Genomic DNA, 69,432 nt, shown 5'->3' with positions numbered 1-69,432 from the left:
GAACGGTCTAACCACCTTTCTTTGCCCAATAGGTGTCCCTGGGCTGCAGGAACGCACACTGATCGCCGTGAAGCCAGATGGGGTGCAGAGGAGGCTGGTGGGGGATGTGATCAGACGCTTTGAAAAACGCGGATTCAAGCTTGTGGGTCTCAAGTTGCTCCAGGTACGCTCACTGGGTGCTGAAATGGGGGGGGGCAATGAAGGCTTGCCAAGCACTCGGAACATTGGGGTAGGTTGGAGCACTCCTTCCTGTTTCTGTAGGGATCAGCGAATAAGAAGAGAGTTATCCATGACCCACAGCCTTGCTCCGGGGTGGGGTGGGGAGTTTCAATCCCTCCCGGGGATCTAAATGTTAATGTTGTCATCAGCCACCTTCAACAAGGTAGAAGACACGGACAGGTAGCCCTTCCTCAAGGTGCTCCTCTGGGGCAAGGGGTTCACGAACCCACAAAAGCCCCCATCCCTTGGACCCAAAGACAATCTACCCATGCTCACACGTGCCTCGGGGTCTCATAAGCAGTAGGCTCTGCCCATTTGAATGTCAGATGCCCCTTTGTTTTGGCAGGCCAATGAAGGCATCCTGGCAGAACACTACCACGAACTGCGCCGAAAGCCGTTCTATCATGAGCTGATCAAGTACATGACTTCGGGGCCTGTGGTTGCCATGGTAAGACAGTCTCTCTTCCCCGTCCTCCGTCCCCTCTCACCAATACCCAGAGGCCCATCTAGTCCAGCATCCTCTTCACGTTGACCAACCAGAAGCCCCAATGGGAAGCAGACTAATGGGACCTCTGGGTGCAATAGCAGTTTCCCCTCTGGTGATGCACAGCAAATGGCCTTCGTGGGCACACTGCCTCTGATAGAGGAATGAGAACATTTAGCCATTGTGCAGGGGCAGATCTACTGTGAAACTAATGAAGCTTAAACTCTCAGGCCCTAATCCCAGAGGGGTCCCAGAGGAGACTTTAGTCCATGTTGCTTGCAATGTTTTATATCGCACCAGTGACACTGTACAGCAATTTCAATCAAAATCTGAGATGTAATAGTTAATTACTTTTCACGTCGTGATCTGTTGTGGAACAGCCCCATCAAAGAAGATTACGGGTTATCCAGACCTTGTTGCACAGAGACCCCCGTGACAATTCAGTCTCCAGGACCCCAGAAATGTAGGTCCACCACTATCATAGTGGGATGCAAATGCAAATCTGGGTACTGCTCTTGTATCTTGGATATGGGAAGAACCGTTTTGCGTAGGTATTAGGCATAAGGGTGAAGGGAAACTCCCGTGTACTTCAACAGCAGATCCCGCCGCCCACTGCAAATTGCCAGGTTGGGCCCTGTGGCCCAAACCAGGCCCATAGCCAGCTGCAACGCATTAAAGCCCCTCTGCCCCAGCCTTCTAAACAACCTATCTGTATCAGGCGCTCTGTGATGTTAGTTGGGGGAGCACCTCTGTACTTCATGAAAGGCACTGATAGAGACATATTGCCTTGTTTAGCTGTTAGCAGGAATGTCAGAACCACTGGTCTTTGCCCTTTTTTCTATGGTGTCCTGTTTCAGGTCTGGGAAGGCTACAACGTTGTCAAAACCTCCAGGGCTATGGTGGGGGAGACAAATCCCGTGGAAGCCAAGGCAGGCACCGTCCGGGGAGACTTCAGCGTCCACGTCAGCAGGTATGAGTGGGACCAAAATAGCAGGAAATACAGGAAGTTGTTCTGCACAGAGTTAGACCATGAGTCCATCTAGCTCCATATTGTTTGCACGGACTGGCAGTGGCTGTCCACGTTTTTCGGGCAGGAAGTCACTCTCAGCTCTTGCTGGACATGGGATCTGGGATGTTCTACCTGTGAGGCAGGTGCTCTGGCACTGAGCTCTGACCAGGCCGGTCTTGACTTGCTGGGGCTTCTAGGTTCAAACTTTGACACGAGTCTCTGGCCTGGTTACACATGAAGAATACAAAACGCCGACTCTTTTGGTTAAGTCCCGTTTCCTGGTCTGGTGAATCATTCATTTAAGTATGCTGCAGAATAGTTCCTCCTGCCATTAAGTAGTTATCTGAGGGGGCCAGTATGGAAAATGAGCTTTCTGGGTCAAACGAAACCAGTGTTCAACACTGCCATGTATGAATAATAGGGGAAGGGTGTTTATATGAACCAATCAAGATGTTGAAATGTCAGTATGAGTTCCGACACTTTGTGTTGCGTGATCTTTCTTTGCTTTCTCATTTTTCCATTCTACTGTAAATTACATTTCACTTTTCCATGTGTGTGCTTAAAAATCCTCGTCCCTTAGTTTGTGATCTGTATTTATTAGTCTACATTTACAGTGGAATAAAATGGCCGAATGGCCTATGCTAGCTGGAACTACAGATTTGGGGGGGGGGGGGGGTTGTTGTGGGAATCAAGTTTTAATTTTCCCTTGCGTTTTTTAAAATGTCCTTGCTAACAGAAATCTAGCAGAGCAAGAGTAGACTGTGCTGAACCTTCGTTCCCCAATGTGCTCGTTCTTTCCTTGTTTTTGTTTGAGTGAGCGTTCTAAAAGTCCTCCTTCATGCCTAAAACAGGCATTAGATACTAGATTGCCCCCTGGAAAGTTCCTTTTGCCTCTGGAGGTTCTGCAGGGAAACTCGTTCCATCATTTTACTGCATTGTAGTGGCTTCTTGACTCAGCCCCAGGTAAGGATAGCTCAAGATGCTGCCTTAGGGCAGCCACACTGTAGGCAGACCCAGCTGTTCCTCCTCGGGAATTCTGTAGCAATTCAGGAAAGAGTTCTTGGTACCCCTCATCCATTTATAACTTATTTGGGGGAAGTAGGTTGTAACAGTTAAAGGGATATAAAATTGGGTGGGTTGTTTTTGTAGCTGTAGGATAGATAGCACCTTAACCTACGATATGCCCTCATTGTGAGGTTTCCCCTGTAAACAGGAACGTTGTCCACGCCAGCGACTCCCTGGAGACAGCCCAGAGAGAGATCAGCCTTTGGTTTCGCAGCAACGAGCTGATAGACTGGGATTGTTGCGATCAGAAAATCCTGTACGAACACTGAGGATCTGGCTTGGTCTACACCCCAGCACAGGGCCTACTACCTCTGCCCTTGGACTGCCTTTCTGAAGCGATCCACGTGGATCCTGTGGATGGTGTGTTTGGAGGAGGGCGGGATTATTGCACTTCAACCACTTTGGCTTTCCTTGGGAGGGGGCAAGGAGCAGGCACCCCCTTTGCACAGGCCACACCTTGCTCTCTGCCATGTGCACCACTGTGCTACTTGATTGGAGAGATTTACATCCGTGGCAGAAAAGTCATGGAATTACGGGTCTCACATTAAAAAAACCAAACTATTTCTACAAACCTAGTTCTGTTCTTTGTGCATGGAAATTAGAAGTCTGTGTTTGGGCCTGCCATCAACTTGTAATCCCTTTCTCTGTTTGCATCTCTACATTAATGAAGCTAGCCATTTTCCTCCTGTTTTTAAGGTGATGTGTGAGTGGCCGCCTGATTGTGAATAGTCAGCCTTGTAAGAGAAGAATGCAGGAAAATATGATTTAGGTAAAGATGGTCTTTTGCACCTCAACACCGCAGGAACTAGGTGATGATGCATCACCTAGCAGATTGCCTCACCCAATATATGCCCCATTTACCACTTCAATATACCCAACTGGTACAGGTTACACACATACCTGTTCTGCATTGGTAAGAAATCAATCTTTTTAACATGGCAGCACCTAAACTTTGAGACTCTCTGCCTGTTGACATCAGGCAGGCATCTTTGCCGTACTCTTTTCCACACCTGCTAAAAACATTGTTTAGGTAAGGCTATCCAGACATGCAGAATGTGTTTCAGTCTGGTTTTTAGCTTCTTGTCGATTGTAATTATTTAATGTTTTTAAGAGGTCTTTTTACCTTTATTTTAAGCTGATCATTTCATTATTTTATTCTTTCTGTAAAAGCTGCATTGAGGCTTTTTTTGTTTTTTTACAGTCAAGTTGTATATCAGCTTTATGAAATAAAAGCAAGCATCCCCACAAAAGGCTCCTGAACCAAAACAAAGGACACAGATTCACATGCAATTTGCATATGCTAATTAATATGTGCACAATGGAGAAATAAATCCTATACTTTAAACAGAAAAGCTCTCAGCACAGTGGGGAGGACTGTGACCCTGTGTCCCTGCTTAGCCTTTCCTTCACGTGCTTAAATGTTGATTGGCACCTTCAAGGACCTTTCTTACGGTTCTCTTTGTTTTACTACAGTCCTTCAAACAGAAGACTGTCCTCTCTAAAGGAGGGTTTGTGGGTACCCTGGTTGTGCCGGAGAAAATTATGTCCATGGCCCTACCTGTGAGTCTTGTAACTCATTCCTATTTACATTAATTGTCACGGGGAGAGTGAGGAAGGCAGAAATGTTGCTTCCTTTGTCTAAACACTTCAGAGCAATAAAGGGCACATCGCAGCAGAAAAGCACCTAGATTCCAGAGGCTTTGCTAGCTTTTGCGTTGGATAACATGGTCAATTTCAACAGAAAAACTTGAATAAGGGCTGCTGTTTTCCCAAGCAGGAGTTTAACAGACTTAGGTGATTTTGTTTGAGCTTCCGTCTGGTGCAAGGACCAGAATGACACAAATCTTACTGAGTTTGTATTCAATCAGACATTCCTTGCCTCATGAAAACGTGTTTCTAAGGGCCTCCTTTGTTGGGGATCTGGCATCCTATGACATTCGCACAAGGAAAGTTGCTAGCCATGTGAAGATCTAAAAGCCCAGAGGTAGGTAAGAGGGGGCTACTTTCTCAGCAGAAACTGCTGCCTTGTGGTTAGTGGTGAACTTTAGCATAGATTCTGAGGGGCAATGAACCTGGCCCAATTCTCCAGAGCAAACCATACGCTTTTGTGGGCAGAAGGTAAATAGCCACCCAATCTTAGGCACGTTTGCTCTTTGAAGTCAGTCCCTCTGTCTGCAATGGGGGCTTCTTCCCATATAAAGACCACAGGACTGCAATGTACACATCTCTAAAACAGTAGTTTTTTAAAGCAATTTGAGGGCACTTAGGTTTTCCCACCGCAGGAGAGAAAACTATATGCCTAAGCAATGCAAAAGATTGAAAGCTAGGGCCCACATGTAGACAGGACAGCTTGCATGAAATGTTAATAATCTGCTCTGCTCCACTGCTACTTTCCCCTCCTAGCGACAGGACATTAGTCTGCTCTCCAGTTCTTTGGACCCTTGAAGATGGGGAACAAGACGCTGTGTTTCAAGTTACTTTGGTTGCCAAGTGATTAGTCTTGATGGCTTGGAAATCTCAGCATGCTGTCTGCTCCTGTGTGGCTGCTGCAACTGGCTGTTTTTAGGGAATAACAATTACCTTCCCTATCCAGCCAAGCAGGAGGCCTGCTCACAGTTCAAGGATGCATTCCAGGCAGGCAAAAAGCACTCAAGGGCCCAGCACAGAATCACCAGGCATGTGAGCTGGAAAGAGTTGGGGCCACATTTAGCCCCTGAGCCTGCGCTTCCACACTCCTGTCTTACTCCCACCCCAACATGCAGAGCCTTTGGGGTAATTTGGGAATGGTTGAGGGACTTGGGTATGTTCAGCATGGAGAAGACTGAGCGGTTGGCCACCTTCAAAGATCTGAAGGGCCGTCACATGGAGGATGGAGCAGGCTTGTTTTCCGCTGCTCCAGCGGGGAGGGCCCAAACAAATTGATCCAATGGCAAGAAGGGAGATTCCAATGAAGCATTAGGAAGAACTTGCTGACAGCAAAAGCTGTCTGTGACCGTGGAACTAACTCCCTTGGACGACGGTGGATTCTCCTTGGTTGAACTCCCACGTATCCATAAATGAAAAACGTTTTGGAAGTCCCAAATGAAGGAACAGCACCTTCCTAACAAAATAGCTCAAAAGAAACGGAGCATTTTCAGTGACCTCCGGGAGCAACTGAATGTCACATGTTCCTTGGAAAAGAAATACAGAAAGGGATTAAGGAGGAAGAAATGAATTGGGCAGCTTGAATTTATAGTATCCTGGACAACTAGAACTGCAGATCCGCACTCATGTGGGACACTGCAACATTCTACTGTAGCTCCCATTTGTGGTATAGCCCTGCCCTGAACATTTGCTGTAAAGATGACGAAAGTGCTCTGAAGAGTGCCATATAAATGCCAAGTTTTTCTTCACGTGCCCAGGGTATCTATTGCATTAGTCCACAGAAAGGTTTTCTCATTCCTAGGTCCTTCTTTCCCATTTTTGCAGCATCTATAATTAAACTTACTCCAGTCTCTTCGGTTGCTTGACAGTAGAGACAGGGCTGAGTTGCTCATGGAAATTTCAAGTATTAAGGGTTAGACCAAAACAGACGGTTCACTCCGAGCCACAAAGATAAGCTTTTAATGTGAATAAGACTGGCAAGAGAAGAGCGTTTTACTTACATCTTTGTTACTTAGACCAATATCCCTCAAAGGCAAAGAAAGGTGCTGTTAAGGATCAAACTGCTCATACTAAACATAAAAACCCCACAGAGGGATGAATTCCTAATATTTTATACACTCAATACGATATGCCTTGCTGGCTTCTCACTGCGTCCTCTGACTTTCCCGAGGGCAACACATTCTAGGTCTGAGCATGCCCAGATATTACCTGTCCCAATGGGCAACTGTAGGTCTGAATCCGATTCCCCCAAAGGAAACACAAGTGCTCCTTCTGCTGGCTCATTAGTTCTCCTGGTAGTCACTCACAGAGACACAAAAGGCTGAGAGAACACACACTCAACCACTCCTCTTGGGGCGGGGGGGGGGGGAAGGTAGAATTCAGCAGTGAGAATAAAACGGAAAAGAAACTTGATTAAACATGCATTGATGAACACAATTCTGCAGCACAAAAAAGGGAAAAAAAGAAGTTGGAGGGAAGAAGAGGCACACAGGAATTGGTCAGTAAGCTACTAGATAATTATACAAATAAAAAGTCAAAAACTCCTAGTACCCTGGACGCCACTCTCTGCAGCAGCACCGTGACTGTTTTCTGCTGCCATCAGCAGTTATTAAAAGAACCTGAAGTACATGACTATGATTATGCCCCTCTACCTCTTTGACACACCCCTACCAGTTGTGTTTCAGGTTGTCACCGCAAATGCAGTCTTGACAGCATTGCAATCTGCTTAACTGCTGCCAACAAGAATAGTGCATCTTGCTCCCCCACCCCACCCCTCTGTAACTGCAAAATCAATCTAGATGTGGGAGTTGTTTGTTTGTCCCACGACAGAGCTCCCCATGCCAGGTCCTCATCTGCCAAATTGGTAGAGTCATTCTGTGTTATTGTGAACACTGCTCTTAATGGAATTGCTCTAACGTGCCTTCCGGTTTGAGGCTGCAGTGTGAGGAATCCCATCCCACTTACACCAGGACCTCTCCATCAGGGAACAACATTATTTATATTCAGTGGGATCAATACTGGCAACCTGGAAATTAGGAAGCAGACACAGAAAAATGAAGTCCCGAAGTGCAAAATTCACACTGATGAGTTGCATAACTTGACAAAATAATCCAATTAACATCCATTTAAATTTTAAATGCTGTGCTACTTTCACCAAGCTCTAAATACAACTACTACAACAAAAAAGAAGAAGAGATATTGTGCCATGTTGTACAGCTGTCCCAAAACAACTTTATTAAGCTAGGCTGTGGTGTAGGTTACTCTTGACCAATCTGGCTTGTTCATATTTAGCAAAGTCTTGGATATCAGAAACATTACATGAACCTGCCATATTTAGAAAAGGGGGGGGGGGAGTACCAGCGCTGCTGAGGTTCTTTAGTATGTTATGAACTCAAGTCTGCAATAGAAAGGCAAGTGATGTTTTAACATAGGCAGGTGGAGCATGAGTTTTTACAGCACGTTATGACCCCGCCACCCCCACATCTTCTGCCTGCTTCTGCTGCATTCTGCTTAAGTCGCTAAACTGCACTGAAGACCAGCGACTGAGTTTGTTTCTTTCAATTAAAAGACAAAAGTCTCAAGTCAACAGTATAGGAAACTGTCACACTACCGGCTTTGCTACCTGCAGAAACAATAGAAATTCAGAACTACAAAAAATGTGCTGTATTCAGTTAATATAAATGAGAAAAATTTGGGCTGTGTAGAACATTTCTCAAGACTATATATACAGTACAATACAGATCGCGGCCGGAGTTCAGATCTCGCCGGCTTCCCTCTCTTCAGATCTCTTAGGGTGAGATTTGCCATTCGTGCTTTCGTGTCGCCGTTCAGAAGAGCTCTTCTCTTTCTTGTCTCTTTCCCGTGATTTCTCCCTTGAAGACCGATCTCTAGAGGATCTGGAGAGCAAACCAGAGCATACTGTAGGGCTCTAGAATGGAAAGTGTGTGCGTGTCTGTGAAAACATTTCAGACCAGAAAAGGGAACTGTGGACTTAGCCTACCAATTCTCCTTTCTGGACCATGGGCAGAAAGACAGCCCAGATGGGCGGGAAGAGCCACCCTCCAGGGTTGGTAGACATTAAGCACAGGGTGAGGTACTACCTAAATCCAGAGTCAAAGTCAAGTACTAGATGCAGAGGTTCATAAGCTGAAATCTACAAGCTGCAATCAGGTTGCCCATGGAAAGACTATAGAACAGTTAACAATATTGCAGAACTGTAGAGTGGGACGGGACCACAAGGGTCTCCAAGTCCAACCCCCTGCAGCTACAGGGATCTTTTGCCCAATGTGGGGTTCAAATCCACAAACCTGAGATTAACCAGTCTCATTCTCTACCAACTGAGCTATAGATATCTGTGCACAGCCCTTTTTGCTGGAAACAAAAAATGAAAAGCAATGCTATTTTGATCAAGACTAGACTGTCAAACAGGCCAAGGGCCAATATTTTCATAATATGGTGCTGGTGCAATCAACTCATCTCCCCCCCCCCCAAAAAAAAAATACCAATCCATTGAAGAAGGGTCCTGAATGGCCCGTCTACTCTTAAGTCCAAACACAGGACAAATGCTGACCTGAGGAAAAAGCTGACAAGCTCTCCAATCAACATCACTCACAGAAGCAGCATGCCCACCCCATTTGAAAGACACAGGACTATGGTTAGAAAAAGACAAATTATGCATATGCTTTGATTTCTAAAAGAAAAAATGATGTTTCTTAAGTGGTCTGCCAGGATCCCTGATTATTTTCAAATGGACTGTGGAGAATGTGCAATAGAGCTGAAGCCTGCTGGATCAGGTGTGCTATGAAGCTCCCTGCAGGGAACTCTAAATGTACCAGATGACTGGGATGCACATGGTGCTTTGAGCTCCCGGCTTTGAGACTTCAAAGCACTGGGCAACCTGTGATGTCAGGTGACTGACAGGTGTGCAACCTCACCTGCCTCTTAAATTTGGCCCACAAGGTTATATTCTGATAAGCCAAAAAGGTTCCATGCCCCGGATCTAGGGAATGGACCACAATGGCTCACTCTAGGATGAGATTAGTCAATCAAATTCCAGGCTTAGCAACATAGAGGAAAAAACTCAGTGCAATGACTGCTGAGCCCATCTGCCCAGAACCAGAAAAGTAAACAATACAAGTTTGCAATAAAATGAATTTTGTTCAGTTATTTTTCTGTTCAATCAAACCTAGAAATTCAACAATGACATCAATACTAAACAAAGCTCTTTCCTATGCTTCTACACTGTCACAAATCTCTTCTTTGTGCTTTAGGGAGTTCCCCTGCTTCCCTCTTGGCTAGTAACCAATTTCTTTTCACAACTTGTTTTTTATACATCTCTCACACATATCTACTCCTGTTTTATCCCAAAGTTCATCCTATACCTAGATATTTCCTTCCTTCAACTGTGCCGTACACCCTGAAGCCAGCACAATGCAGGGTTAAGTCATTTGGCCTGTTTCCTGTTTCCCCCTCCCTCCTACCAAATCCCAGTTTACACAAGTGCTTTACAAGTATGACTTGTTCAGCTGTGAGGGTGTTTTATTTTAAATTTATGGTTTTTTCTGCTTTGCTGTCTTGGGGTTCTCTGGGAGGAACAGTGAGATAGAGATTGATTGATCCAACCAACCAACAAACCTGACACAATGCCCATCGCTATCAGATTTGATGTGAAAAAGGGGAGGTGACATATTGCCAGCCCTTTAATTAGCACCTCTCTTTATGGTGTGAGACTCAGCAAGTGCCCAGTGATACTGGCCCCTGATGCCAGCCCAGATTGCTACAGTCACCATTTGTGAAAACAGGAATCGTAACAGAGAGCCACTCTTGTACAGCGGTGGGCTTAGAAATGAAGTTAAGAACCCTGAGGCTGAATGAGGCCGGTGGCCCATCTACTCCAGCATGTTGTTCTCACAATGGCCAATCAGATGCTTATGGGAAGCCCACTAGCAAGACCTGAGCACAACAGCCACCTTTCCTCACTTGTATTTCCAAGTAACTGGCGTTCAGAGACATACTGTCTCTGACAGTGACCTGTGAAGGTGATCTTGGCACCCCATCCTACAGGGGGAGTCCCACCCACCATATGAATATGTGCATACACTCTCACTCTCTATTTGTCATGCCTAATTTACTGCACCTCATAGGGTCACTGTGCACCTTAAAAGCACCCCCTGTCTCACTGGAAGAATTGCAGGACATAAATGTATGAAATAAATTAAAATTGTTACCCTGGGATAGGGACTACCATAACTACACAAACGCTAAGCTTGACAAAAGTGATCAGCTAAAGGGGGGGGGGGTGCATACACACAGCGGCTTATAAAAATTCAAAGCTGCAATGTGGATGCCAACTTTGTCAGATAAGAAGCACAAGCATTCAGTCTTTATACCAAAAACCAACTAAGGATAGCAACAAATTAGGCTCTAAGCTTCTACCAAGCTGAGAAAGACAATCAGCAACTCAAACACAAACAGCTTTATTTTACAGGGAGTTTCTCTAGAGTGGACTTGGTCAACAGAATTTGGGGGGTGTCAATATCAGTTCTCCTACAATGCTTTTATTATTCTATGCTACATCAAAACACTATAAGGCTTATTATTTATTAAATTTATTAGTCACATGTTTGCCACAGCAACTCAAAACAACTTAAGAGTAGTTGAACTGTTGGCATCTAAATGATAAACAATGCAAAAGCAGAAGATGGGAATAGCCCAAACATCCGCAAATTATTCAACTCTTTACCCAACACAGTCTCTTATATATCATTTTGCATCTTCTTGAAGCTTCAGTATCTACTGTTGGAATGCTGACTTTTTTAGGGATGGCAACATATCAAAGTATGATTTCTATTTTGGAAGAAATAAAACACTTCATTTTCTTTTGAGACTTCTTGTGCCTTCTCATTTTTAATTTTTAACTGTTCCAGAAAACATGACTGATACAGTTCCTCCCCGCCAAGGGAACACTTTGAGATGGGCTATTGTACATTTGGGTTTCTGAAGCATTCCCTTACCTGCTCTTTAGCAATAGTAATTACAGGGTCTTCCTCATTTCCTAATTGTCCAAACTTCTTTTCTTTATTGTTCATGTTCAAGACAGATTTAAAAAATGAATTTAGTATCTCAACCATGAGTCAATAATTTCCACATACCCCATTTCTAGCAAACCTACTTTCCAATACTCATTTCCCTTCATAGAGAAGAGAACTGTAAATGCTCTTCATTTCTCACTTGCTCATCTATTGTTGACATCAACCCAGTGAAAATGGTGAACAGAGACTAGGTTTCCCCAGGCTACCTGCAATACTGCTATGGATTACCAGTAGCTGGAAGTTACTAGGTACAGCTGTACATCAGGAGGCCACTTGGTTAACATGCTTGCATGCAGTAGATCTGAACTGAAGTGCTTCCTGTTAAGCTTCTCCCAGGATCAGAACTACAGTATTTTTAAAGAAGTAGAATCCAGTTAACCATGTGGTGGAGCAATTCTGAAGCATTTATAGCCAATCTGGGAGAACTTCTGGCCATCCAGCATGTTACTGCCCCTGTTCACATCAAGCCTACCTCCCTAATAGTAATCCTGGGTTATTGTTTACCCTCAAAGCAATTAAAGCACAGTGTGCCGGGCCACCAAAACCTACACAGCACCTGAGAGAGCAGCGCTAGTGATGTGGGCCTCTCTCAAGTAGAAATGTATGTGCCTGTCTCAAATACAGTAGATCTTACCATTCCAAACAAACATTCTGGGTCTGAGAGAATTCTCTCTGCTACTTACAGAGGAACGAGCATGCTTTTGAGCAGATGCAAGTGTTGCAAAGAAGTAGGGAAGCCTTCTCTGGTGATGTGCAAAGTCACCCTTACAGGTCTAGTCCACGAGAAATCCAGTGAGTCCCAAATGGCTTTTGGAGCTCATGGACAACATCTATACATCCTACCTTCTAGGATGACAATGGGAGAAAGCAGCACATGCCTTCAACTTCATTCCCTGCTTAATTGTATCACGTGAACCAGCTCTCTTCAACCCCACCCCATGGCAGCCTTGGGAAGGAGTTTGAACCAATCCCTATTTTCTCACTGTTTCTCCAATAGTCAGCTGAACTCGTTTCTCATGGCTAAACTACAAGTCAAAAAGTCTTTCCCCAAGAGGTTGTAAAAACCAAGCCTACTTGTGTTTTGAACTCCTGTCTCTGGATCCCCGCCGGTGGCCTCGGCTATGGCTGCCAGAACGGCTGCGATGGCGCCTGTGCCTCTCTCGTTCCCGGGACTTGGAGCGGGACTTTCGCTTCTCACGGGAAATGGACCTCGAACGTCTTCGCCTCCGCTCTCGAGAGCGAGACCTGCAAGAACCAGGAACAAGCAGTATAAAACCCAGAGATACAGAGAATTTGACATGAACAGCTGCTGGATTTCCCCACTGCTGCATTTGCAAAGAAATTCAATTTCAAGTTTTTATTACATTCAGGGTTCTTCCTCCATTTTATACTCACAAGAACCCTGTTAGGTTATGGCTGAGAAAGTGACTTGCTCAATGCCACCCAATGAGTTTAATGACCAGCAGGGAAGAAATTGAACCTGGGCTAATACTGTTAAGTCTTACCAGTATTGTAGGACTGCAGCATCCTACATAAAAACATGTTTGTCTTAATGCATAAATGAAAAAGACATACCTCGCAGAACACCAATAGCTTCAGATTTGCATAAAAATATTTTGAACAGGCTTCCTCAACCCCTTATGCTGTCCAGAACATTTAGCAATGTCTGATTTGCCAATCACATTTAAGATTAATAAACAGCTAAAATGCTTCTATATAAGAATGACTCGCTGATTAAGCATTAATTCCAGTAATTTTAGGACCTTGTATGCTTCCTAACACAATAACATTCAGTACTTTCATTTCACTCACTGTCCTATAACATCTCTTGATGACTTAATACATGTGGATTAATCCTTTGTGCATTTAGTTCAAGCGAGCTACTACTTGGATTAGGTTGAGCTCTTTTATATTTCATTACTGCAGAACAGGAACAGTTTCTTCCTCTTCTGCACATTTAGTACTCCCTCAGTTTCCAGTTCCTCCACAGCACCATGCTGAAAAGGAAGCCTTTACATCACCTCTACCCAGATTATACACTTCTTCCCCAAGAGCCTGGGCACTTCCTGGTTGAGGAAGATGCAAAGCTTCCATTTCAGATGTGACAATGTGGAGAAGAAGGTGGTGTTTTGTGCTCCTGAACAGCTACAGTATATTCAAGGCAATTCTCAGCAAAGATGTATCAGTCATTTTTCCACTTTTACTCTCAGCCACAAAGAGCATGTTCTCCCAGGGTCTCAGCAGCTACAATGGTTTCCTACCATTGTAGGGGTTGGCTTTCTCTCAGAGTCTAAATGGCTTTGCCTCAACAAGAGACCACCCTCTTGAGACTGGCAACCTAACATCCATACAGGAAGAATGGATGCATGAAAAGGCCTTTAAGTATGTACTGAAAATGCTGCAAGGGCTTTGCTAAGGCAAGTCTCTATCAAATGGAGCAATCCAATATTTTAAACCTTTCAAATAATTGTGGTTTACCCACCCTAAATACACTTCCTTGAAACCACAGTAGGGATTGGTCAAGCAAGTAATTGCTACAAACTGGGAAAGGCACCAGGGTTCTTCCTCCTCTGGTCCAATGCTCAAACAGAATGGCAGAAAGAGAAAGAACTGCAAAGGAATGCCAGTCACCTTACTCAGAATGAAGAACCATCAATACCAACTTAAAACACTCACCTTCTGCGATCTCTGTTTCTGGATCCAGACCTAGCAAAAAGCAACATTTGTTTCAGGTAAGTTAATGATTGACAGAGTTGTGGGAGTCTTTCAAATGGACACATATTCTTTTAGAGCAAAATAACACTTAGGAAAAGAATTCTAAACATTAGGACTTAAAGGCCATGGATAATAAATATGTTAGAGCTGAATCAGAAAAACGGCTATGAAACAATTACATAGGGTGGCTATTTGATAAAGCAAGGCAGGTTTAATCACCTTTTTCAGGGCAAAAACCCTAGCTGTTCGGACAGTTGTGTCATTTGCTGCTTGCCTGCAGGGCCTGCTAGTTTTCCCCCAAGCAGCAACATGCCCATTTCTCCCTCTCTGCCCCCTTCCAAAGCCCACACCTGACATTTTCTCCTGACTTGAGGGGAAGCAACCAGAATATATGGCCCTGACGTGCCATGCACTGCCCACAATTCAAGTGTGACTAATGCCTGCTCTTTGCCACACCATTTCTTTGAGAACTTCACACAGCAGCACAAACACCCTTAAGCCACAGCGCCACAACCTCCCACTGAAAATACTTCCTAGAGTTCACTCACCGTTGACCCGTTCTCTCCTCTCGCTCTCTTTCTTCTCTCCGTCTCAACCGGTCCTGATTCCTCTTCTCCTGTTTCTCTGCCACAGTTTTCTATTATAAAGATAGCAAACCTTGTTAAACGCGGCTGCGTGCTACAACACAAGTCTGACAAAAAAACACAAGTTAATTCATCCTCTACCAGGATGGTTCTCCAATGGCTTGAGCATGAGACGGACAATGCTCCAAGAGCATACTGCTCATGTAACCACACTTCACAGGAGCCATGAAGCAGGGCTACAATCCCCCCTCAGGGCATCTGTACAGCAGAGATTGAACCGTGGCCTTCTGCATCCAAAGCAGCTGCCCCACACCAGAGTTCTCACCCGCAACTGGTCCAGCTTCTCACGAATCTGAATGAAGCCCAAGTGCAATTTGCCTCCAAAGTGATCAGCAAGTCGGCGATCGTTATCATGGAGACCAAGGTATGCAGAACAGACCTCACAGACACGCAGCTTCTGTTGCTGGAAACTGGATGCAGGCATAGAATTGCGGTATTCCTCCTATGGAAGATAAGACAGCTGAGTATCAATACTTCCATAGTGTTTATCTCTTATGCTTTCATCTCTCCACCCTAAACAATTTCTCCCAGCTTATTAACACTGTACTCCTACCCTAGGGACGCAGGTGGTGCATTGTCTAAACCACTGAGCCTAGGGCTTGCCGATCGGAAGGTCGGAGGTTCGAATCCCCATGAAGGGGTGAGCCCCCGTTGCTCAGTCCCAGCTCCTTTCAACCTAGCAGTTCGAAAGCACGTCAAAGTGAAAGCAGATGAATAGGTACGGCTTCAGCGGAAAGGTAAATGGCGTTTCTGTGTGCTGCTCTGGTTTCACCAGAAGCGGCTTAGTCATGCTGGCCACATGACCCGGAAAAACTGTCTGTAGACAAACGTCTGCTCCCTCAGCCAGTAAAGCGAGATGAGCGCCGCAACCCCAGTCGTTCGCAACTAGACTTAACTGTCAGGGGTCCATTACCTTTACTTGTTTACTTACCCCAATATACTAGAAATAGTAGCCACTATCAGTTAATCCTGCACATATTGTGTTAGGATGCTAACACACCTTTACATAGAAGGATTTCCATACGAAGTCATGGGGAAATGTTTGGAAATACTCAGAAGCTGTCATTTCAAGCAAGGAAGACAGTAATTAGTCATCAGTATTTCCTCACCTAGTTTTGCTTTGAGACAACTCCATATTTTGCTTTAGTATGATGCATTTTTGCAGCTAAAGCAGACTAAATAAACAAATTGTAACTTTTGTACAGAACATTATCAATATGGAGAGAGGGAAGCAAACCTCTGCTTCTTTCTTTTTTGCTCGGACTTTCTCGACTTCCATCAGTATCTTCTGAGATTCATCCACATTCCCTTCAGCCCCCAGCTGCTCGGCTTTAGCCAGAAGTTTGCCAATGTCTTCATTTAGTTCATGCACCTTTTCTGCCTGGAGAGGAGAGATGGTGTTTAGTGATCAAGGGAATAGATTGCATCTTTGGCATCTGACTTTGGTCTGGGCACACAAGGAATTTAATGGCCCCTCCAGCTGTTTGGGGAATACAATTCCCATCATCCCTGACTACTGGTCCTGTTAGCTAGGGATGATGGGAGTTGTAGTCCCAAAACAGTTGGAGGGCCAGGTTTGGCCATCACTGGTCTAAGGGAAAAGTTCTTGTGTGAAAGACTCAAGGGAAAATGGGGTATTCCCTTCTAATGCAGTATACTGACTTGAAGCCTGTTTCCTTTGGCTTTGCAATGCATTTCAAGCTACCTTGAGCGCCTTTTTGCAGAAAAGCAGAACACATACTGAAACAAAAATGAACCGCTTGTTTAATTGTTTATTAATTTATAAAGTGCTTGGAAGGCAAATGCCTCATCCAAGTAATCTTTTAAGGTAAGCTAACTCTATCCCAGGGGCTGATAGTGAATTTGTGATTGCAATATCATTGCAGCACCAGCCTTTTTTACTCTGACCTTTGAATTTTCAAGACCCACTCCATCCTTGTGATGCCAATGTTTTAAAATGTTTATAATACTGTGTTTTAAATTGATGTAACCCACCCTGGGATCTTACAGTGAAGGGCTGGTGGGGGAGGGACAGAACAAAGCCCAGCAAAGAAACCAAGGCAGCTGCTAAAGGACAGCAGCCTCCACTTCCTCCTCTGCAGCAAAGAAATGCAGATGCTCCTGCAGGTCTCTGATCCTCCTTTTCCAGCCCCCATCAGGCTAGTAATATTTATTTATTACATGCTGGTAAGTGTTGTGGGCTTATTTATAAGGCTGGGGAAATTGTATTACGTTTTATATCACACCTTGACATTGAGCTTCAAGGCAGCTTGACCTAAGGAGCACCCAACTTAAAGAGCTCATGTATTTAACCTTTACGGTAGGACCAGCTTCTCACATAGATGCCAACTGAACTGTCTGGGAACATCTGGGGATGCAGCACTGCTGAAGCTGGGCAAGTATGAATAGAATTGGTCCAGTAAATCAGAGGAGACTGGAAGCCCCATGTAACAAGATAGGATGGCAACTGCTGATACAGCCTTTGAGAAAGGAGGCTGCCACACATGATTTTGCCCGACTGAAGTACCTTTGCAGCCACTTCAGCACTGATCTCTTCCTGTGTTTCTGCAAGTCGTTTCTTTGCCAGTTCAGTTCTTCTGTCACACTCAGCAATGAAGGATTCCAAGTGGTCCATTGCCTACAGATGTACAAACAAACAAAGCTGACACATATATAAGAAGGGTGTATGCACAGAACATTACTTCAATATGCTTTCCCTGTTGGAAGAGATGCCCCAAGATGAACACAATCCTCTTGTTGGTATTTCAGATCAAAACTGATAGTGACAGTAAAGGGCAGATGAAAGCAACTGATGGTGAGGTGGGAACAAGAGATGTTTCTTCAGGATAAAGCAAAGGTGTGTTTAGAAAACCCATTTCTTCAGAGCACAAAGCAATATCCTAATGCTGTTGTGGTACATCAAATTATTAAACCCTAGCAGAGATGCTAGTTTGTTTAGTTTTATATAACAAACACCAAGAATGGCAAAATGGCAACAAAGACATTTTTAGGTAGAAGTTTAAAATAACTGAAATACTATTTACGCTGCTCTTATAATAGAATTCTTAGGTACAGCAGAGGATATATTGAGCTGGATTCCTCAGAAGAAAGAGGATAGGGCAACTCTGCTCAGTTAAGCATGTACTGGATAGGACTGGTGGGAGCTGTAGTCCAGATCATCTGGAGGGCACCTGGTTGGCAAAGGCTGCTTTAAAGCAGTGTTTCCCAACCTTTGGTTTCCAGCCGTTTTCGGACCACAATTCCCATCACGCTGGTCTTGCTAGCTAGTGATGATGGGAGTAGTAGTCCAAAAACAGCTGGAGACCCAAAGTTGGGAAACACTGCTTTAAAGAGCTACAAACTAGATTTAGCTCAGTGGTATTGATTACGAGACCAGTGGGCTCCACTCTGATCTCAGAGTGCAGGCCTCAGTGTCTGCACCTGTTTCGGGCAGGGCAGCAGCACATCACATTATCAACAATAATTGAATCAACAATATAGGAATATCTATATTCCTATAAAAATAAACACTACGCAGTCTGCAAATTAACCAGCAATTGTTTTATGGGCTTGTTGCATTGGGATTATTTGAAGCCAGTGCCCAGCATGACAACTTTGCTCTGAAGAGAAACCCTAGACACTTTGTGTCTAGTAACAAACTGCTCATTAAAATCTAGAGTGCAATGTTCTAAGTCTCTGTCTGACAACCACTAGTTGTAACTCTACATAGTTCAGAAATCACTGTTTTGTGAACGGTATAGAAAACTTCTGCAAACCTTTGCAGGAAGCTTACAAAGGAAAATGTCACAAGATTAGTGGGAATATCAGACTTACTGTTGCCCAATCTGATACCAGCATTTCATTACTGGAAAAAAACACAAAGCACTTACGTCCAACTCAAAGAACAGGTCCCTCTCTTTACTTGCAATTTCATAATCTGCTCTTAGTGCCAAATCATGAATTTTTGTACACTCTCCAAGGTCCATGCGCTGTTGAGAAGGGGGAAAAGAAGACAAAACAACCTGAGATCTTTACATTCATGTGAAAATATGATTAGGCTTATAGGAATGCATGAGCCAAGTTTGGAAAAGTGAAAAAGTAACTACCTTATACATGTTCATTTTGAGTCAGATGACATTAATATATATGGGTTGTATCCAACTAAGTTTTACTTAAAAGTATACATCACAATTAATGAAAGTCATGTTCATTCATTTCAACGGGTCTACTCTGAGTAGGAATGACACTAGATACAGCTTTAAAATAATATACATATTTTAAAGGGTTTTGTATTCTTTTTAACCATTAAAAATTCATTTGGTGTACTCCACTGTGGGCCAATTATGCGCTTCTGAAACATGCCAATTCAAAAATTCTGCCATTTCAAATACAAGGCTGAATTATATTCTGCTATATGTATTAATGTTCTGTGTATTTTTTGTTAAATAAAAGAAGGTTGAGTTATTTGCTGATCCACATTTTATATGAAATTGTCACAAATAAAAGGGACACACATTGCTAAGAACATCTTACTGCTTTTCCTTATGATGTCCCCTTTCACATCAGCTGACTGGATATATTTGAATTCTGCTGCCCAGGTAACTACTTGACTGCTGCCCATTACAGATAAGATTAAGGGATCAACTTAGCTACCTCAATTTCATAACCAGAACACTTAAGTGTGCATGTAGAGTTTTTCATAATGTTTAAGTAACATCACACAGAATTCCACTGTACTCCAAAGTACTATGTTCCTGATTATTAGAGAAACGGGAGGTTGCCAGCTTGACACCACTTGGGTTTTTTGAGTTTGTACACATAGCTACACAGAATGATTCCACGCAGAATTTAACTGTTAAACCATATATTCTGTAACACCATCAGGAAGGGTACTTACTGTTCCTGCTAAAATATCATGAGGGCAACAATCCAGAAGGTGGCTCTTGCAGACTCGTTCATCTGTGAACTTCACCCTTTGCCTCGTTTCATCTCCTGAAATTCATGTTTGATTATAAATATGAAAAAAACATTTAAAATGCTAAGCAAGGTAAACTGTGGTAAGTTTCTATTTCGCCTCGTTATGCAGATAAAAATACTTCACGAACCCCAGAACTGCTTGAAGAACTACAAAGCCATTAAGTCACAGAATATTCGTTTTTCTTTCACAGCTGAGAATCGAAGCAAGTATAGCATTTAATGTCACATGCACCACTTACTAAGAATGGTGCTGACCACAAGAATGCCCGTAGCCAGACATCTATGTAAAATGACAGTACAGTCAGCCAAGGATCCAGACCACAAAGAATTTTCTTCTGCATGGAGAAGGGTCTGGAGATATCAAAACCTGTGCTCTCTGAACACCATGAACAAAACAGATCAACACCTGGGAATTTTAATAAGCAGCCATTTATTAATTCACTGTCTTTTCAGTTAATGCTGCTGCCTTGTACTGTTAACAAGCAATGAGGTGCCACAGGGCCACCAGATGTATTTTGGTGTTGACCTGAAGAGTATAATTTGTTTTGCCCCTCCCCTTCCCCGCCCTCAGAAAACATTTTTACATTTGGGAGCCACTTAAAAACAAGCAAAACCAACAAGAAAAAAGGGAAGTTAGTTAATACACACTGCGAGCTCCAACATATACTATACCCATCTGCCTTCTTCAAGACCTCAGCTGCAGAATTTTTATGCCCGCTGTTGAAAAGTTTTAAAGGAAAAGTTTTCTTGCCCACACCTGCAGTAAGGAAGTCAGGGGAATGATACATAAAAAGTAAAGGCAAAGTGGTAATGGTATGTGACAATTGTTTTTTAAAAGCTAGTCTGTGTATGACTATAGATCAGGATTCGCAAGCATCCAGGATTAATGTTGTGTCTACTAAAAATGTATTTTTCCCTTTTTTTCCTTTCTTTTCTAAGCTACACTTTTAAAGTTACTTGTGAAAAAAGCAGCAAACACTTTTTTTGTTATAACAGCTTTAAAAATTGGTTGTGACTCACGGCTCGATGAACATGAGGCTTTTCTGCAACTCCCTTGCAGATTGATGTAGGCAGGCAAAGATACACTGAACCTTTATAAATAAAATAGAGGGGCCACAATTGTTCAGTTTGTATGAAATAAAATTATGGGAAGCAATTCAAAAGCAACTCAAATACACAAAGAAAGAACGAGCACTTATTCATTTACGAAACAAAGTGCAAAAAGTTATCTGCAGAGTTCTGCAAATGTGCCAGATAGTTGCCGATTCAAGTAAGGAAGCAGATACAAACCTTGACAGGAATGCACAGCTTTTCAAGGGGATGTCCTGGGGCTAGCACTAAAGTCCCGTTTCCATAAAGAACAGGCCTACCTTCATGCTTTTATTCACGAAGCATTACCTCTACAGGCGAGTCTACAAAAGAAAAGCCTCACCACATAAGACCAGAAAAAGTCAGGCTTTCAGCTCATGATACAGAGCTAAAACCAACAAATCTGGCATTTAAAGCCTTATGTTTCTGGCAGCTTTAAGTGTCCAAGTTATGGGATTTAATGTAATATGTATTCCTTGCCAATGCTTTCCAAGAGTGCCCTCGAAATGTACTGTACACACTAGATCCTAAGTTACTCTAAAACACCTGATTGTTTCCCTTATACCATCTGTAGCAGTGTTTTAGGCTACTGAGCAGAGGTTTCCAGGGATTAGATGTTACGTCAAGAACTACACCACCAGCTTTGGTGGGCATTTGGACTGGCACACCTTGAAGGCATGATAATGCAGGTGCTGGGGACTCGGCTACCCTGCTTAGGCACCTTCGTCCAAGCGCTGTGCTTGGTGACTCTCACCACCCACATTGCCATGACCAACAATCACTACACTGGCCAAGTTGCCACACAGCCAAACTTTAAACTGGCCTGACAGGTTTGACTTCCGACCAGCTAGCACCCAGCTGTCTTTTGCTATAACTCTCCATATGGCTCAGCAGTAACATTGGCTCAGACCAATGCTCTATCTACTCCTTCAAACATCCAGTTTCCAAACTGCCCCTTGGCAAACCTACAAGGAGGCCACAAAGGCAGGGAGCCCTCACCCCACCCTAAAACAAACACAACCACTTCTGGCATTAAGAGGTAGACTTCTGCTGGACTTGGAAGCTCCACTTACCTATCTTGGCTAACTGAAAGAAGCAATTCAAAGTTGCTCCTCATTTTAGATGCCCATCAGCCAAAAACGTCCTTCTTATCCCCTTATCAGATAATCCTAGGATAATCCCAAAGCCCCTCTCTTACAAATATGAGCAGGGAGGGGCTTTTCCTAGCAGGGTACAACGCAAAGGCTCAAGCCAAGGACGTGTGAAATAAAACGCGCGAGGCGATGGGGGGGCGGTCGGCCAAGAGCGCCTCTGAGCATATGCTAAGCGCTCACTCATCCCTGGCCTCCCAGAAACGGAACCCCTCAAGCCTTATGAATTTATTAAGAAGAGAAAGAGCCGCTGCCTCTTTCAGGGGGGGATGGAAAGCCTCAGTTTGCCGGCAGGGGAAGCGAGGCCCTGCTGTGGGTGGGCCTCTGAGGCGAGGCCCCGCCGATGGACACCGGAGGCGGCGGCGGCGAGAGATGGGTCGCCTCCTCAGCCACGGCGGCGCCCCGCCATTGCAGGGCCCCCCAAGGGCTCTGTCCGCGCCATGCCCGAGGCGCTCGCTCGATCGCTTCCTTCCTGCAGGCCCCCGCCTCGCCCGTCCCTACTCACCGTCCCGGGCCGTGCCCATCAGCTGGTCGAGCAGCGCCCGCATCTGGGCCTGGGCCGACATGGCGGCGGCGGCAGCTACGAGGTGAACCGAGAGCGCGGCGGAGGGGAAAGGGGGGTGGCGTCTCCTTGGAAACCAGGGGAGCGCGGCGGGGTGGGGGTGGGGGAGTGGAACAACGGCGCGAGCCCAGGCCGCGGAGACCGACCCTAGCGCGGCCTCTCACTCGCTACAGCCTGCGCAGGGCACGATGGGAAGTGGGGGAAGGGGGAGGCGGAGGCGGAGGCGGCCGTCGTCTTATTCGCTTTCCTCCTCCAACCGCCAGCGCGAAAGGCACACTGGGGGTTGTAGTCCGAGCCGAGCCGGAGCCCGCAGTGCACGCTGGTTGCTGCAGTTCGGTTCTGAGCGGAGCCTGGACTCGCCGCCAGCTCGTTGGTTTTGTTTATATCTTCAATGTTTTTGATTTTTGTCGGTATTTTTAATATGAACATGTTATATTTATATTTTTGTGTATTTATTTTTAAATTTTATATCCTGGCCTTCTTCCCAAAGGACTGTTTTGTGCAGACTGCTTAGATATTTTTTAATGATTTATCTTCATACAAACGTGGTCCGAGTACAATAAATAATGTTCATTTTAAACATGCAGGGCAGTGCACTCCGAGATTTGAACACAAGGCTTCGTTGCACCTTGTCGACTTGAAGGAAAGTCCCTGTAGAAGACAATCAATCAATCATTTATTGTATTTGACTAAAAGCAATTGCAAATCCAGTTACAGAACCAGCAAGTCCAATAAAACGTATTAAGAAAGATCCAGAAATAACCATTTGCAATAAATCAAATTAATGATTCCAGTTACAGATAGGTAGCCGTGTTGGTCTGCCATAATAAAAAAAATCCTTCCAGTAGCACCTTAAAGACCAACTAAGTTAGTTCTTGGTATGAGCTTTCGTGTGCATGCACACTTCTGAAGAAGTGTGCATACACACGAAAGCTCATACCAAGAACTAACTTAGTTGGTCTTTAAGGTGCTACTGGAAGGATTTTTTTTATTCAAATTAATGAACAATCTATAGCGTTGTCTTTTATGTGACTAGCACGGATACTTTTAGCGGCTTACAAGACTATCGTGCATTCATTCTGCCAGGGTTTCATTTCAGCCTGGACATCTTACCAGGACTTCCCCTGCCCCCCTCCTCTCTGTAACAGGACACGTCTCCTACTTAACAGAAGACAGTAACTTTATTTGAAGGGGGAATCGGAGGACAACCCTCTGGTGGGTCAGTACACGATACAAGGCAAAAAAGAGAGACATGGAACCTGAAATGCATGTTTTGATTAAGGGTGAGCCAGGATCTGAGAAGGATTGCTGGTCTACTTGAAGGCATCCTCTATGAATAAGATAAAAGAACCACTCGAAGGGAGAGAAAGGAGGCATCTTGAATTTGCAAGCTCCTGGGCAATTGACTGAATAGGCACCGTGGTCTTGTGGGTGGCTATAGGGTCCCCACTATGGCAAGATGTATTGTATATCTAGTTACATGGTGTTATGTACTGAAGTTCTCACCCTGGGCCAGCAGGGGGATACTGTAGATAGTTCAGGTCCACATATGCAAATAAGGGATCGAAAGTGACGTTCAGTGATTGGATAGTTACAGAAAATGGTTACTGTTGCATTCTAGTGGAGCTCTATATAAGCAGGCTGACTGAACACTTCAGTTCAGTTCTGTTCTGGCCTGTGAATAAACAAGAGCTGTTTGAAGAATCGCTGTGTCGTCTGATATGTTCACCCACAACTTAACACATTGCCTCTATAGTAATTGTACCTAAAGTTGCATCTGTACATATATGGGAAATCAACACATGCACTTGCAAATCGGCATCCTCTTTTTTGATGAAGCGTTTTCTCATTTCTCTTCAATGCAAAGTGGTCTCCCTACTTGTGAACGCAGGTAGCAGAAAGCTTCCAAATGTGTCAAACCTGCTTGTGAGTATTTTAAAAGATTGTAATTGAATTTGGGGCATGCTTCATTCCCCTTCTCTCCCCACCGCGCCACCCCCCTTAACCTGGGCTTCATGAGCTGCATCAAGCTGTAGCAGCATCTCAGACAGCACAGGTGACAGTAATCCAGGATGCGCATCTCTGCTTCTAGGCAGCAGAGGGCATTGACGCCCATATTCTATTCTGGACACGTCAACAGCCTCTTTCTGCAAAAGAAAAAATGAACAGAAGAAAGAACAGAGTGACTTGTAGCATCTTAAAGACTAAGGATGGCACAAGCTTCCATGCAGCACCTTGGAGATTTATTACAGCACAAGCTTTTGCGGTCTAGAGAGCCCACTTCACCAAACAGAAGTGCTATCCTCAGTTGGCTTCCATTTGTCTGTCTACCTATCTATCTCCTTTGAAATCTTACTGTTAGGGTGGCTTTGAGTGGCCTGGGGTCCAACATATTCTGCCAAGGATTTCTCCATGTTGCCATTTTTAGTACTGGATTTATGTCAATTGATTCTATTGCACAGTAAATGGCATGTTTGTCTTACACAAGCAGCTAAAAGGTCTTGTTGACAGGCAATGAAATTTTATTTCTTTGTCTGTTTAAAAGCATTTCTAAGCCAATTAATTAAAAAAAAAAACCATTCCTAAGCGATATACAAAAACTTTTCTTTTTCTACAAGAGCACTTTCAATTATATATATATATTAGTACCTGTAATCCACACTTTCATAAAAATATATCACGGTGGTTTACAACATACAAGATTATAATAAAAAAACCAGTAAAAGTATCTGTTAAAAAACACCCAACAGTAAAAACGTCAATAAAACTTCAGTAAATACTGACGGGTTAAAAAGAAAAATGATTGTATTGTGAAGGCCTGCCTAAGCAATACAGTTTTCAGATGACACCTGAGAGATGGCAGGTACAATTACTGCCAAATCTCTAGAGGCAGGGAGTTCCACAGGGCAGGACCTGCCACAATAAAGGCCAGCCAAAACACAGGGGCAAGTGGGGAGCCGCCAGCAGTTCCCCACCAAAAGCTGTCAGTGATCAGGATGGCGCATAAGGAAAACATAGGAAGCTGCCTACGCTGAGTCAGGCAACAGGTCCATTTAGCTCAGTGTTGCCTGCACTGACTGGCAGTGGCTGTCCAGAAATTCAGGGAGGAGTCCCAGCTCTACCTGGAGACACTAAAGATTGAACCTGGGGCCTTCTGCACGCAAAGCAGTTGCTCTACCAGTAAGCTGTGGCCCTACTTCTACAGAAATGTATGGTATGGATCTGAAACAAACCATAGTTTCCAGAGTAAAAGGGATCCCCATGAAATGCTCAGGGAAGCAGGGAGAGCAAAACATCTGATCCTGAATTTTCTGATAGTAAGAGCAGTTGGACAGTGGAACAGACACCTGCAGTAGGTTGTGGACTCACCTTGGAGTCCTTGGAGGTTTTAAAGCAGAGATTGGGTGGGTCTCTGAATAGAATAGAATAGTGATTGGGTAGGTCTCTGTTATGAATGCTTTAGCCGAGATTCCTGTACAGTGGTACCTCGGGTTAAGAACTTAATTCGTTCCGGAGGTCCGTTCTTAACCTGAAACTGTTCTGAACCTGAAGCACCACTTTAGCTAATGGGGCCTCCCTCTGCCGCCACGCCGCCGGAGCACGATTTCTGTTCTCATCCTGAAGCAAAGTTCTTAACCCGAGGTACTATTTCTGGGTTAGTGGAGTCTGTAACCTGAAGCGTATGTAACCCGAGGTACCACTGTATTGCAGGGGGTTGGACTAGATGACCTGCCGCGTTGGTCCCTTCCATCTCTACAATTCTGTGATTCTCGGTTTTACAAAATTTTTAAAGACAAACAAACACCTAAAAAGACATACAAACACGTATAATTTCATAACATTTTTTCATAAACTTCTTTTCCGGGACTCCACCATACCCCCCCTTTCTGCATTCCAATGTCCATAATTTTTTAGCAACTTCTAAACATTCCTTTCCAACCTCTGTCATCTTGATCTTTTCTATAATCTGTTCTTATGTCACTGTATCCCTTTTTTTCCCTGCAAACCTCAACATTCTAACATTCGTCAAGTTTATAATAGTCCTTAAGGTATCTCTTAAATTTTCTCCATTCTTCTTCCGCCGTCTCTTTTCCTTGATCACGGATTCTGCCTGTCATCTCGGCCTGTGTCATATAGTCCATCATTTTCATCTGCCATTCTTCCAGAGTAGGTAGATCTTGTGTCTTCCAATACTTTGCGATGAGTATTCTTGCTGCTGTTGTAGCATACATAAAGAAAGTTCTATCCCTCTTTGACACCAATTGGCCGACAATGCCCAAGAGAAAGGCCTCTGGTTTTTTAGGGAAAGTACATTTAAGTACCTTTTTCATTTCATTATAAATCATTTCCCAGAAGGCCTTAATCTTCGGGCATGTCCACCAAAGGTGATAGAAGGTACCTTCAGTCTCTTTACATTTCCAACACTTATTATCAGGCAAATGATAAATTTTTGCCAGCTTGACTGGGGTCATGTACCACCTGTAAACCATTTTCATAATGTTTTCCTTTAAGGCATTACATGCCGTGAATTTAATACCGGTGTTCCACAACCATTCCCAGTCAGCAGACATAATGTTATGACCAATGTCCTGTGCCCACTTAATCATAGCCGATTTAACTGTTTCGTCCTGTGTGTTCCACTTCAGCAGCAAGTTATACATTCTTGATAGATTCTTAGTATTGGGCTCTAACAGTTCAGTCTCCAATTTTGATTTTTCCACCTGAAAGCCAATTTTCCTATCCTGTTTGAAAAACTCCATTATTTGATGATATTGAAACCAATTTTGTACTTTATGTTTCATTTTCTCATGACTTTGTAGTTTCAATTTATCTCCCTCCTGTTCCAAAATTTCCCAATACTTCGGCCATCCGACCTCCATATTGAGTTTCTTCACTGCCTTAGCCTCCACTGGTGACACCCATCTGGGGGTTTTGTTTTCCAACAGATCTTTATATCTTATCCAAACATTAAACAATGCTTTTCTAACAATATGATTTTTAAAGGCGCTATGCAGCTTGATTTTATCATACCATAGATATGCATGCCAACCAAATGCATTATTGAAACCTTCCAGATCCAGAATGTCAGTGTTCTCGAGGAGCATCCACTCTTTCAGCCAGCAAAAAGCTGCTGCCTCATAGTACAATTTTAAGTCCGGCAGGGCAAAACCCCCTCTTTCTTTGGCATCTATCAATATTTTAAATTTAATTCTGGGCTTTTTGCCCTGCCAGACAAATTTCGAGATATCTTTCTGCCACCTCTTAAAACATTCCATCTTGTCAAGAATCTGCAAGGTCTGAAACAAGAATAACATTCTAGGCAATACATTCATTTTAATCACTGCAATTCGGCCTAACATTGACAATTTCAGATTTGACCATATTTCTAGATCTTTTTTGATTTCTGACCAACATTTTTCATAATTATCCTTATACAAATTCACATTTTTAGATGTCAAATAAACCCCTAGGTATTTCACCTTCTTGACCACCGTCAGCCCTGTCTCCTCTTGGAATTTCTCCTTTTCCATATCTGTTAAATTTTTCCCTAAAACTTTAGTTTTTTGTTTATTCAACCTAAATCCAGCTACCTGGCCAAACTGTTGGATTATTTCCAGGACCTTTTTCGTACTAGTGTTTGGCTCTTGCAAAGTCAATACTAGGTCATCTGCGAATGCTCTTAACTTATAATGTTTAGCTCCGACCTGCACTCCTTTAACCTGCTGGTCATTCCTAATCATATTCAGCAACACCTCCAGAACTGAAATAAAGAGCAATGGGGAAATTGGGCACCCCTGTCGTGTTCCTTTTTCTATCTTAAGTTCCTCAGTTATTACGTTATTTACAATCAATTTAGCTTTTTGTTCAGAATATATTGCAGCCATACCATTCTCAAAACCTTGGCCTACCCCCATCCCCTGAAGATTCTTTATCATAAAGCTCCAAGAGATATTGTCAAAGGCTTTCTCCGCGTCCACAAAAATCAGTACTGCTTTAGTATTTATGTTCACCTCTAGCTTTTCCAAAATGTCTATTATATTCCTTACATTATCTGCTAGGTGTCTTTTTGGGAGAAAGCCTGCTTGGTTCTTATGAATCTTTTCCATCAACACTTTTTAAAATCTTTTTGCCAGAATGTCTGCAAAAATTTTGTAATCCACATTAAGTAGTGATATTGGGCGGTAGTTCTTCAGTTGAGTCTTTTCAGTCTCTGTCTTTGGTATGAGTGAAATATATGCTTCTTTCCACGATTCAGGTGCCTTTTTTCCCTCTAGGATCTCATTACAGACTTCTTTTAATGGTTGAATCAGCCATTCCTTCAACGATTTGTAGTATCTAGAAGTCAGTCCATCTGGTCCTGGAGATTTGCCCAATTGCATATTCTGAATGGCAGCCTCTATCTCTTGTTCTGTTATTCTCTGGTTCAGATCCATCTTACCTTGATGAGAGATTTTTTGTAGTCCATATTTATCAAGGAATTTATCTATATCTTCTTCATTTTGCGGGCCTTGAGTATAAAGTTTTTTAAAATAACTCAGGAAGCAATTTCTAATTTCATTAGGTTTAGATATATTCTTTCCATCCACTTCTAGGCTTGTAACTGTATTTAATTTCTGCCTTTTCTTCAATTGCCATGCCAGAAGTTTGCCACATTTATTTGCCGATTCAAATGTCTTTTGTTTCATTTGCTTTATCTTCCATTCAATCTCTTGATTCATCAATTCCATATATTGTGTTTGATATAACTTAATCTCTCTTAGGATCTCCTGGGACTTTGGTTTTACTCTTAATTTTTTCTCTCCTTCTTTTATCTTTTCCAAAATCTTTTCTTTTTTCTCATTTTGTTTTTTCCTCTTTATTGAGTTTTGTTGAATCAAGAAACCTCGCATCACAGCTTTGCTTGCGTCCCAGATCACTCTTTTTTCCACATCAGCCCTCAAATTTATTTCAAAGTAGTCTTTTAAAGTTTTTTGGGCCTTCATAAGGATCTCCTTATCTCGAAAGAGGGTGTCATTCATTCTCCATCTAAATTGACCAGTTGTTGTAAGTTTCATTTCCATCTTCACAGCGTTGTGGTCGGAGCAAGTACAATTCTGTGATTCTCTAAGCAAGCTCCGCCACATCCTCAGGCACCCATCCCAGAGACCAGCGCACCAACTCTTTGCTCTTACGGTCCTGGTGAATACAGGCACGCCAAACGTTTTCCACCTAATGCTCCTTCTAATGGGCAGAGTTGTGCTGGAGTGCTTGTGGGGTTAATGGTGGGTGTCATATTATTGCAGCTCGTTTGGAGTGCTGACATATTGGAGCTATTGATTTTTCCTCCACTCTTGCATGGAGACCGAGAAGAGGGCCCAGAATCCTCCTATAGGGATCAGGGAGCTGCAGCCCCTGACCCACAGCCACCCTGGCTGCTGCTGCTGCTGCTTTCCAGAAGCCACTGTGATAAGGCAGAAGCTGGCTTCGCAGAAAGGTGAACGGTGTTTATGTTTTGTTTTTTTAATGAGAAAACCCGAGGCCTCGCCACGGAAGCATCTGCCCAGACAGATGCTCTGTGGCCACATATTGCGCTGTCAAAACTCTCTTTATTATTAGTTGGAGGAATGGTGGCGCGGAGTGGTTGTCTCTTAACAGGGGGAAGGAGAGAAGCTGTTCTCAGTGAGTTGGCACACAGCTGCCTCTCTTGCCACCTTTCCCTTTGCCGTTTGCCAGCCAATCCACCCACCAAGAGCGGGACTACAGCTCCCCAGGGGTGGCGAAACCCAAGATGGTGAAGGCAGGTGCCCTTTCAAAAAGGGAAGCATGATTCCCCATCATCCTAGTCCTCTTTAAAAATAAATAAATAACAATTTCAACATAACAACATATCAAAACATCTCATATTCATCTTTTCCCCCCAATTCCCCATCAAACCCTCCCCCCCAAGACTCTCCTGAGCTCCTCTCTCTGATTTCTCATATTGTTCTCTGCATACTGTAAAATTGTATAAATCCTTATATTATCTATCTACTACGTTAACAATCAAAAGTTTTGTGTATGTTTATTCAAAACCTGCCAAGGAGTCCAGTTAGTTTTGCTGTCTTTTCAAATAATATATGAAAAGTTCCCATTCTTCTTTAAAGTTGCAGTTGTCTTTATATCTCAGTTTGTATGTCAGCTTAGCCATTTCTGCATAGTTCATCAATTTCTCTTGCCACTGTTCTTTTGTCAGGGTTTCCTCATTCTTCCATCCTTGTGCTATCAAGACTCTTGCCGCTGTTGTTGCATACATAAATAAGTTCTTTGTTTTCTTTGGCAGTCTTGTCCTACAATCCCTAACAAAAATGCTTCTGGGTGTTTTTTTTTTACAAATGTCATTTTAAACATTTTCTTCAATTCATTATATATCATTTCCCAAATTTTTAAAATTTCTTTACATTCCCACCACATATGATTTTATTATTATCCTAGTCCTCTTGAGGCACTGGAATCTAAGCACAGTTTGTTAAGAGTGCTGGGAACTGTAGTTCTTTGGGGAGATAATCTGCAGCTCCCAGGATTCTCCCAGGAGGGAGCCATGTCCTTTAAATGTGGTTTAAAGTATGGTGTGTATTCTGCTTCAGATGAGGGGCAATTATGTCTGTCTCTCTGCCTGCCTGCCTGCTTGTCTGCCTGTCTCTTGCACGGTCCCTAACCAGGTTTTCTCAATTGCGGGCCTTTTTCTGTGTCCCATACAAGTGAATAGAGCAAGGTGTCCAGTACAGTGGTACCTCGGGTTACATATGCTTCAGGTTTCAGACTCCACTAACCCAGAAATATTGCCTGGGTTTAAGAACTTTGCTTCAGCATGAGAACATAAATCGTGCTCTGGCAGTGAAGCAGCAGCAGGAGGCCCCATTAGCTAACATGGTGCTTCAGGTTAAGAACAGTTTCAGGTTAAGAACGGACCTCCGGAACAAATTATGTACTTAACCCGAGGTACCACTGTATAGCCCTGCCATGAAGTCACATAAGGCAGCTGCTTCAGGTGATGGACGCAGAATGCAATGATGTCCCTACCATTCACCCCACCCAAGTGTCCCAAAGCCAGCTGTAGTTCTCTCCACATTTGTCCTAAGAGGAGGAGGAGGAGGAGGCAGCCACAGTGACGTCAGAAGAGCATATTGAAGGGGTGATGACTGGCTTGGCTTATCAGTTGCCGCTCCGATCTGTCTGTGTATCTAAACATGTTTGTCAAGCCAGCAAATGGGCTAGATAGTGGCTATTGAGGCAGGAGGGCTGCCAGCGTGAATGTTTGGAGAAGTCTAAGTGCTCCCATGTGGGTCTGGGTCCTTGCATGTCGCTTGTTCCAAGTTCCAGGCACAAGGGACCAGCAAGGGAAGAGCGAAGGTAGGGGGAGCCACCTTCCAGTCTGTGCAGCAAAAGAACCCCGGATTTTAAAATGCTGCACCTTCTTATACCTTGCCGTTAGGGTTCAGATTCCAGGGTGGGAGCAGTGTCTGTAAACAAACAGATAAACAAACAAACAAACAAACAAACAAACATGAAGACAGTGATGATGAACAATCCATCCATCCATCCATCCATCCATCCATCCATCCATCCATAGTAAGAGTGTGGCTTTGCAAGACACAAACTGTATAAAGCAGTGGCCCCTAAATTCTGCCCTCCGGACCACTTGACCATTGCAGAGGGTCTTGGCTTTCATTATTTCCGTACCTGCTGTTGCATGCCACCCCAATCTCTGAGCGGTGCAAAATTCCAGGGGTTCATGTTTCCTTTTGGAAATGAGGCACAGTGGAGACTGTGGTATCTTTAGGATATACGGTTCATTTACACATATACACAACCTGAGCCTGCGATGGATGGCTTCATGGCGCTAGCAACCCAAAAAGGTTTTGCTTCTCCCATTTGAATGCAAATCAGCCAAGGTTCTCTCTCTCTGCCTTAGCAGCCTGCAGCTTTTGCCTCCAACTTCTAGCTCATGTAACTCTGCTCTCAAACTCAGGCTTTTCTTTCTAACTATCTTGAGAGCTGGAGGAGGTGTCCAGCATCGGACACAGAGCCCTCTTTCCTCTGTTCTCTTAATAGCCCATCACCCAGGAGGCTCAAATAGCTTTTAACACTTGCTGGGTTCAGAGATTAGAAGTCTGGTACCCACAAACTCATAACACTGTTGTAGCAATTGTCAGGTGTAGTTGATGTATGCTCTTTAACTCTATTTTTGAATTTGCTTCTTTTGTGGTGGTACAGTTTGCGTTCCGTAGAGTTCCGATCTGTAACATAATAAAACTCAAGATAAGTGTCTGGTGGATCAGGCCGGTGGTCCATCTGGTTCAGCGTCCTGCTCTCACAGTGGCCAACCGGATGCCTGTGGGAAACCAGCAAGCAGGATTCGAAACCAGAGCCCTTTCTCCTCCCGTGGCTTTCAGCAACTAGTACCCAGAAGCACCACTGCCTCCAGCTGTGGAAGTAGCCCATAGCCATGACGGCTCATAGTCACTGATAGCCCTCTCCTGCATGAATTTGTCGAATGCTCTTTTAATGCCATCCTGCCTCCTGTGGGAGTGAGTTCCACAGTTTAACTCGGCAATAAAAGCAGCGATAAAAGATACAATGACAAACCAATGTGTATATTTAATGCGAACATGCAGCAGACCCCCTGAATGAAGTGTGTGCGCCACCAATGATCCACAAACCGCAGTCTGGGAACCCCGGGCTTAGAAGGGTCTGCAGATCAGTGTAAGGAGTGCTTCTGTGGGTTTATATATTTTGCCCACCAGGCAGCCCTGAGGCCACCTACAGCCAGGAGTAGCCCCAGACATTTTGCTGCTAGAAAAGAAGTACAGTGGTACCTTGGGTTAAGAACTTAATTCGTTCTGGAGGTCTGTTCTTAACCTGAAACTGTTCTTAACCTGAAGCGCCACTTTAGCTAATGGGGCCTCCTGCTGCCGCTGCACCGCTGCTGCATGATTTCTGTTCTCATCCTGAAGCAAAGTTCTTAACCCAAGGTACTATTTATGGGTTAGCGGAGTCTGTAACCTGAAGCATACGTAACCTGAAGTGTCTGTACCCGAGGTACCACTGTATAAAAAAGGGACATATGTTAGAATTGTTTTTGTTTCTTAAAGGAGCCCTGGCCTCTTCTTCACCCTAATGAAGCCCATCCCTAATGGGTTGAAGATAATGGCTTCAACGGCCTGCCTCACCTCCCGTTCTAATTGATTTATGGGCACCAATTTGTATGGTAAATCACAGGAAGCAACATAATAATTTGATTTATGAAGCCCTTAGGAGGCGTTTGCTGCAAAACAGCCTTGCAACTGAGAGGGGGGGCAGGAGAGGTGCTGAAAGGAGGGGGGCACTTAGGCCTCATCAATAAATGATAAAAATGCAACCCAAACAATGAAAAAGAAGGTACAGGTATGTATAACAACTATTGGTTTAATGGTAATTATAATTATTATTTTATTTATATTTTACAAGTATGAAACCAGCTATGAAGTCCATACAAAGTGCTCAATAAAAAAATAATTCAAACAAAACAATTTTAAAAACCCATAATTAGAACTATACGATAAAAGAAGCCCATTGGAAAGCATAATACTTCAAGCAGTTAAAAGAGCAGCAGAAACAGTTGTTGGGTCAGGAAGTTCAAGCTCAGGGGAAATCTTGCCTAAATACTGTAGGCAGGTCTTCAAGGAATGCCAATAGGGATTCAAACTGATGTGGAAATCAACCTAAGCTCAGAAAAATGAATCTGACCAATTTGCCCCGGTCGCCAGTTAGTTACCTTGCTCTTCTGGCTTGGCATCTTACTATTTGCACAGGCGTTGTCGGATAAGCGTTACTTGCTTCTGGAGATGATGCCTACTCCTGGAGTCAAAATACCATGAAATTTAATTTTATGCCTATTTGACGAGGCTCGATTTCGTCTCCAAATCAACACTGGAGATAAGAAGTCCTCTGTCAACGTGCGCTGGGGGGGCGAGAGGTGAGGTTTGGCAGCTGTGGCAGCAGACCTAATAGGGGGACCGGCAGGAATAACACTCGAAAATCCCCCAGGAAGTCAACCATTAAGGTGAGCCCTATCTCCCCGTCCTCCCAGGCTCCTTGTCTACAGTGTTCTCCGGTTGCCGGGCATTAAAGCAAACCAGAGTTTTGTTTACCGAGTCTACGATTACAATACAGCCGCCAAATATTTGCTAGTCCCCAGTTTCGCAGTGCCACTATAAATACTTCAGCCCCAGGTGGAAGGGCTGAGAGTTGGCAGAGGAGAAGTAGGGGGCTGAGCTGCAGTGGACAGGTAAGTGGAGAGACCGGGGGAGAGAAGACCTTGCAAGGGGAATGGCTGTTGCTCAGGGGTAAAGCATCTGCTTTACATGTAGGTCCCAGGTCCAGTCCCCAGTATCTCCAGGCAGGACTGAGGGAAAGACTTCCTCTCTGAAACACTAGAGATCTACTGCTGCTGCCAGTCAGTGTAAGGCCATACAGGGTTAGATGGTCTGACTTAGTATAAGGAAACTTCCTAAGTTGTAAGGAAGAGATGTAAGTCAGTGGTAGAGCATCTGCTTTGCATGCAGAAGGTCCCAGGTAGGGCTAAGAAAGCCCGAAACTCTGGAAAGCTGCTGCCAGTCAGTGTAGACACAACTGAGATAGATGGACCAGTGATTTGACTCAGTCTCAGTATAAGACAGCTCTCCATGTTTGGGGAAACAGCAGTAGCTCAGTGGCAGATCTCAGATTCAGTTTCCAGCATCTCCAGGTAAGGCGGGGGGAGACGCCTGCCTGAAACGCTGGAGAGCTGCTGCTGGTCAGTGTAGCCATTAGTGGGCTAGATGGACCAATTGTGTGATTTAATATAAAGTGGCTTCCTATGTCCCCTTTTCAACTTCCACAAACTAGGAAGCCATCTGTGTACGTGGTCTGCACATGCACAAGAATGAGACCATTTTGCGATTTGCTTTTATCTGAGAAGCTCAAGGCACATACTTGGTAATACCCTCCTTCCACCCGCATTTTATCCTCACCACAACCCTGTGGGGTAGGCTAGCCCATTAAATATCGATTGGCTCAAGGTTACCCACCAAGCTTCAGGGCTAGATAGGGATTTGAACCTGGTTTTCCCCTGTCCTAGTCCACAGGGCCTGGAAGACAGAAGTTGTTCCACCTGGCCTTTGGCTTGGAACCAGCCTGATCCCCTCCCCTTCTTTCCTTTTCCTTCTGTGATGGAACCCCTATTTGGGGAATTCCCTGGCTTTTCTGGCCCACGTAGGACCAGTCTGGATAGTTGGCCTTGGTGAAGATTTGACGTTTTCTCCCCCCAAACAGTTTTTGATCTGGCTTCCACTGAAATGAGGCTGCATTTTAAGTAGTATTTTAATCTTGTTTTTAAGTTGTATTTTAATCAATTGTTTTTATACCTGATGTTAGCCACCCTGAGCCCAGTCTTGGCCGGGGAGGGTGGGGTATAAATAAAATAAAATAAGGACCGCTCCCCCACCCAGGAGGCAGTGAAGGCCACCAATTTCTGGAGGCTTTCAATCAATATGATTCTATGACAACTATGTTCTGCCTCCATGGATGGAGGCAGCAATACTTCTGGATAGCAGTTACAGGAAACCACAGGAGGCCATAGTGTTGCTTGAGGGTTTCCCACAGGTATCTGGGTGGTCACTGTGAGAACAGGATATTGGACTAGATGGGTAACTGGCCTGATCCAGCAAGCTTGTCTTATGTTCTTATTTTGGAGCACATAAGCCAGGCATTAGAGTGAGGACATTAAGCACAATGGTAGAATTCTGAGCTGATCCCACTTAGCCACACATACCTGTTGTCTAGAGTGTGTACAGATGATGTCCTATTTTCGAAAGCTGTCCTGCATCTATAGCTCCCTGCATGGAGCACGCTAGCAGACCAGGGGGAAAGGGTCGCTCAGGGATGAAAACTTCCAGTATTATTGGATTACAGCTGCTCACACCGCAATCATTGGCCGTGCTGGCTCGGGGTGATGGGAGTGCAGCAGCAAGGGCTGCAAGTTCCCTGTCCTTCATCTATCCCTTTCCCTAACAGGCGAACTTTCTGCATGCATGGAGCTTTTGATGTGGGGGAGTTTAAAATAAAAACGGCATACACCCTACATGCAGTTTGAAGTAAAACAGTCAGTTTGGAATAAGTTCCACACTTCTAAGATGCCGTTGGGGACCAAGGACCCCACCATGTGAAAGGGGCAGATAAGTGGTAGAAGGTGGTGATTTAAAGAGAATTAGAGTAGATATCACCTCAGCAAGGAAGGGACAACTGTGACCAGGTGGCCTATTTGCTTGCTCTGGTCTGCTGTCCAGAAGCTCATTGTTGGCAGATGAGTTTAAGCTCCTCCTCCGTTTCCTTATATCATTAAAAAGAAAAACAACTTTGAAGTCATTTTTCCATTATTATTATTATTATTATTATTATTATTATTATTATTATTATTTCCTGTTATTTTCTGTTAATTCAATACATCCCTCCCTGGCTGGCCCAGTTTTATAAACACACAAACCAGCTGCTTTAGCCTGGCTGGAATGTGCCCTTGAAGTCTGATAATGCCTCGTTTGCATGGAAGATGTAAAAGACTGTGCCAGTGCATGTAGAAATTAGCCAGAGTGGTGTAGTGGCTAAAGTGTCGGACCTTGGAAATCAGGGTTCACAATCCCCACCCATCCGCGAAGCTCACTGTCACTGCCTCTCAGCCTAACCTACCTCACAGGGCTGTTGCGGAGATTAAACGGGGAGGGAGAGAGCTTGGAGCTCCTTGGGGAGAAATGGTGGGACATAAATATAACGAATGAATGAATGAATGAGTGTACATTTGTGGCTTTTGCCTCTGGCCTTGCCCACATGTGGCCCCGAGAAGATTGTCTAGAAGGAAATGTGGCCCTCAGACTGGAAGGTTTTCCCCAACCCGTTTTATGGTTTCTGGAAGCCACAGAGCATACCCAGTAGTCCCTGGGCTGTTGCGGGGAGAGGAGGGGAGTTCTGATTTGTTTTTTTGGACCCCCACCCCTTTTTAAATTACAGTGTACTAATTATTACTAGTGGGTGCTCCAGGAATATGTAAATACCACCTCCTAATTTCTCAGTGTGTCCAGTTCTGTCAGCACTCACCACTCAAGTTCCCTGTTAGAGGATGATAATAACCACAAAAGATAGCTATACTGTGCATTCCCTCTCCTTGGCAGACACCTGACGCTTTGTTCTCCTCGCTGTTTATTTAGTCCAGATTCAACCACTTGTACAGCGTGGAGATAGGAGCGGGGGAAATGGCCGCTGGGGTAATACAAAGCCTAAGCAAATTTAAGCTGCCCACAGCATTCCGGAATTCGTTCCTATCCACCACAACCTGCCAGGAAATGATTTTCCAAGACTTATCGGAGGAGGAGGAGGAAATGGAGGCAGAAGAGGAAGAGGAGGAGGAGGAGGAGGAAGAGAGGGAGGATATGGAAACAGTAGGCAATTCTGCAGGTTGCAGTCCAGACAGAGGCGCTGCCGACTCCAGCTTGAGCAACACAGAGGTGACGCTGCAGCTCCTTCAGTTCGCCGAGCGGATCAGCGATGACATCCAGAGATATTTCGGCCGGAAGAGCAAAGAGGAAGGCTCAGAGTCCTGCAACATCTACGAGGACCGCCGCTCCCCTCAGCTGTCAGGGCAGGTTCTGTACTATGCTGACCTAGTCAGGATTTCCCAGATTGGGGAAGAAGACGACAGCAGTGACCTCCCTGACCCCTCGAAGCCCCCAGCACAGCTGGAGAGGCAGCTGTGGAGATCTTTCTGCAGCAAAGAGGATGCAGAGAAGATGGGTCCTCTGGCTGAGCTCTTTGAATACGCCCTGGTCAGGTGCGTCAAGCAGCGAGCCTCCTCTGAGAACAGGAAGCTGAGGCTGGAGAGGAAGTATGGCCACATCACCCCCATGCATGGCAGGAAGTTGCCCCAGTCCTTCTGGAAAGAGCCATCCCTCAGTCCTGTCTGTATACTCAATGGCAACCCTCCAGATTTCAGTGACCTGCTGGCCAACTGGACTTCCGAAACCTGCCAGGAGGACCTGAATCCCAGCCGAGAGCATCCTAGCGAAACAAACCAGAGGGTGGTAGACACTGACCATTTTGGTGGTCTATGAGGGTTCAGAAGGGTTGCAACATCTGAATTCTTCTCACATGGGCCCCAGCCCTGTCCCTATTGCAGGGACCATTAGCCCTGTGCCCACCATGGCTCCCATGAATATCCCCTCAAAAATTGACAATGCACAAGATCGGGGGTGGGAACAATGTCTGCACCATTTTATGTTCCTGTCTCTTTTTCTACTCTTTCAACTGCTGCAGCCATTTTCTTTTATGCCATACCCTCTGTTTCGGCCATTTTCTCTCATGCCACACACCCCGCCGCCATTTTGTATTATGCCACCCACCTCCAGCACTATCTCCCACCTCCATCACTATCTCAAAGTGTCATTATCTTCCCATTGGCCCCCAAAATATCACCACCCCCTGACCTATTGGAGACCTGGTCTCCCTTCTCTCTTGCTCAACTTGTATAATTGTAAATAAATATTGTGGGGGGTGGGAATGTGACTCTCCTCCAGTACTTTCCCCTCACAAGGGAACTGACTCTCTCTGAACATTTGCTGTCCGTTCTGGGTCTAGGGGAGGGGTGGTGGAGCCAGAGGGCAGAACCAGTTACCCTGGCAGGATCACAACTGGACCCAGTCTGTGGTGGCTCTGGAGGCAGAAGCCTTTTGGGATGGATTGAATGCAGCAATTGAGAACATGTGGCCCTCCAGATGTTGCTGGACTACAATACCCATCATCCCCGGCAGCTGGGAGTTGGAGTAACGCACTATCTGCAAGAGCACAGGCTTCATCTCAAGTCCATTTGTACCAGGTGTGCCAACTCTAGCGGGTGGAGGTGTAAGGATGGGAGTTGAGAGCTGTGTGTGCCACCTTGAACACTTTGTAGGAAAGGTGTTTTGTAAAAGTAATAATAAATAAATGCATAAAGCAATACTGGCCTGTTTTACAGGGTTGTTATAAAAGGGTATGAAAGAAGATACGGAGAATCTGTGAAATACTGATGTATTTCATCAATTCTAAGGGCTGAATCCAACTAAGTCCTGAAATCAATGGGTTTAGAGGATTGGACTAGATGATGCCTGGTGCCCTTCTAACTGTAGGACTGCCACACTGGGATTTCAAAGGCAGAATTGATATCCAGGGTGAAAGGCGGTGCTTTGTCCTTAATCTTAAACAAATCAAGAGGAAAATCACCTTTTGGGGGGTGTTTTTGTTTAAAAAAAGCTCAACAACTTTGGGGGTTTCCTTGAAGCTCAACAACAATTTTGGGGTCTTCTGGGGTCTTTTTTTCAGGGTATCCTGGTTTTTACCTTTTGAAGGAACCCTATCCAACTGTACACTTCTATAGTTCTAATTTGGTCATATCCATTAATTTCAAGAGACGTACTCTGAGGAGGATGAACATTGGTTAATAATAATAATCATCATCATCATCATCCAGTTTCCATATGTGCAATGGAGAGGGCTATGTGAAGCAGTGATTTTGAAATCCAGATGACATCAGGAAGGGTGTCTGTATGCATGGTGCAATGATAGGAGTGTCTGGAGAGCAAAATCATTTGTCTTCTGCTAAGCAAACCTGTTGTGTCTGCACAAAAAGAGACTCTTATCTGCTTCTTCCATGCCTTCTTTGTAGGCCAATCAATCAATTCTTTTACTAGAAAAGGAGGCAACCTGATCGATCTTCTCATCTATTTAAGTGCCCAGCATGTCCAGTGGAGGCCAGCCCATTAGGGCAAATAGGGCAATGCCCCCACCAACCTGCCTGCCCTCACCCACCTAATTTGCACTTACACAGACCAAACTGCAGCCACCCTTTGAAAGCTTCACTTTCCCATATGTTGCAATGCAGTTCTCCAGCCAAGTAATGTGCACAAAAATGCATACACTATAGGGCAAAGTGTACATAGAAATACAATATGCTAGTGAAAATGAAATACAAAAACACAACACATTGGGGTTAATGAGCAAAAATTGGTATATTGAGCAAAACTGCATACAAAAAGTGACGGTTAGAGTCATAGAATTGTAGAGTTGGAAAGAACACCAAGGGTCATCTAGAATAACTCCCTACAATGCAGGAATCACAGCTAAAGGATCCCTGACAGATAACCATCCAACCTCTGTTTAAAAAACTTCAATGAAAGAGATCCCGCCACCTTCTAAGCTAGTCCCTTCCACTGTTGAACAGCTCTTACTTTCAGTAAGTTCTTCCTAGGAGTAACTTGCAGGGAAATACAGTGGTACTGCAGGTTACAGACGCTTCAGGTTACAGACTCCGCTAACCTAGAAATAATACCTCGGGTTAAGAACGTTGCTTCAGGATGAGAAAAGAAATTGTATGGTGGTGGTGTGGTGGCAGCAGGAGGCCCCATTAGCTAAAGTGGTGCTTCAGGTTAAGAACAGTTTCAGGTTAAGAACGAACCTCCAGAACGAATTAAGTTCTTAACCTGAAGTACCACTTTTGATGAGGACTTCAAAAAATATATCTGCAAACCGGTGTGGAGAACTAAACTGGAAGACTGGAAAAATGAGAAGCAAAAATTGACAGATTTGCCTATCCCTTCTCTGAGCCTATTCCAAATCTGGGGATTTGCTTTCAGTCCCAGAACTGAACTGAATTCACAGCCCTTTCACCCAAGCAACCATTCCATGTTGACTTCTTTCATTTCCACAACGTCATTTGGGTGGAAAATGTAATTTTGTTCTTCCTATTGTTAAACAAAAGGGAGTCGCAGAACCTCGCCATCTGACTGCATATTGTCCAGAGATCTCATTTAGACCCCAGTTTTACATCTGTACTAAAGAGTGCCTCAACATAATAAGAGAGGCAGGCAGGCACCCCTCCCCAGCCCTTCTCTACACCTCCTCCCGACAAACAACACCATGGCAGCCTGGAAGAAGTTTTGGAGGGATACAGCAAGAGCCAAAATGCTGGATGGCTGTTTGCTAGGTCTCCACGGGCAGCGGTTGCGTGGAAATTGTTATGTACTAAGCTTGGATCCTAGAACAATAGGCAAATAGGATCCTAGAATGCAACAACTGATTGGCTTGCAGGAGAAGACCAATCAGGCTCCAGGCAGAAGTTAATCAGCCTATTAGGCTGGTAGGATTGTAGAATGCAACAATTGATTGGCCTACAGGAAAAGACCAATCAGGCTCCAGGAGGGAAGCAGAATCAGCCAATCAGACGGGACTCATTGTGTAAATAATGTATATAAAAGCCTGAGGTTTGGGGGAGCCAATTAAACTCACTGTTTTATAAGCTGCAATAAAGAGCATGAAATCACTACAGGACTCCGAGTATATTTCAGAAATGAAGCTGGTTAATATAGCTGCATGCTAAAATCAACTCTCAAAACGAGCTAATAATAATTAAACAGGAAACCAAATGATGGCGATAACTATTACTAGACAGTTAAAAATAACAGCGAAGTCACAGTACATAAAATACCACAGAATATTTTTTTTTTGTTCAATAAAAAAGAAAGATCAAAGCAGCAAAGTTCCATAGCTTATCAAATTTCAAAATGTACAAATCTGCCTGGTCACCCAGTCCAGGTCCAATAACTAATCCACAATACAGCTCTCCCAGTAAAAAGGTAAAGGACCCCTGGATGGTTAAGTCCAGACAAAGGCGACTATGGTGTTGTGGCACTCATCTCTCTTTCAGGCCGAGGGAGCCAGTGTTTGTCCACAGACAGCTTTCCAGGTCATGTGGCCAACATGACTAAACCGCTTCTGGCGCAACGGGACACCATGACGGAAACCAGAGCACATGGAAACACCGTTTGCCTTCCCGCCACAGTGGTACCTATTTATCTACTTGCACTGGCGTGCTTTCGAACTGCTAGGTTGGCAGGAGCTAGGACAAAGCAATGGGAGCTCACCCCGTCACGGGGGTTTGAACCATCAACCTTCTGATTGGCAACCCCAGAGGCTCAGTGGTTTAGACCAGGCACCCCCAAACTCGGTCCTCCAGATGTTTTGGGACTACAATTCCCATCATCGCTGACCACTGGTCCTGTTAGCTAGGGATGATGGGAGTTGTAGTCCCAAAACATCTGGAGGGCTGAGTTTGGGGATGCCTGGTTTATACCACAGCGCCACCCGCATCCCTAAGCTCCCCTAGTATATGGAGACTCTGCTTTCCTATTGTGGCTAATATGCTCCCTCCAAGAATTTGGTCACATTCACACAATACATTTAAAGCCCTATTGTACCACTTCCCCTAAAAGAATCCTGGGAACTGTAGCTTACTTTCTCAAAGTGCTAGAGTTCCCAGCACCCTTAACAAACTGCAAGTCCTGGGATTATTTGAGGGAAGCCATGTGCTTTAAATGTGTCCCCTTTTAAATTATCTTTTAAAGCCATTTGAGCCAGTCATCACATCTTGAGGCAGCTGCTTCCATAATTGACAATGCACACGATAAGGAAAATCCTCGCTTGTTCTGAATGGCTGTCTATCTCTGCATTCACTTCTTACGGGGATCGGTCCTCTGGGGCAGCATTCTACGCCTTTAAAGATACGCAGTTAGCATGCAAAACTCTCCACTGCTCTCTTGTGGTTACTGGTATAATAGACCTCGCTATCAGGCAGAGACTATTCACAAAGAAATTTCCAGCTTCTCCCAGGGCCAGAGCCAAAGTGGTATAATTTTTCCCCTGAAATGTCCCCCTAAGACCAAGGCATTTTCCCCACTTAAGATGAATAGTAAAGGCAGCTTAATGTTGTCCAAGGACAAGATGGTACCCTCCATGCAGTTTACCAAGGGTGGGGAACCTATTTTAGCCCCCTTCTGCACAATCCTCTGGGGGCCACATGCTAGCGGTCAGCAGGACCAAAGTCAGAAGTGGGAAGAGCAACAAATGCAAATTTTACTTCAGCATCATCCACTCCACTTGAAAGCAGAAGTCTGGCTTAGCTGGTGCAAGGGCAGCCACCATGGCAAATTGACACATGCACCTCTGTCCACTCGGTGCCTGATGCTTGAAGCAGCTGCTAAACTCTGCGTAATGGTAGAGCTGGCCTCTATTTTGTGTGGTTTAATGCAGCTGTCATTTTTTGCTGTTTTTTATTGTCCATTGCTTTGGGGAAATTGCATAGATTAGTAAAATAGTTGTCATCATGATAATAATAATTTGCCACCTGAGGCAGAAAAGTCAGAGAAAGAAACAACAACAATAATAAAGTAACAAATGAAATAACCAGAATTTTGCTTACCCTTGCTGGCACATAAAAATCAGGTGCTTGAGGTGGCCGCCTCACTCTGACCAGTGGTAGAGCCGTCCCCGCTTGAAGTCATGTCAGAGAGAAGACTACTATCAGAGGCTCTTGAGTGGATGAACTGTACAGCAGATTTTGTATTGTGGCTCAAACCTGTCTGCCTACCATTGTGCCACCATCACTGGTACCCAAAATGAAGAATAAGCAGTCTAGACCCTTCTGCTCATAAGGGATTGTGTACGGGTGAGATCCTAGGGGTCAGGTTGCATTTACCTCCAGACTAACAACAATCAATGTCTTGAACTGTGATAAGTGTTCTTGCTTTCTGTCCTGCATCAGTCCTTTGTCTGGCTGGTATGTAGCCTACAGTGCAAAAGGTTACAACCATTGGCCACTTTTTGGTCTCTGACGTTGCCCACCCCTGGCATATATGGCCCCCCACCCCAGTTGATGATGAAGGGCCTTGGGCTGCAAAAGTTCCCCCACCCCCTGCACAAACTCATTCATGGTTCTCCGCGCATTGTTTGGACCTTTAAATGAATATTGCATCATAAACGAATGGGATGAAACCCACCTAAGTAGTAATGGAATGGAGAGATTTCTTCCCACCAGGATGAAAAAAATTGGCACAAGTGCCAATTTCAGCACATGGCACACACTCTTTTTAAAAAAACCATTTTAATTAAATTTTCCATTTTAACAATCCAATCCAATCACATTAAATATTCCAGATTATACATATACATATCAAATAATCTGAATATATAAAATTTATATATATATATATATATATATATATATATATATATATATATATATATATATATATATATATAATATTTTATATATTAAAATTTTATATATTAAAATTTATATAAAATTTTAAAATTGTAAAATTTTAATAGGACTTCCCATGCTTCAAGTTCAGAGGGTTCTGATTGTCTCATACTTCTACTGCTTTTCATAGTCACTTCCGATGCTTCCTCTAATTCTTTCTGTTGTTAACCTTCCTTCTTTCACAGCCTCTGAGTTGTTCCCACAAGTGAGTTAAAACAAGCAGTGATGTGTTTCTGATAGATCTTATGTCTATGATTCCCCTCTATAAGTGGCACGCATTCAAGACTGCTGGATTACAACAAGGAATTGGCCAATGCCTCCTCCGATCAAATAATAATCACAAATAACACTGAGCCTCTCATTTGCTCCACCTTGTTAACAAGGTGAAAGCCACACCCATTAGCAACCTGAGTTGATAGCAACCCTTTCCTACGTAGGCAAGATCAATGGGCAAATACATTGTCTTTCAGATACACTCCTTTTGGCTTTCATCCGGGTTTTCTCCTCTTGCAGCTGAAGCTCCAAGCCCTCCATCACCAACCCTTGGACCGCATGGACTTTGCGAATGAGACTGAGAGCAGCCGTCTTACCACCTTCCGAGAGCAAGTTCAGCGCCTCAGCAATGAAAACGTAAGTGTTTGGTTTCAAACGAGTCTTCTGCTGCCTTCCTGCTCCCCATAGCCTCCACCTTTTCCCACCTGGTGCCTTAGAACCATAGACTCATAGAATTGAAGAATTGGAAGGTACCCCAAGGGTCATCTAGACCAACCCCGTGCAATTCACAAATCACAGCTAAAAAGCACCTATGACAGATGGCCATCCAACCTCTGAGATGGCTATTGAACCTCTTTAGTCCTTGTTGGACTACAACTTATGTATTATTATTATTCAATATCATTATTTATTATGTAATATTTATTATTATTTCTCTATTTACTCATAAACATTGCTGAAAGTGACTTACAAACACAGAAGAAATAATAATAATAATAATAATAATAATAATAATAATAATAATAATAATAATTGTAATACAAAATGCAATATATTAGGGGAAATGGGGTTGTTGTTGTTTTAAAAAGTATATTAGGCAAACGCCACACAAAAATGTATTTATTAGGACAATTTGGTACTAAAATATGGATGAATTTTCATGAGGACTCCCTGCCCCACAAACAAACAGATAAGGAAATTGAATTTAAGATTTGAAATATGGGGAAATGAGATAAATTGAATTGGACCAATTTCCCTGTGCCTAGTCTGAATTTCGTGGGCTGAATATGTTTTCCTCCCTTCCATGCAGGTTCAGCTGCAAGACAGGAACGAGAGGCTCTGCGCCAAAGTTGGGGAGCTGCAGGAGAAAATCGGGCAGGTGGCTGGCTCCAAAACCGACTTGTCGTCAAGACTGGTTCATAGTGAAGAGGAGAAACTCAAGGTAAGGCATAGGGCAAGGTCCCTGCTGCACAGAGACAATTAATAACACTTTGCTTCTCTCCCGATTACATCCAGTTGTTCAAAATGCTTCACACACAGTGCCTTGGTCATGGCCTTATGGCAGCCCTGCGAGGTAGGCCAGGCTTTCTTTGTAAATCAGGGGTGAGAAAACAGTGACTCTTAGACCCTAAATGCCGTAATTTTATTATTTATTTCATTTATTTATTGTATTTACATGCTGGGCAGCAAACAAAAATCCTAGTCAAAAAAAAATTCTAAAACAGATAGAAACACTCTAAAAACAATTCCCAAAAAAATCTAAAAGCAGTGCAGACAGGGGTGGACTTTTGTAATATGGTGCCCTGAGCGAGGACAAAATTTGGTGTCTGTCCCTAAATATTTCTTATTTTCACAATAATTCCTTTTGGAGTAGAGTTTGTTAAAAGTGCCCTTCCCCTTCTCACTTCCCATTACAGTCACACCTCGGGTTGAATACGCTTCAGGTTGAGTGCTTTTGGGTTACGTTCTGCGGCGACCCGGAAGTAACAGAGCATGTTACTTCTGGGTTTCACCGCTCGCGCATGCACAGATGGTCAAAATGACGTCACACGCATGCACAGAAGCAGCTAATCGCGACCCGCACACGCGCAGTTGCGGGTTGCATTCGCTTCAGGATGTGAATGGGGCTCCGGAACAGATCCCGTTTGCATCCTGAGGTATCATTGTACGTGCATGCTCTTGTGCATGCTGGTTTGACTCCATTTTAAAGCATCTCCGAATGTTCTTCTGTTCCTGTCCTCTCAGATTTCCAAGGATTTCGTTGATTTCCAGATTGAGACCAACAAAATGAGAGAGCGCCATGAAGCAGAAAACTTTGAACTGAAGAATCTGGTAATTGACATAAATTTTTGCCATGTTTATTCATTTCCATGGGCCTACGTTAAGTGAAAGTTCGTGGACTCCCAACCCATCGTTTTCTTTATCGTCTCACCGCATGACAGTGCCCAAGATTCTTTGCAGAACCGGGGACAAGGCTTAGTAGAACCAGATGCAGAAGCTGGGAAGAGCTATAGTAGTCCAGGGTCACAGGGGATTGAAGACTTGTTACCATTTCTGCAGCAGCTTCCTAAAGCCATCCAATCAGCATGACAGGGGAGCTTTTTAGCCTATGAAAAGCAGCCTCCTCACCCTTTGTGCTGATTGCAGCCAATCAGAGGGAAAGGAGGTGAGTCAGCCACTGAGGATTGGCTCCAAGGGTCACTCTGAAGAACAGGGCTGGTCCAGAATGGCCCACTGGGGTTGGCTAAGAGGGACAGGGCAGGTAGGGCAGCCAGGAATGCTGCCAGCCAGTGTAGACTATACTGGGCATGATGGATAGTGGTCTGATTCAACATAAGGCAGCTTCCTAGACTGTTCATAGGACCAGTCTTCATTTATTCTAAAGACCCCTCAAATTCTCCCCCCGCCAAGGTTTTTAGAACATAAGTAATATAGATCTTGCTCTGCACTAGAAAGCACAAGTTCTCCAGTGATAGGGAGTCTCAACTGATTGATAGACAATTGCTACATAAAACAGGATGGGAAATAGCGGTCCTTGAGTATATATACCGTATTTTTTGCACCATAACACTCACTTTTTTCCTCCTAGAAAGTAAGGGGAAATGTCTGTGCGTGTTATGGAGGAAATGCCTACGGGTGGCATGCCTACGGATTTTCCTCCTCTAAAAACTACGTGCGTGTTATGGTTGGGTGCGTGTTATAGAGCGAAAAATACGGTATTTCTTATGCCAGAGTATCTTTTCCAAAAGAGAAATATCTAGCTGTAGGATGGAAACCAGATATGGCTGGATATGTGAATATTATAAAATGAATCTGCATTTGTTTCAGTTTATTTATCTTTAAATATAAAAGCCACACAAAAGCTGCCATCATCCTCTTCGTTTAATTTATACATCGCTGAATTGCCAAAATGGCCTCTAAGCGGTTTCTAAATGTAGAACCAATCGCAAAAAACCCCCAGCTATGCTGAGCATCAAAGACAATGATCTTTACAAGTCTCCCCTCTCCCCAAGCCGTGTTATGACAGTTGCATACATTTCCCTCGCTGGAATTTGCTTTCCCAGATCCTGGCCCTCGAGAGCCGTATTCTGGAGGTGGAGCTCCATGATGAGAAGACCACTGGGGAGCGCGATGCCTTACAAGAGCGCTTGAGTGCCCTAGAGACCAACCGCAAGGAGCTGGCAGACGAATATCTTGTTCTGAAGAGCAATTATCTTGCACTGGGCAAGGAACACGAACAGGAAGTATGGGCCGCTCATCTTCCGCGGAAACCTTCTCCATCCTTGTGCAATCTAGATGTTTTGGACTACAACTCCCATCATCCATGGTTGGGCCATGCTGGGCGGGGCTGATGGGAGTTGTAGTCCAAAAACATCCAGAGGGCACTATGTGATGATGGTTGTAGAGGCTGCAAAGGGTTTTATACACCCCAAACAGCTCCTTGAACTTCTAATACATAGAAATTGATAACTGGTCAGCTCGTAATAGCTGGCTTCCAACCCAAGGGATGGCCTGCGCCTCCATAATGCACTTACCTGCTTTGCTTTGTAGGTCGCTAAGAATGAAGAGCTTAGCAGAGAGTTACTGAACTTGGCCAATGCCCAAGGCAACAGCCCCAAGTCCCAAGCTCAAACCAACAAGGATTCTGCGGAGTTGGAAAGGGTGCGAGCCTTGGTCCAGCGTCTCTCTGCCCGCAAAGTGAAGGTATGCATTTGTGGCCATCTAAGGGACCCTCCATGTCCTTTTTATTGTGTGTTCATGATGGTATCAGGGTAGTCACACGCGATCCTGCTGTGCTTGCTGCTTGTCGCTGCAAGAACAGAGTCCTGCACTAGATGGGGTTTTAGCCTGATGCAGCTGGATCTTCTGATGCTCTTATCTCTTTCGTATGCAGAAATCTAATGCATGCTGTCTTCTGTGTCTTCTTGCCATAGCCAGAAGAGGTGGTGGCTTCCGAACATGAGCGGCGGAAACTGGAGAGAAGTGTGAGTGTGCGGTGGTGATTGTGCTGTGCTCTGAAGAGAGGGGGGAGGGAGGGAGGTACGCCAGGCAAAGCGTTTTGGTGCCTGATAGAAATTCAAATCAGTTTGCTCCTGCAGCCAATTGGAAGCCGTGCCTTGGTTTTTGAACGGTTCCAGGAGTCGAACGGACTCCCGGAACGGATTAAGGTCGACAACCAAGGTTCCACTGTACATTAGAAAAGAAATCTGCACCTAAATGCTCTGGAATTCTCATGAGGACTTTTAAAATGAATGAATGAATGAGTGATTGTTATAGTTATGTGGAAATGTGCAGAAATGAACTTTAGATTTGGATAGCAGTGGAGCATATGGCCGCGCTGCCCAGGGAGGGTGCGCTCCCGAAGGGGGCGTAGTGTGGAGGGTGCCCTCCCAGGCACGGGATAGCCGCTCGGGTGCACGGATTGGTGCGCATGCCCTGCAGCCAGGGGCGGAGTGAGCCACCGATTGGCAGACATTCGGCACTCCGCCCACCGTGACTCCCAAGCCTCCCCCAGCTGTCAAAATGAAGGGGGAAGGGGGGATGCTGCTGGCAAAGCAGCGCAGCTCCCCCCTTCTCACAATGGCTTGGAGTTGGGGTAAGCTTGGGAGTTGTGGGTGGGCAGCACATCAAATGTCACCCCCCCAGCAAAGACACCTGGGGTGACTCGCCTCTACTGCATCCCCCTTCCTCTGCCCCTGCATTTGAATAAAAAAAAAATCTCCCCCTCTCACAACACTACAATTCATGGTCATCCAATGAAGCTGAATGTTTAAAGATTCAGAAACAGATTTTCAAAAAGTCCTTCTTCACAAAGTGCATGGTTAAACTCCGGAACTTGCTCCCGCAGGAGGCAGTGCTGGTGATCGACTTAGGTAAAGGTAAAGGGACCCCTGACCATGAGGTCCAGTCATGGCTGACTCTGGGGTTGCGGCGCTCATCTCGCTTTATTGGTCAAGGGAGCCGGCGTACAGCTTCCTGTGGTCAGCATGACTAAGCCGCTTCTGGCGAACCAGAGCAGCGCACGGAAACGCTGTTTACCTTCCCGCCAGAGCGGTACCTATTTATCTATTTGCACTTTGATGTGCTTTCGAACTGCTAGGTTGGCAGGAGAAGGAACTGAGCAACAGGAGCTCACCCTGTCGCGGGGATTCGAACCACCGACCTTCTGATCGGCAAGTCCTAGGCTCTGTGGTTTAACCCACAACGCCACCCGCGACCCTGGTCATCGGTTTAGATGTCTTTAAAAGAGGATAGGACAAATTTGTGAAGGACAAAGGCTATCAGTGGATACTAGTCAAGATGGCTATGCTCTGCTTCCACAGTCGGAAGCAGTAATGCTTCTGAATACAGTGGTACCTCGGGTTACAGACACTTCAGGTTACAGACACTTCAGGTTACAGACTCCGCTAACCCAGAAATAGTACCTCGGATTAAGAACTTTGCTTCAGGATGAGAACAGAAATTGCATGGCGGTGGTGCGGTGGCAGCGTGAGGCCCCATTAGCTAAAGTGGTGTCTCAGGTTAAGAACAGTTTCAGGTTAAGAACAGACCTCCGGAACGAATTAAGTTCTTAACCCGAGGTACCACTGTACCAGTTGCTTGAAACAAGAGAAAGGAAGAGTGCTTTCGCACTCAGCTCCTGCTTGAGAGTTTCCTACAAGCATCTTGCTGGCCACCGGGAAAACAGGATGCTGAATTGGGTGGGCCATTGGCCTGATCCAGCAGGCTCTTCTTATGTTCTCAATATGTAACTAACCGCTTCTTCTGTTCTTCTCCCACCTCCAAGCTTTTTGGAAACCAGGATCACATCACTGCTCAGATTGAAAAGATGAAAGAAATGTACAACTCACAGCAGCAGAAGTTAGAGGAGAGAGTGTGAGTACGAGCCCCCAGCCTAGTCCCCCATCCACACCCCCCCGAGCGAATCAGAGGGTTATATTCACTGCAAACTTGCATTGGTATTCTGCCGCACCGCTCCTTGTCTCTGCAGGGTGACCCAGGGCAAGGAGCTGCAGGAGGCCAAGAAGGCGATCCGGAACACGCAGCACAAGCTGGCAGAACAGTCGGTGGTAAGGAAACCTTGGAAGTCACAGCTGAACTACACCGTCAGCAGGATTTATGGATCACTAGGGATGGGGGAGCAGTTCCATTCACATTTAAAGGCCCGTCGACCTAATTTGCACTTTCTGAAGCAATATGCCAGCCAAAGAAAACAGCCGTCCTTCAAAATGGGCACTTCTCCACATTTTGCAATGCCGTTCTCCAGCCAAGTAATGTGTATGAAGAATGCAAATATTTGGGCGAAGTGTGCGCATATTGTTGAAAAGAACATATAAAAATGCATTCTCTTGGGGAACACTGCTTTGCAAAAATGTGCAGGTTGAGTAAAATGGCATGTATATATGTTTGGAGGAACTTGCACTAAAAGGCTGATGGATATTCATAAGGGTTAAAAAAAAATCACAAATTTAGGTGGAAATGTGGAGAGCTGAAGACTGGGGAAAAAGGAGAAACAAAAATTGAAAGATTTGCCCATCCATATGAACTCCTACAATCTTTAAATTCTGAAGAGGCTATTGAAGCTTGGGAACCTAAAAGCAGTTTCACGCAACATCCTCAAACGCATAGTTAATACAACGAAGTTGCTTGCCAAATGCCAATGAGTTCCAGAGGGAAGGTGCTGTCACACTGAAGGATCGATTCCTTACAAGTGTGGAACAGACTTCTCATTTACAGAATGGGTTCTTAATTTACAGATTGCAGGTGTGATGCTTTTGGACAGATGATCTGCCAGTAGCTTGCACCACTTCAGATTGTGGGTGGCAGATTTAATGCTCCTTGACATCAGAAACTTATTCCACATGCAGTGCAATGCTGTATACACATATGGAAAACATCTAAAGCCAGTATAATAACAAATTCAGGAAACAGAGTAACAAATGAAAAATGAGATGAGCTGAATTTAGAAGCTTGCTCCTTCCTTGTCCTCTTGCCTTCTCGTTCACAAATCCCCCTCCCTCAAGGGATGGATTAATCTGTCGCTTTTGACTTCTCTCAATTTCTCATTTTGTCCCAACCTTAAGTTCAGTTTGCTACATTTCCTCATCAGTTTTTGATTTATTTGTTTTTAAATAGGCCTTGTGAAAATCCCCCAGCATTGGAGGGCACCGTTTTCTAATATACACATGTTCTGTTCTTATTTATTAATTTATATGCCGCTTTATTGCCAAAGGAAGCTTCTAAGCAGTTTGCAAAATATTAAAACTAATTCACACAAACGTTAAAATGCAAACACCCGTAATAATTAAACTGTCTATACAATCAAACAACCCCATTAAAACATAAACATCCCTAATGAAAATCTACTATAGATTTTTGGGAATTTGTTTGTTTGCTGTGCATTGGGACACCTCCGAGGACACCGTAAGGAAATTTTGTGTGATGGTTCCTGAGAGCAAGGAGCAGGTTTTCATCTAGGTTTGGATACAACTGGATGCCAAGATGGCGGACAGAACCGCTCAAAACTGAATTGACTATTTTGGTTTCGTATTATTCCCGAACAACACTAGGGCTGGTCTACTAGTACATAATAAAACAATCCATTCAAACAACAACACAGCAGTTGAAACAGGAGGCTCGGGTCAAGAGAATGCCTGTGTAAATAGGCGCAACCTCAAAAGCCAGCAGAATGCCAATACAGATGATGGCATCTCATATTTCAACAAGATTGTGTGCCATTTTGCCTGCAGGTATTACTTTCGTCCCAAAGCCAGCTCCAAGAAGTGGAGGCAGAGAATTCTCGGCTTCAGCTGCAGCTGAAGGAACTGAATGAGGAATACAGGTCGCGGCTCCTTCAGTACATCACAGATCTGGCGGTGAGCAGTTCCCTTTGGGGTGGGTGGGTGGCAGATGTGCCAGAGCCTGGATCTTCTCCATCAAATCCCAGAGCAGCAGGTGTGGTCCAAGCAGACAGTACTGGGCTTTGATGGCCAAACCATCTGACCCGGCCTAAGGCAGTTCCCTGACTTCTAATCCCAGCCAGGATAGTGGCAGAATTATGGAGCTAGGAAGAGGGCAAGCCCGGACCAGGAAATCAGGAAGAGACAATGGGAAACCTTTCCTGTGCCTGGATTCTTTAGGGTCACTGGAGACTGGATTCCTCACAGCACTTTAGTGTGCTCCCATTCCAAGTTTCAAAATAAATGGGCCATGAATGGGGAACCCTCGGGTCTGGAGGAGCCAATGGTCTCTCTATCTGCCTCCAAAGCCACAGCCCTTACCAGCTCTGCTATGCACCTTCTTTGAGTGCTTTTGCCTGGCTGGAATGTGTCCATGAACCCTGAATTTGCATGTGTTGCTCCACCCACTTCTGCCTCTGGTCCCACCCACCAGGGTCATGTGTCATCTGGAAGGTTGTCCAGAAGGGACTGTGGTGTTTGGTTAGAAAAAAGATTCCCCACTCCTGTACTGAGCTAACATATGAGACTGTCTCTGTGTGTCTGTGTTTCAAGGAGCACATGGACAGCAAGTCAGTTGCCGCTGCAGCAAAAGGGACCAGCAAAAGCACCTTCAAACCGGCTCACATGAAGCGCTTTGTGGATGGCATGCTGCAGGATATCCGAGCTTCATACAAGTCTAGGGAGGAACAGCTGGCCAAAGCCACTCGCAGCTACAAAAAACGCCTGCAGAACTTGGTCAAGAGGCACGAGGGCCTGCTCATTGCGTACAGGTAGGGGAGAGGCCACATTGAAAGGCAGCAATCCCACTAGCGCCGGCAGTTATTCCTACAGTGGCCATAGCATAGGCAAATCCCCTAGTAAAGGTAAAGGGACCCCTGACCATTAGGTCCAGTTGTGATCAACTCTGGGGTTGCGGTGCTCATCTCACTTTATTGGCTGAGGGAGCCAGGTCATGTGGCCAGCATGACTAAGCTGCTTCTGGCGAACCAGAGCAGCGCACAGAAACGCCGTTTACCTTCCCGCTGGAGCGGTACCTACTTGATGTTTTAAATATATTTATTAACTTTTCAGAGATTATACAAAAAAAACAATAAACAAAAATACAAAAAAAAACCATATATAATTTCATTCACTTATTTTCTTTTAACTTACTTCTCAGACCTCCTCATACCTCCCCTTTTCGTATTCCAATTCAAATTATTCATTCAGCAAATCCTCACCCTTATTTTTCACTTAATTTTACACCTTTCTTTCTCCCCCCCCCCAATTATCTTAATCATTACAGCTGATAACCACTTAAATTCATCTACTTGCACATGATGTGCTTTCGAACGGCTAGGTTGGCAGGAGCAGGGACCAAGCAACGGGAGCTCCCTGTCATGGGGATTCGAACTGCTGACCTTCTGATCGGCAAGTCCTAGGCTCTGTGGTTTAACCCACAGCGCCACCCGCGTCCCCAAATCCCCTAGTGCCGGTGGTTAAATCCTACCCCTGGTAAGAGGCAACCCCCTAGTGCAGAAAGTTAGCCAGTAGAATCCAGACACCAATTGTCAGTAAAACAGGATGTTTATTTAGGCACTGAAAGGTCGGTGCCACACAACCTCAACCAGCAAGTAGTTGAGGAGTGGCACACCAAATATGAGAACAGCACATGCGTTTATAGTTACCAGCAAAGGGACAGTTCTGTCTATAAATGGCAATATTTCCTTCTACTAAAGTCTACTGGGTTTCATCATGAGACATCAAAACTCTTCTCTCCTCCTCCCTCCTGCCTCCTTATAGCAATATCTCCTGCGAATGTGTTGTTCTGTCCTTCTCTCATGTTCTCTTTAAACACAACCTTCACATTCCAACCTTCTCACGCACATTTCAACTTCCATTCTATAATCAATATTACAGTGTCTGGAACTGAGGCAATCCCCATAGGGCTGGCAGTAAAATTCTACAGTGGCTTGATCTGTGGCTCCATCCTTTTCGGTGATTGCACCTCCCTAAGAGCCGATTCATCAGTTCATCTCAACGCACATGGAAGCTGTCTTTGATGCGCCTGATGAAGTGGGCTCTCTGGTTTATGCAAACGTACAATAAAACTTGTTGAGGACTTTAAGGTGGTGTGTGCATGCGCACATGTGCTGCGTATCACTGTGAATATTTGGTTAGCAAATCCACTTCTTTGCCAAGCCTAAGGGCTGATCTGTAACCCCTCTGTTTACAGGATGCAGCGTGAACAGATTCGGTCGCTGGGCAGCCACGATCTGGATCCTGGCCCACCAGAGCACCATTTCACCATCACAGACGCCGAGCTGCTGACGAGCACCTCTCAGGAGCTGAACCGGCTGCGGGAGGATAAAGCCAGCTTGGAGGGCCAACTGCATGAACTGCAGATGAAGGTGAACAGGGGTGGACTTTGTCCCCTAGATGCTGGGCCCTTCTAATGGAGGAGCCTCTCTGTTTGGCCCTTGGGCCCTGGCCACGCCCTCTTTCCCAAGGCCACACCCACTCACCAGCCCTGCAGTATTACACCTTTGAAATATACTCGGAGTCGAGAGTGGATTTCATGCTCTTTATTCAGCTCATAGCGGTGAGGAGGAATGGAAGTTCCCCCACAATATCTGCTTTATATACATTATTTACACAATGGGCTGCACGTGATTGGCTAATTCCGGGATTCTCCTGTAGGCCAATCAGGTTGTGGATTCACTTCCACCTGGAGCTGGATTGCGTGGCTCCTGCAGACCAATCAGACTGTTGCATTGTTCTAGGACCAATCAGACTGCTGCATTCTGGATCCTATTGTTCTAGGACCAATCAGACTGCTGCATTTTGGATCCTATTGTTCTAGGACCAATCAGACTGCTGCATTTTGGAACCTAGTCAACTCAGTACATAACAGCCTTCCTTTTCCCCCACGTCTGTCCCTGAACTCTGATAAAGCCCGTTGCTTGTATGGAGAAGGGTGGGTAAGTTTGTTTAGAAACTAGCGTTCTGTGCAAAGGTGACATAGATATTCATGGTTCTGCCGCTCAGTGGCATGTGGCCCCAGGAAGGTTGTGCAGAAGAGAATGTGGCCCTCAGGCTGAAAAAGACCCCATGACCCCCAAAATGGAAGTTTTGATCAAAACCATCACCTTCCCCCCTGCTTTCCCTTACAGGTAAAATTAACTCAAAACGCTGGCTCAGGGACATCACCTCCGCAGTAAGTACTGTTTCTTACTGTACATGAGGGCTGGGGAATATGCAACCCTCCAAATATTCTTGGATTCCATCAGTGTTACACCACATTGACATAGCATAATACCACAACCACACATCCACATCATGAAACATAACATAGTAGCACAAAACACCACATCCGCACAATGAAACATAATACCACATCCACATACGTGTAATGGACTTTGGTATGCTGAGATGCAGGAGAGAGAAATTCACTTCCTTTCTCCTGAGTTTACAGCAGCTAACATGACCTCTAGAGGGAGATCTTGCAGCCCTAAACAAACCGGCACACAATGCATTCCTCGGTTCATACCATCCTTTCTATACAGTCAGAACTCCCCGAACATCAAATGTGACCTATATTTTGCTTATGCAGTCCCCGGACAGGCTACGAAGAACTTTCCCACGGCTTGCCTGCATACTTCCTCGCAATTAGATCACCTATCCTCACGATTTAAGCCACCCCAGTGAAATAAGTGGATTTACCCAGAAGCATAGTAATGGAATTTGCAAATACATAAATGGAAGAGTTGCATTCCAGGGCTTCTGTCCCTCCCTTTCTCACCAGCCAGAGCCCATTGTTTCACAGAATGCTTTGCCTCGTGCAATATGTGGGGCTGCTAACGTGACTTTGTATTTGCTCATCTGACCATCTTTGAGGGGGAAGATAGTTCTACTAGGGGCAGCCAACACGGTGCCTTCCAGATATTGTTGGACTCCCAGCACCCATCCACCCGGTGACCATGAGCCACACTGGCTAGGGCAGATGGGAGCTGGAGTGCAGCAACATCTGTAAGGCATCCTGTTAGCTACTCCTGAGGGTCTGGACAAGAGATAGAGCAGCCTTTGCCAACCTGGTACCCTCCAGATGGACATTAGGTCATCTCATGCTGATATCTAGTCATCTAGCTCTCATTTGTCTTCTTCAGGAATGAAATTTGATAGTGAATTACTTGTGCCCTACAGGAAACATTCTTAATTTCATACCATACTGGTGCCCCCTCCAGATATTTTGGGCTGCAATTCCCATCACTCCCAGCCACTTTGGACGTGTTGACTGTGGATAATGGGTGTTGTATGCCCAAAACATATGGAGGCCGACCAGTCACATGAAGAAATGGGATGGCTTGCTGACTGGGCTCTTTCCAGTTCCCTTTTGCTCCTTTTTCTTTTCAGCACGCTGGACGAGGCGGGCTGGGCTGAGCTCCGGAAACAACTACGAGAGTTCACTCAAACCACACAGGTAAAACACTCTGGTAACACAGTAAGGCCAATAGTGTCAATACACTGTGTGTGTGTGTGTGTGTGTGTGTGTGTGTGTGAGAGAGAGAGAGAGAGAGAGAGAGAGAGAGAGAGAGAGAGATCATATTCCATACAGTGGTACCTCGGGTTACATACGCTTCAGGTTACATACGCTTCAGGTTACATACTCTGTTAACCCAGAAATAGTGCTTCAGGTTAAGAACTTTGCTTCAGGATGAGAACAGAAATCATGCTCCAGCGGCACGGCGGCAGCGGGAGGCCCCATTAGCTAAAGTGGTGCTTCAGGTTAAGAACAGTTTCAGGTTAAGTACGGACCTCCGGAACGAATTAAGTACCACTGTATTCATATTCTGCTGGATCAGTTCAATGACCTATCTAGTCCAGCGTATAACAATTTGTACCCCGCCCACCTGACTGGGCTGTCTATTCTCACACTCGCCAACCAGATGCTTCTGGGAAGCCTGCAGGACTTAAAACTCAATTTAAGTTATGCATGCAATAAGGATTAAGTATGGATTTCAATTCACACCTGCTCTTTCTTTCCCCCTTTCAAGTAACTTGAAATACCCCATCCATTATGAACAGCATATATTTTCAAATAAAAACTCCCCCTTGAAACCAGAGAGATATGTTGGTGTAGAGGCCAGGTGGTGGTTCCTGAATCTAGACCTGAAGGGCATGGGTGGGCAAACTAAGGTCTGTGGGCTGGATCTGGCCCAATCACCTTCTAAATCCAGCCCACGGACGGTCTGGGAATCAGCATGTTTTTATATGAGTAGAATGTGTCCTTTTATTTAAAATGTATCTCTGGGTTATTTGTGGGGCCTGCCTGGTATTTTTACATGAGTCAAATGTGTGCTTTTATTTAAAATGCATCTCTGGGTTATTTGTGGGGCATAGGAATTCGTTCATCCCCCCCCCCCCAAAAAAAATATATATATAGTCCAGCCCCCTGCTGAAAAAGTTTGCTGAGCCCTGCTGAAGGGGGTGTTTGACAGTCTGGGTCTTTGTATGAAAGGGGGTGCTGTTCTATTCATCTGCCAAAGGCACAAGGCGGCAAAGCACAGCTGAGCGGCAGAACATCTACTTTGCATCTGGGGGGCTCCACACTGGCTACCTCTGTTTTATAGGACAGAGTGGTTTTGGAACCGTCCTTGTTATGTCATTATCTTTATTAATTTTTATACTGCTTAATGCCATACCAGGCATCCAAGCAGTTCAAAAGCATAAAAACCAACCACAGAAGCATTAAAATATAAGAATCCATAATTAAAACACACAGTAAAACAACCCCATTCAGAGAAACATCCATAATCAGAGCAGGCAATTGAACAATCCCATTGAAGCAGCAAAGTGATTAAAAACAAGAGGCAGTGATATCAAGGGAGCGCCTGTGTAAAAAGGGGCATCTTCAAAAGCCAGCAGAATGCCAGTGCAGATGGGGTTCTCTCATATATCAAGCAGGGAGTGTTGTTTCATTGTTTTAAACTCTGTGAGCTGCCTTTAATAATAATAATAATAATAATAATAATAATAATAATAATAATAATAATAATAATAATTTATTTGTACCCTGCTCATCTGGCTGGGTTTCCCCAGCCACTCTGGGCGGCTTCCAACAAAGACAAAAAATACACTAAAATGTCACACATTAAAAACTTCCCTGAACAGGGCTGCCTTCAGATGTCTTCTGAATGTCAAGGTAGTTGTTTATCTCTTTGACATCTGATGGGAGGGCGTTCCACAGGGTGGTCGCCACTACCAAGAAGGCCCTCTGCCTGGTTCCCTGTAGCTTTGCTTCTCGTATTGAGGGAACCGGCAGAAGGCCCTTGGCGCTGGACCTCAGGCAGAACGATGGGGGTGGAGATGCTCCTTCAGGTATACTGGGCCGAGGCTGTTTAGGGCTTTAAAGGTCAACACCAACACTTTGAATTGTGCTCGGAAACGTACTGGGAGCCAATGTAGGTCTTTCAAGACCGGTGTTATGTGGTCTCGGCGGGCGTCACCAGTCTAGCTGCCACATTCTGGATTAGTTGTAGTTTCCGGGTCACCTTCAAAGGTAGCCCCGTGTAGAGCACATTGCAGTAGTCCAAGCGGGAGATAACTAGAGCACGCACCACTCTGGCGAGACAGTCTGCGGGCAGGTAGGGTCTCAGTCTGCGTACCAGGTGGAGCTGGTAGACAGCTGCCCTGGATACAGAATTGACCTGCGCCTCCATGGACAGCTGTGAGTCCAAAATGACTCCTAGGCTGCACACCTGGTCCTTCAGGGGCACAGTTACCCCATCCAGGATCAGGGAATCCTCCACACCAGCCCACCCCGTCCCCTAAGAACAGTACTTCTGTCTTGTCAGGATTCAACCTCAATCCATTAGCCACCATCCATCCTCCAACCGCCTCCAGGCACTCACACAGGACCTTCACCACCTTAAAAACATACGAGTGGAAAAAGTGGCCTATACAAATAAAATTAAAATCTGCCAGTCTACCCATCCTTTTTTTTTTTTTTTTGTCCTTCCTGCCTCTATGGTTCCCTTCTCCCAACCTCAGGAGGATCTCGAAAAGGAAAGGAGTCAGCTGCTGACACGGGCGATGGTGGCAGAAGAGCAGGTAGCCGAACTGCAGGAATATGTGGATAAACACCTTGTAAGGTGAGAGGTCTTTTCACCTGGGTGAGGGTTTAACTGTCAAAATCTTTCATGGGGCTCTCCCGTCGGCTCATGTCTAATAATCATACCACTTGGACATTTTCACAAAGCAGGTATGGGCAAGCTTTTTACAGCCCCATGGCTGCCTTCCCAGTCACAGCTTCCCCATCCTTGTTCTGGGTGCTGAGTCTCTTCAGCAGCTCCACTCAGTGCCAGGTTTCCTGAACTGAGGAATCCAGCCTGGTGAAACAGTAATATAAGGCTAGCCAGGCCCTTATTGGTTCCTCCAATCACCTGACCCCACTGGGCTGAAAAACAGCAGTACCATCTCCCCCATTGCCTTATACAGCTTGGGCTGGAGGAGGAAACTAGAGGCAATTAAGTTGGGATATAAATGACATTGCCCAGGAAACCTCCTGGTCATGAGAACCAGGTGGCCTTGGTCAGCCAATGTCCTCCTACTGTCTCCCACACATAGACTACCAAGCCTACTCTGCTCTCACAGTCCCTCGCCACCAAAGGTAGCCACATGGAAGCTCATTACTCAGGCGGTTCCATCCACCTTAGGCACCTGCATTTAAATGTCTGCATTACATTCTCTCCCCACTGGATTTGATCAGGCCCTTGCAGGGAAGGTTTGCGACCACAGCAGAACTGGGTTAACGCCGTTTTCACTGTGCTGTTGTGCTGCAGGTACAAGCAGGAGATCTTGAGGCTGAGGAAACTTCTGGGAATAGACAGCCATGAAGAACTAATTGCCGGAGCTTCTAACCTTCTGGCAAATTCAAAACCCAAGAGGAATTTCAGTAATGAAATGTAGTCTCTGACACCCAAGCTATGGGAAGAAAAAGCTTTGTAGCATCCGCAAGGAAGACTGGCACCTTGGCCTGAACAGCAGGTGGATTGCAATGGTGGGGTATATTTCCGTCCCCCAGAATAGACTCCAGGAAGCAAGTGGCTCAATGAAGCCCTTTCAGCAACCATTTTTTTCTTTCATTTTTTTAAAAAAATCCTGTCCTTTGTCTAAGAGGCTCAGAGCTGTTCTTCCACCCATATGCTACCCCCAAATTATCTTCATAACAACCCCAGGAGGTAGGCTAGGATGAGAAACTGTGCCTGTCGTCCACCGATAACCATGCTGGAGCAAGGATTTGAACCCTAGTCTGAGACACTCAATTCGCAACATCTTGTGAGCTCTTACATTCCAGATGCATTTGCTTCTTCTTTCAGTATTTCCACTGAATTCTCTCTCCCTTCTGTCTTACTCTAACCATCTTACATTCTGACATTCAAATGCTTATATTGTGTTCCAGTGAAATGGTTAATGAAACAAGCCAGCTTCACTGCTGAACTTGAAAACTTGGTTTGTTTAGTAACTTGTTTAGTAACCTTGGTTGGAATAAAACCACAAACCCTGGTTCAAATGACAGCCTTTGAAAGCGAAACTAAACTCAGCTGAAGTCCCCACCCCAGTTATATGGGAATTACGTGTAACACCAAACCATGATTTAGAGTAGTTTGCAAACCATACCACCATGTGTAGAAATCTGAAGTTGTACCATGTTAGTAAAATAAATCACTATCTGGTACATTAATCCTCAGCATCCCGAGGATCACAGTTCTCTTTATTTCACAACCAAAGCTCCAAGCTGAAGCATGGCATGGGTTTGCTAGCCCAATAAGATCTTAGCAGTCCACTGGACCACACACTGAGATGAGTAAAAAAAATAAGTGCTGTGAAAGTTCATTACAAATAAATAAATAAATATGCACACTACTCCACAATGAAGAGACAAACCTGTCCCATCCTGCGGCAAAGGTTCCAATGAGTTTCCAGAATTAGCAGGATTCAGGGGAGGGGTTACAGAAACCATGTGATTTCCCTTGACAAATCATCTCATTGTTCCTGCCTTCTTCCTTCCCTCTCTCCCTCCCTCCCTCCCTCTCTCCCTCCCATACCCCAGTGCTTATAAAGGGCTGTCAAGGCCAGCAATTGGAAAGAAGCAGATTTCACTCTCTGAGCCACTGGAAACAACCCTTGTCCGTCTTGCAAAGGTGCCTGCTTGTTTCCTAGAGGACACGTTCTTATACCGGGCTTCCCTCTGGTCTGTTCTGCTCGGATTGCCGTACAGTCTTGATGTCGTAGGCCCAGGCTCGGTTCAAACCTTCCCCAGCCATGCTGGTGGGTGTCCAGTTGGGGAGGGGGAAGCGTCCAGCCACCACACGGGCCTCATCCGGAAGTTCCACAAGCAGCTTCCTTTCCAGAAGCTGCAACTGAGAAATGGGAAGGAAAATGCCTGGGTTATATCACACACACACACACACACACACACACACACACACACACCACTTAATTGTATGGAAACCTCTAACTGGTTTTTTGAAAAAATAAAAAAAAACAATTATCAAGAAAATATAGTTTTAAACAGGTGTTTAAAAACATTCAAAGGGGAATTAAAATCAACAGAACTTTAAAAAGAGATTAAAACACATGTCAACGTTCTGCATGGCTGGATAAGCTTGCCTAAACAAAAATATTTTATGCAGATGCCAAAAAGAGTACAGTGGTACCTCGGGTTAAGTACTTAATTTGTTCTGGAGGTCCGTACTTAACCTGAAACTGTTCTTAACCTGAAGCACCACTTTAGCTAATGGGGCCTCCTGCTGCTGCCGCACCACCAGAGCACGATTTCTGTTCTCATCCTGAAGCAAAGTTCTTAACCTGAAGCACTATTTCTGGGTTAGCGGAGTCTGTAACCTGAAGCGTATGTAACCAGAGGTACCACTGTACAGTGAAGGCACCTGTCTGATGTCAACATGCAGGGAGTTCCAAAGTTCCTTGTAACAGTGCCAGCTTCGCAGGTCAATGTCGAGTTGGCATATATGGTGTAAGATGATTCTGCAAGTAATCTGGTCCTAAGCTGCTATGGGCTTTGTATATGAATAGTAATAGTAAATAAATACGCTTACCACGCTAGGTGCCAAGAACACAGTGACATTCTTACAATCTGACAGATCCACCTTTAAGAGAGAGAACCAAGACTATTGGTTAACCTGATCCAATGTCTGAAGCCCAGCATCAATCCCTAGCACCCAGCCTAATACCTATAATTAAAAATATTCCGATCCTGGCCTAAAAACTACCTGCCAGCCAGACCTTACAGCCTGGCTCATGAAGAGGCTGACAAACACAAGCAGCCAATGTGTTGTGTGTCCTCTCACTACCCCGATTATCTGCACAATTTCATGGAGCCTCTTATCTCACCTTCCAAAGATCGTCCCGACAGTAAGAAACTTTTCCATAGCAGCCGGCCTTCCAGGCATGATAGCTTGAAAGTCGTAACAGCCATGGATTGAGCTCATAGCCAACAGCGGGTCTGAAACCTTGCTTGTAAGCCTCTAGCACCTGGAAGCAAAACCAAGGCACTTATTTCATTGACTGCATTTGTGATCCTTAGAAACACAGGACAGCTGCCTTGCCCCAGGTCAGGCTATTTATCCATCTGACCCAAGTGCAGGGAACCTTCAAACTACAACTCCCAGCATCCCTTGCCATTGGTCATGCTTGCTAAGGCTGGTGGGGGTTGTAGTTCAGTAACATCTGGAGGGCCAAAGGTTCCCACGCCTGATCTAGCCCAGATGCATCTAGTGATGCATTCACAAATAGATTCTAAGATTATTGTTTTGGGGAATCTAGCCCTGATCAAGCATTTCCTCAGAAGCTAACACCATCTGTGAAGTTTACTTAAATCACTAATAGCTGGAGGGCTAAAGGTTCCCTAGCCCTGTTCTTCCCTTTTGATCCAAATTATTATATATTGTAGTTCATTCAAGTGGGCCACCCAACTTCATGGAACATGCCACCATCAAGAATCAAGCTCGCTGCTCTTACAATTCTGCCATCGCCTGACCCTAAATCCACCATCTTCCCAGAGCGTCCTTTCAGCAGCGACATCACATTCTCCACTTGATTGGCATTTGCTGGGACATATGGCACCTGGAGGAGGAGAAGAAAGAGAGGCAAGCTCTGAGTTGGAAAGGGCCACAGAGTTCCGGGGTAGGGAATATACATGGAATCCTAAAGACTCTAAAACAGTCTTTGTCAGTGCTATTTTTCTAGAAAAAGTGGTGCTGGAACTCACAACAAACATCGCCTTTGTTCTCTTATAATGACAATGGTGCCCACCTGAGAGGTGTCAGAACTGAGTTCCGATTAATTCCGGCTGAAAATATGTCCTGGTCTTTGCGAACCTGGTGTTGTCTGGATGTGTTAGATTACAACTCTCATCAGCGTCATATGATGCTGGGGCTGATGGCGGCACAGCCTTGCTAGCGCCACGGGGGGCTCATGGGTGCACCAGACCTTGGAAGAGGGAGAAGCTGACTTGACGTGACTATCTTGTGTTGAGCCAAATCAATTAACTGCCTACTCAAATAGATAGGCGAAAGGGAAGAGCATCACATCAGGGTATAGCATCTGGAAAGCACCCTGATACAGACTGTGATTAAGCATTTCAAATATCTGGCCATCAAAATCCATGAGTCATCCTCAGTGTGTCTGTGCTTTTTTAAAATCTCCAAAGACCCCTCTTGGTCTCATAACGGAGAGTCCTGCCTGCACAAGTTCCCTCCCAACACAATAATCATGTGCCAGTTAACTGTGCTGCTTTCCCCTCAAATGTCACAGCAAATCGTCTGATATGTACCTGTAATTTTAAAGGCACTTTGCGGAATCCTGGCATGAGAATTCCAGCCCACACAACATAGGCGGTCAAGCCAGTGCCTGCTGCAATTTGCAAGAGGTCCCAGACATCCACAGGCTTTCCGTGCAACTCAGCTGCCAATTCTTCAGCATCCTCAGGATCCATGTCTGCAAGAGGGAAACATAAGAACCACCTGTATCAGGCCGAAGGCCATCTACTCCAGCATCCTGTTCTCACAATGGCTAACCAGATGTGTCTGGGAAGCCAGGACACAGGAACTGAGGGCAACGGCCCTCCCTCCACTTGTGATTCAGAGATATAATCTAGGCATATGGAGAGAGAACATAGCCCTCATGGCCAGAAGCCATTGATAGCCTATCTTCCATGAATTTATCTAATCATCTTTCAAAGCGATCCAAATTAGTGGTCCTCACTACTTCTGGTGGCAACAAACCCTACACTTTAACCATGTGCTGTGTAAAGAAGCTTTGTTGGATGCCCTTAAATTTTAGTATTATGAGGGGGAGAAACATTTCTGTTTAGGGAAGCTTTTAATGTTTGATGCATTACTGTATTTTAATATTTTGTTGGAAGCTGCCCAGAGTGGCTGGGGAAGCCCAGCCAGATGGGCAGGGTATATAAATAATAAATTATTATATCCTTTCTTCACACTGTGCATAGTTTTACACACCTCTCTCATGTCTCCTCTTACTTGCCTTTTCTTGCTAAAAAACCCACAAATGCTGTAACCTCATGGGGATGTTGCTCCACTCCTTTTTCTCATTTACATCGATCTTTTTTTTTTTAAAAAAAAAAAAACACAACCTACGGTAGCTTACATAATTAAATTTTTGTTTTTTTAAAATTCACAATTCCGAAGAAAACGTGTAAACAAACACATCAGCATAACATATAAGCCAGTAGAATGTCACTCATTAAAAGCCTTGAATAATAAAAATGGTCTTTAGAGCCCGTTTAAATGCAGGAGGAAGTTTGGCAGAGTTCTACCATTGTGGGTTCCTCACCACCAAGGAAGGTCCTGCCTCCAATATCCTCCATTCCGATCTTTACTCATAGCTCACTCGGCTCACTAGCCCAGAGGCAAAACTACAACAAACCATTGAGTGTGTTTCATATGTATACTAGAAGCATATATGAGTGCAGTATTATAACATATTTTATGAGGCACCATGCCAAAAGGCCAGGGGAAACTGTTTGAATAACAAATACCAGTGATGTGTGCTTTCAGGAAAATTCGGAACCGGGAAATTTCTCGGTTTTGTGAGATTCAAATAAAGTGCATGGTGTTGTTTAAATGTGAAATTCAAACAAATTCAAAGCCTTATGTGGAAATTTATTTTATTGAAAAACTGGTATAATACAGTATTGCAAAATGTGGTAAGTTCAGTAGCACACTCTTCCCTGATATTACTAAAACGTTTAAGAAAAGCGGTGAAAACAAAAAAAAAATTATTAGTGTTAGCATGCCTGAAATATTCATGCTTTCTAGGACGCGTCAAATTGATCATGTTGATTTTAGATTAAAGTTGCAATTTTATACACATTTACCTGGGAGTAAGTTCTATTGAACTCCGTGGAACTTCCTTCTGAATAGATATGTATAGATTGCACGGTTCGGTTAATTAGTAATATATCCATTTCATCTGCTGAATCTGATCTGTAATCACTCACTAGATTATATATACTTTCCTGGGAGGAAGTCCCATTGAACTCAGTGAGGCTTACTGCCAAGCAGGAATGCATAGGTCTGCACTGTAGGTTATGAGTTAATTTACAAAACAATAGCATTTCTAAAAATGGACGTTTTCCCTGCTGAAAAACATAACAATGCAGACCTTTCCAGTCCACGTAACTACTGAATGCCTCTTTAAATCAATCTAAAAAGCAGTGTGAGGCAAAAGACAGATGATTGGTTGGGGAATCCCGAAGTCTTGAAAAAAATATTTGGGAGAAGAGGGCATTGACCCTGTTTCTGTTTCTCAGCATTACCAAATTTAGCAATTTTAACATTAGAATGTCAACCTTTGCATCAACCTTAAAGCTCCAGCTGCAAAGTGCTGCTTTAAAAAAAATCTTCTCTCCTCCACCCACTTCATTACAATTCAATCAATCAACCAACCAACCAACCAACTTTCATTTGTTACCATACACTACAGAACCGCGGGGGGGGGGGCGGACCGGCGGGCGGCGGCAGTGTAGCACAGTGGTTATAGCGTTCCAAACTAGGACCAGGGATACCCAGGCTTGCATCTTCCTCGCCAGCCCGCCGGGTGACCTTCAGCCGCTCAACCTGTTTCTCAATTTAACCCAATCTGAGGATGAAGTGGCCAGGGGGCAAAAACAATGTTCGCTGCACTGAGATCCTTGAACGCGAGGTGGGATGTGTAAGAAGAAAAGGCAGGAAGAACGAGAGCAGCAGTGCCTCTAAGAATGGACAGAATGCACCTCTCTCCCCACGGAGTAGCTTTAAATAAATTTTGCTAAATAAGTAAGTCAACTGGGATCAAGAGACAGGGCGAGTTTCTACGGGAGGGACAGGAAAGCATTGCTCTCCAGCTGCGATCTCGCTCTTTTGTTTCTTTCTAGGCACCAACAAGCCCGCGTTTCGGGCGGAAGACCACCTCCTCTCACCCCCCCGCCCCGTATGAGCATAGCACGAAGGCGCCCACTTTACCTATCCCGGAAGCCTGGTCCGCCCAAGTCTCCGTCAGCCCGTTCCTTAGGACGCTCCGTGTGGAAACAGGCACTCGAGGCACATTAAGTTCCGCTAGGGAGAAAAGCAGTCACGAAATTAAAAGACGCCTGCTCCTTGGGAGAAAGGCGATGGCAAACCTAGACAGCATCTTAAAAAGCAGAGACATCAACTTACCAACAAAGGTCCGTATAGTTAAAGCCATGGTTTTCCTGGTAGTGATGTATGGAAGTGAGAGCTGGACCATAAAGAAGGCTGATCGAAGAATTGATGCTTTTGAATTATGGTGCTGGAAGAGACGCTTGAGAGTCCCATGGACTGCAAGAAGATCAAATGCATCCATTCTTAAGGAAATTAGCCCTGAGTGCTCACTGGAAGGACAGATCGTGAAGCTGAGGCTCCAATACTTTGGCCACCTCATGAGAAGAGAAGACTCCCTGGAAAAGATCCTGATGTTGAGAAAGATGGAGGGCACAAGGAGAAGGGGACGACAGAGGACGGGATGGTTGGATAGTGTTCTCGAAGCTACAAACATGAGTCTGACCAAACTGCGGGAGGCAGTGGAAGACAGGAGTGCCTGGCATTCTCTGGTCCATGGGCTCACGAAGAGTCGGACACGACTAAATGACTAAACAACAACAGGGAGAAAACGGCAGGGATCTCTCTCCGCTGCTGTCACGTTCGCACCATCCATTTAAACACTATGAGGCCCCTTTCAACGCTCATGGCTTTCCCCCCCTCCAAGAATTCTGTAGTTTGTTAAGGGTGCTGAGAGCTGTTAGGAGGTCCCTAGCCCCCCCCCCATCAATGCTACAGTTCCCAGAGTCAAGCCCTCTTCACAGGGAACTGTGGGAATTGTACCTCTTTGGGGGAACAAGATTCCCTTAACAACTCTCAGTACCTGTAAAGGTAAAGGAGCCCTGGACAGTGAAGTCCAGTCAAAGGTGACTATGGGGTTGTGGTGCTCATCTTACTTTCAGGCCAAGGGAGCTGGCGCTGGTCCACAGACAGCTTTCTGGGTCATGTGGCCAGCATGACTAAAGCGCTTCTGGCGCAATGGGACACCGTGACAGAAATCAGAGCGCACGGAAATGCCGTTTACCTTCCTACCGCAGCAGTACCTATTTCTCTATTTGCACTGGCATGCTTTTGAACTGCTAGGTTGGCAGGAACTGGAACAACAGGAGCTCACCCCGTCACGGGGATTCGAACCACCAACCTTCTGACTAGTAAGCCCAAGAGGCTCACTGGTTTAGACCACAGCGCCACCCGCATCCCTCAGTACCCTTAGCAAACATTAGCTCCTAGAATTCTTGCGGGGAGGGGCAGCCATGGCTGAATGGAGAGCTATAAATTGATGGTGTGACCTGCGTTGAATTGTTAAAGATACCAGCAGATGTAACACAAGGCAGGATTCTATCGCACCTTTAATATGTGTGTATAATAAGTGCCATCATGGCAGGACTTTTATGGCAGAGGGCTAGGAACTCAGCAGCATGAGCAGAAGGGAACACAACCACCCCACCTTACACAAGGCTAGCTCAACCTCTTTTGAATTAAGTGAAATTTCACAGGTTACTATTTAAAGCACATATGGGGATCCTGGGCCCCTCAAGATATTGTTGGACTGCTGCAA

The 69,432-nt window shown here is 44.8% G+C and overlaps 5 protein-coding genes across 17 annotated transcripts in view; 3 read left to right on the top strand and 2 right to left on the bottom strand.

Annotated features, from left to right (window-relative positions):
- The window catches only part of LOC308573212 (nucleoside diphosphate kinase A-like), a 6,156-nt gene extending 2,808 nt beyond the window's left edge, over positions 1-3,348 (top strand). The window contains exons 2-5 of the mRNA XM_081169939.1: positions 33-163; positions 566-667; positions 1,561-1,673; positions 2,926-3,348. Coding sequence (XP_081026065.1) covers positions 33-163; positions 566-667; positions 1,561-1,673; positions 2,926-3,046 — 467 coding nt within the window. The 3' untranslated portion in view covers positions 3,047-3,348. The remainder of the gene's footprint in view (positions 1-32; positions 164-565; positions 668-1,560; positions 1,674-2,925) is intronic.
- A 3,016-nt stretch (positions 3,349-6,364) lies between these two features.
- Positions 6,365-22,831, bottom strand: LUC7L (LUC7 like). 8 transcript variants are annotated; one of them, XM_081169919.1, is made up of 11 exons: positions 22,594-22,809; positions 20,869-20,939; positions 19,769-19,863; positions 18,762-18,860; positions 17,399-17,509; positions 16,109-16,252; positions 15,137-15,313; positions 14,776-14,864; positions 14,189-14,218; positions 12,587-12,757; positions 6,365-8,317 (listed from the first exon to the last, which is right to left on the bottom strand). In XM_081169919.1, exons 4-11 carry the CDS (start codon positions 18,855-18,857, stop codon positions 8,176-8,178), a joined length of 960 nt encoding a protein of 319 aa, XP_081026045.1. In that variant the 5' UTR covers positions 18,858-18,860; positions 19,769-19,863; positions 20,869-20,939; positions 22,594-22,809; the 3' UTR covers positions 6,365-8,175. The 8 variants fall into 8 exon arrangements, 6 of the variants coding, with proteins under 6 accessions (XP_081026045.1, XP_081026041.1, XP_081026040.1 ...); XM_081169915.1 differs by having other exon boundaries at positions 20,521-20,939; positions 22,594-22,672; XM_081169918.1 differs by lacking the exon at positions 20,869-20,939 and adding an exon at positions 11,435-11,496 and having other exon boundaries at positions 8,119-8,349; positions 22,594-22,831.
- An 11,193-nt stretch (positions 22,832-34,024) lies between these two features.
- On the top strand, positions 34,025-39,648 carry PERCC1 (proline and glutamate rich with coiled coil 1). Of its 4 annotated transcripts, none has more exons than XM_081169922.1 (2): positions 34,025-34,053; positions 37,887-39,648. In XM_081169922.1, the coding sequence occupies exons 1-2, from the start codon at positions 34,036-34,038 to the stop codon at positions 38,784-38,786; spliced, it is 918 nt and encodes a 305-aa protein (XP_081026048.1). In that variant the 5' UTR covers positions 34,025-34,035; the 3' UTR covers positions 38,787-39,648. The 4 variants fall into 4 exon arrangements, 3 of the variants coding, with proteins under 3 accessions (XP_081026048.1, XP_081026050.1, XP_081026049.1); XM_081169924.1 differs by lacking the exon at positions 34,025-34,053 and adding an exon at positions 34,643-34,711; XR_014001985.1 differs by lacking the exons at positions 34,025-34,053; positions 37,887-39,648 and adding exons at positions 34,745-34,936; positions 36,472-36,971.
- A 5,568-nt stretch (positions 39,649-45,216) lies between these two features.
- Positions 45,217-61,361, top strand: CCDC78 (coiled-coil domain containing 78). Its single transcript, XM_081169882.1, has 15 exons — positions 45,217-45,430; positions 46,104-46,235; positions 47,039-47,125; positions 48,358-48,537; positions 48,845-48,997; positions 49,228-49,278; positions 51,081-51,169; positions 51,285-51,363; positions 53,044-53,169; positions 53,806-54,023; positions 55,469-55,643; positions 56,406-56,449; positions 57,646-57,712; positions 60,283-60,383; positions 61,074-61,361. The coding sequence occupies exons 1-15, from the start codon at positions 45,353-45,355 to the stop codon at positions 61,198-61,200; spliced, it is 1,707 nt and encodes a 568-aa protein (XP_081026008.1). The 5' UTR covers positions 45,217-45,352; the 3' UTR covers positions 61,201-61,361.
- A 606-nt stretch (positions 61,362-61,967) lies between these two features.
- On the bottom strand, positions 61,968-67,876 carry LOC308573210 (adenine nucleotide translocase lysine N-methyltransferase-like). 3 transcript variants are annotated; one of them, XM_081169937.1, is made up of 6 exons: positions 67,779-67,865; positions 65,087-65,250; positions 64,273-64,377; positions 63,646-63,786; positions 63,351-63,401; positions 61,968-62,654 (listed from the first exon to the last, which is right to left on the bottom strand). In XM_081169937.1, the coding sequence occupies exons 2-6, from the start codon at positions 65,246-65,248 to the stop codon at positions 62,466-62,468; spliced, it is 648 nt and encodes a 215-aa protein (XP_081026063.1). In that variant the 5' UTR covers positions 65,249-65,250; positions 67,779-67,865; the 3' UTR covers positions 61,968-62,465. The 3 variants fall into 3 exon arrangements, with proteins under 3 accessions (XP_081026063.1, XP_081026061.1, XP_081026062.1); XM_081169935.1 differs by lacking the exon at positions 67,779-67,865 and adding an exon at positions 66,653-67,759; XM_081169936.1 differs by lacking the exon at positions 63,646-63,786 and having other exon boundaries at positions 67,779-67,876.
- Positions 67,877-69,432: the final 1,556 nt, after the last annotated feature.

This window comes from Podarcis bocagei (genome assembly GCF_964188305.1).
Source record: "Podarcis bocagei genome assembly, chromosome: 14".
In the NCBI taxonomy this organism is placed as follows: domain Eukaryota; kingdom Metazoa; phylum Chordata; class Lepidosauria; order Squamata; family Lacertidae; genus Podarcis; species Podarcis bocagei.
This window is presented reverse-complemented; position numbering and strand designations above follow the sequence as displayed.

Coding starts and splice junctions, on each gene's coding strand:
- LUC7L (XM_081169914.1), bottom strand. CDS start 22,654: ATGTCGGCCCAGGCCCAGATGCGGGCGCTGCTCGACCAGCTGATGGGC. Junction 16,253..17,398: donor GTGCTGAAGTGGCTGCAAAG/GTACTTCAGTCG, acceptor TCTCCTCTCCAG/GCAGAAAAGGTGCATGAACT. Junction 14,865..15,136: donor AGAAGCTGGACCAGTTGCGG/GTGAGAACTCTG, acceptor TCTTTATAATAG/AAAACTGTGGCAGAGAAACA.
- CCDC78 (XM_081169882.1), top strand. CDS start 45,353: ATGGACTTTGCGAATGAGACTGAGAGCAGCCGTCTTACCACCTTCCGA. Junction 48,998..49,227: donor TCTCTGCCCGCAAAGTGAAG/GTATGCATTTGT, acceptor TTCTTGCCATAG/CCAGAAGAGGTGGTGGCTTC. Junction 51,170..51,284: donor CAGAAGTTAGAGGAGAGAGT/GTGAGTACGAGC, acceptor TTGTCTCTGCAG/GGTGACCCAGGGCAAGGAGC.
- LOC308573210 (XM_081169937.1), bottom strand. CDS start 65,248: ATGGATCCTGAGGATGCTGAAGAATTGGCAGCTGAGTTGCACGGAAAG. Junction 63,787..64,272: donor GGTCAGGCGATGGCAGAATT/GTAAGAGCAGCG, acceptor TTTTGCTTCCAG/GTGCTAGAGGCTTACAAGCA. Junction 63,402..63,645: donor GTCGGGACGATCTTTGGAAG/GTGAGATAAGAG, acceptor TCTCTCTTAAAG/GTGGATCTGTCAGATTGTAA.